The sequence below is a fragment of the Echiichthys vipera genome (genome assembly GCF_963691815.1).
Source record: "Echiichthys vipera genome assembly, chromosome: 8".
Lineage (NCBI taxonomy): Eukaryota > Metazoa > Chordata > Actinopteri > Perciformes > Trachinidae > Echiichthys > Echiichthys vipera.
The window spans coordinates 18,073,079-18,134,185 of record NC_139833.1 but is presented as its reverse complement, the minus strand read 5'-3'; the positions used below and the strand labels follow the sequence as shown (position 1 = coordinate 18,134,185).

The 61,107-nt window shown below is 40.6% G+C and overlaps 1 protein-coding gene across 2 annotated transcripts; it reads right to left on the bottom strand.

The window, feature by feature from the left end:
- Nucleotides 1-14,633: 14,633 nt before the first annotated feature.
- Nucleotides 14,634-50,197, bottom strand: gask1a (golgi associated kinase 1A). Of its 2 annotated transcripts, none has more exons than XM_083918006.1 (6): nucleotides 49,902-50,197; nucleotides 33,064-34,215; nucleotides 31,182-31,607; nucleotides 23,372-23,494; nucleotides 21,443-21,546; nucleotides 14,634-18,611 (listed from the first exon to the last, which is right to left on the bottom strand). In XM_083918006.1, the coding sequence occupies exons 1-6, from the start codon at nucleotides 49,902-49,904 to the stop codon at nucleotides 18,407-18,409; spliced, it is 2,013 nt and encodes a 670-aa protein (XP_083774132.1). In that variant the 5' UTR covers nucleotides 49,905-50,197; the 3' UTR covers nucleotides 14,634-18,406. The 2 variants fall into 2 exon arrangements, with proteins under 2 accessions (XP_083774132.1, XP_083774133.1); XM_083918007.1 differs by having other exon boundaries at nucleotides 31,182-31,604.
- Nucleotides 50,198-61,107: the final 10,910 nt, after the last annotated feature.

Genomic DNA, 61,107 nt, shown 5'->3' with positions numbered 1-61,107 from the left:
TATATATATATATATATATATATATATATATATATATATATATATATATATATATATATATACATATATATAAAATTTCTGTAATTTTATATATGTATATATATATAGTATATTTATTAGCAAAAGTCTCACAGTGCACACTGCGGGGAACAGCTATGTGTCATCAAAGGGATCATATCAAACCTTCCCAGGGGTCACAGGGAAGGTTTCTTTGTTGTTTCCATTCTTTGAATCATTTTCTGAGTACCGTTGCTTGAAGGTTTCTCTCATCAGTCACCTCGGCTGATTTACATTTCAGACGGCAAAGAAGTGAATCACTAAATCAAATCACTTTTTATCTGGGATTTATGGTGCATGAGTGGATTCTAGACAGCTTGTCTCTCATATCACATCAGACATGTGACCCTGCAGCCTTCCCGTGGGCTACTAGCAGATAAAAACAGCAACAAACAAACAAACAGAGGATAAAACATGTGACGGGTGTTTAGCTTAATGTTTAGAATATGTTTCTTTTAATGAGAACTGTTTCTAATTTCACTGTTTCTCGGAGTGCAAAGGGATGAAATACCAAAGATATAAAGCCACATTAAGAGCCCCTATGTGATTGTCACACACAAATGCAAAAGAGAACAAATGCATTATTGTCTTCTTTTATCGTGTTATAATGCATTCGGATTGACTGTGAAGTAGATATTATACATTATGATGTACACCGTAGCTAGCTAGGTAACAAAGTATACACTGACTGTATTTGTGCGGAGCGTACCTGCTGTGTGATAGATAGATAGCTAGATAGATACTTTATTGCCCCCCTGGGGTGAAATATGGCCTGGAAAACAAACAGATGGATGACAATACTTTATGCGACAGCTCCTCGTTCCAAAGGTTTCTGATGTCTGACAAAGGAGCTACATCTAGTCATGCTAGAGTGGAACAGAACCGCCGCTCTTCACCCAGCACGGAATCGAACCGAATGTTGTAACCAAACAGAACTTAACGTAACTCTCGTTCTCCATCCAGACCAGAGCAGACTCACGGAGCTCAGATCAAGTGTTTAACTAGCTAACACAATCCAGGTATCCAGGTGTAAGACTGATTCACCAGATGCAGTGAAGCTCATCATGGAAGACTCTAATTCATGCAGTCTATCTCTAACCCTTACATCTTACAACCTATATTTCCCATGTCCGACCTGAAACGATGCCTGTTTGGACAGTAGCATCCCAGGGGTGTGTTCCTCCGTGGCACTACCACAGCTCGGGAGCACGGACCAAAACTAATAGCAGAATTGCTTTGATTCGACTAACTTGGCTAACCTGAAGGAGGAAGCCTGTTACACATTACATTTGTTGTCCGTGAGGAGCTAGTTATCCCTAAAATAGGATATCATACATCCTCCTAACCAAAAAACCATGGGGGACCCGTAGATTAAAGGCGTTCCTAAACCAGAAGAAATGTGTATTTAGGGCAGGGGTAGCACAGATATGTCAAACAAACTCATGGCTTTCACCCAGGAAAGTGTGTGAGTGTCCTCTGAGAAACCAAAAATAAAGGCAAAGAGAAAAGGAAACATATAACAAAAAAAAATCAAGACCACAGAGACAAAGTGGAAAAGTACTCAGGCATTGGCCAAGAAACGGCCTGGATACCAGACTCACACTTTGAAAACTGTGCCAAAAACATTGGGCAGTACCCATCCCCTTCATTCCAAAACCAGCTGAAGCCGCGACCCGACAGATACTCCTACGAAATAAAATCCAAACAAGTAGATACAAGAACTTTTATTCTTTAATCAATCAACCAGTTTAACATGCAGCTTAATCAATCAATAGGCCCCAGAGCTGGTCACTTGCAATTTTATGTCGAATTGGATTTTACTGCTGTGGTTTGACTTTGTTTATTCTGTCTCAATGTGATCAAATGGGCGTTATTATGCCATTATCTTATTTTATGCTATTTTATTGTCTTTACTATGGACTAAAAAGTGTCTGGAGCACTGGACCAAGGAGACTTCCCTGCGTGGGATTTCAGAAGTTGATCTGAAGATGCTTTGATGCACGCATCCTCTCTGCCATGAGCTCATCTGATGTCAGAGGTCAAATGTTCATGTGTTATTCTGTTTCACTAAGGCCAGTAACTGCAATGGAAGAAACAACAGTGTTTTATTGCAGTTGAACTCTCACTAACAGCAGAAGCGGCTCTTGTACTTACCTTTTGATGGCACTGAGGATAATCTTGCGGATTGTGAGTGGGGTGGAGCCCGAACCCTTTAAACAGGCAGCAATGACCTGCTGAATGTGGATTGAGTTTTCAAGTGGATTATTACGGTAAGCTTTGTATTCAGACAATGCTGCTGTGCCCCCCGTCACGATCCTCCAAAAAAGAGCTTTGGCTCACTAATGGGTTTCTGGCTGTTCTCAGAAACAATGTGCTGCTGTGAGGAAGGGTGTGAGGTTAATCTACAGTGTTTGAAGTTAGAGTTGTGCCTCATTGACTCTCTCCCTTTCGTCTCTCATCACTCTCTTCACCTCTCCTTTGCTCTCTATCTCTCCCTCTCTCTCACACACACAAACACACACACACACACACACACACACACACACACACACACACACACACACACACACACACACACACACACACACACACACACACACACACACACACACACACACACACACACACATATACTATCAGTGCTTTGAACTGCTACTAAAGCTTTCTGGTGTCTCTGTATTTTTTTGATTTGCCCCTCTTTTATCTGTGTTAAAAGGTTAAGGCGACTGTAGGGGATTGGGCAGGGCAGGGAGTGTGTAAAGTTCACGGTAGAGAGTTTCTTTCGGTGCCACTGGCTGCATATTTAAAGGTTTCCCCTCCTTAGCATAGAGCATGAACACTTTCATTAGTACATTACTATTTTTAAATGTATCACAGAGATGTTACCCTTACAGTGAATTAGTTCTGCACCAATATTTCTCACACTATTGATGATCACACGGTGAGTGCCTAATAGCTTCTCTGCAGAGACGAGATCCTAATGTGAAATGTAATGTAATTATTGAGATCTTTGTTGGGAGAGAAGATACATTGGTGGACAGAATAAGAGGAACACCCAATATAATATTTAATAAACAGGGCCAGGGGTTATAATATAAAAAGGGGTGTCACTACTGTGTACAGGGATATGGTCAGTGCAGTAAGTAGGGAAGAGTGGGGTTAGTTGTCTCACGGGTTGTCATGCTAATTCTAATCTGGACACTTTGTGGAAGAGAAAAGATTTCGCCCAAAAGAGGCAAATTTTGTCATTTTTATGGGTCAGAGTAATTTTTCCAGTATTACGAATAGATCTCTTTAAATAAAAGCTAGCTTTTTTTGGACACTGTAAATATCCTCAATGTTCCCGCTCATTACTCATTAGGATAATTCAAACAAATAATAATGGTGCAGTCGTTATTTTTTAACAAACAGACCAATACAAATGGCCTTGACGAGCATCATAGATTTGGTGATTATATTAATAGTAAACTCATTTGTTTTCTCTAGCTTAAAAATCAGTCACACAACAAAGATTGAAACTCCAACCAATATAAAACAAACTAACCCCATGATGGGGTTGCTTACCACTTAACTGGCTCCTTCTTTCAGAGCCTTCACTTCAGCTGAAACGTCAACTACTTTTAGTGTTACACTTTAATTGGCACCTACGGTAAAGCTCCTGCAAACACTACTAGTACAAATCGTGTGATTACTACAATTGCTAATTCAACTGTACCTGAAGTTCAATGCTTACACCTCAGCTGCCACAACCATTTAAACTCTTTTCAGTGCTTATATGTCATTTGCAGTTTATTTCATCTTACTGTACTGTACGCAGTGTGACTGTGACTATTTCAGAGCGTATACTTTGTTCTTACACTTCAACTGACACTAGATCTCATTTCAGTGATAGGGATGTCACTGACACAACCCCTTTGAGTGCTTCTACTTGAATCTGCACTTTTTTACAATTTTACATTCACAATTTATTTTTGCACTTATCCTTTAAATGCTCATCTCCATTCAGCACTTTTGCCAACCCTTGAACAACCTTCAGCTCATTTCAAAAGCACTTGAAGACATGCAAGCTGCTTCACTCCTGCAGAAATAATCACATGCAAATTTTATTCTTAGAAATTAAATCTTACCTGGATTTAAGAGACAAGTATGTCACTAGATTTTTCAAGTGTGATTCCCCCCCATCAATTAAGGCCCAAACAGCATCTCTACGAAGGCTCAACAGGAAGCTGTGGCACCCTGGTGCTTCGAACCAACTTTGACACCGGAGCTGCTGCTGCTGCGCTAATGTCACAAGAAAACATGATAAATGTTTTTCAGCTTGAATCAAATCGGATCATCATGCTGTTTTTGAGATTTCAACCGTGGTTTAGGCAGATGGAAACAGTTTGTAATTCGCATCATTTTCCCACCAACTGTTTTCGCACACATTTCATAGCTCTGCGTGGGAATTAGAGTACACACAGATCCCCTTGCTCACTACTACTGTGTGTGTGTGCGTATGTGTGTGTGTGTGTGTGTGTGTGTGTGTGTGTGTGTGTGTGTGTGTGTGTGTGTGTGTGTGTGTGTGTGTGTGTGTGTGTGTGTGTGTGTGTGTGTGTGTGTGTGTGTGTGTGTGTGTGTGTGTGTGTGTGTGTGTGTGTGTGTGTGTGTGTGTGTGTGTGTGTGTGTGTGTGTGTGTGTGTGTGTGAGTGAGTGAGTGAGTGAGTGAGTGAGTGAGTGAGTGAGTGAGTGAGTGAAAGAGAGAGAGAGAGAGAGAGACTTATTAGGGTGACACGGCTCATCACTGTGATAGCAATGCACCTCAGGGAGCATCTGTGTGTTCAGACCAGTTAATTAGACAGCTCTCAACAAGCTTTGGCATCACCTCTCCATGGCAATGATGGTTGCTCCTCTCCGCCTTTTCCTCTGTTTTTGTTTTGCTTTTATATCTCTTTGTCTGATCGTGCTCATGGTTTCTCCTGACGTCATTTAGCCGCGGCTTTTCTGCCATGTAATCCCCCTCTTTTCCCTGCTCTTTTTCCCCCCATCCATCCGTTCTGAGCAATCTCCATCCATCTCTAAATCTTACCCTCTGAGCCAGTGGAGCCAGTACAGAGACATCAGCATAAATAAGGTATGAGGTGGTGTACCATTACCACATACCCGAACACACGCACACACAAACACACACACACACACACACACACACACACACACACACACACACACACACACACACACACACACACACACACACACACACACACACAATCAGAAGCAGGGGAGCTCAGGGCAATGGTTCCCCGGGGAGGATGTTCATGTTTTCGTTGAAGGAGGGAGACGCCAAGAAGCCCAGAAAAACAATTCAGAAGACTGTGAATGGATTTAGCCAGGTGGGGTGAGCAACGATCACACTTTTGAATGCTAACAAACCCCGTCTAAAGATGCGGAAATAATAAATGGTAATACATAAATTAGTCAAGCGCTGAAAAATGTATAGGAGAATTAGCGGTCTGTATATTAATATTAAAATAAACATAGGATTTAAAACATTTACTCTTAGCCCAGCTGTCAGGCAGCCATGAATATTTTACGTTATCGAAAGCACCTTTGGATGAATAAGCCCTGTTCTGCTTGAATATTTTACTATAAGGATTTTAACCTCGCTCAGTTGTGATTCTTTGAAGATTGAATACCTTCCTCAGACATCATGATGTGCTTGTTTGAAATGACCCTTAGAAGGAAATAAAAAGGGGAGAAATCACTCTGTTGAGTAGACCTCTGGGTGGCCACAATGCTATTACCGCAGCTTATTCAACACATAAATCACTTGGTTGACTACAAAATAAATCTAAGAAATGATGGGATAAAAAGGGAGACTCCTGTGTCTTTAAAAACAGCTTTAGATGTCGTGGTCTATGGTACTCCTGCCTAATATTATTCATCATTCACTATGTCCACCTCACAGTAAAGAATCTTCACAATTTTTATTTAAGTTATTTTTTGTAAATATTGTATATTTTCAGCTCTTTATCTTTGTCTTTATTGCTTAAATTTCCCTTCAGGATTACAGTTTTTTTCACAGTTGTTAAAGTACATTACTTGAAACGTTCCATCCTTTTCTCAAAACTGTAAACACAAAGCCAAATCTTCAAATGTCATTCACAAAACCTCTAACTCTTCTGGCAAAATCAAAGAAACGCCTCAAAATCATTTTGTTTTTGCTCAAAATCAGACAATTCTTTCCCCATCATACACACAACCAGACACAGACAGTCAGTAAACACTGATGAGCAGGTCTTACACACTACATCAGAAAATGGATAACACATGTTCAGTACAATACCATAAATGTGCAGATATCTGTCTCTGGTTTTATGTACTTATTGTGTTATTAGATATTATTTCTTTGTTATTGTACATGAAAAAAGTTTAATTGGAAATGACTGTATATAGACTAGGCTATTTCATAGTGACCTATAAATACACTAACATTACAGCAATTACTCTGAAAGGTTGTTGTTTTTGAATGTATTTTGACATAACTGAACATTTATAAACAAAATGTACTGTACTTTAATTTATTTCGACTGTAATACCTGCTTTCTAGTTTAACAGTTTATTACATATCATTTGGTAAAATGATTATTTACTGTAAGTTGATGCTATCTGTCTGGAATTCTTTTTTTTACATTGTAGCCTATTTTTAAACCTGGATCTCCTTCTGAGGTTAACTTAACTGGATGTACCATGGTGACACATTATTGAATACAATAAATAGTGTTTGGAGTATTTAACTGCACTGAAGGCAGAATTGGCATAATTACCTGCTGCTTTGGCAACTTTTGGCATCTTAAAGGAAACTGTGAGGTCAGCGGCTGACAAACAGCCATGCTAGAGACACAGGATCAGTGCAGAAGTCATGAGCATCAGCTGTGCCAGCTTAGTTGGCAGCTCTTCAAGCAACAAAAGCCAGGACTCTGAGACCAAACCAGACGAGCCAGGGCGATTTCATGTCACTCATCAGACTGCTTTTCACAAGAAGATACTGGGTTTATTTTCATTATTCATACCACTGAGCCCTGCGATCTCTTTCCTTAAAAGTATCTTATAGCAGGAACAAATGACACATTAACAACCTTGAAGTTGAACAGTTTAGGGACTGGATGTGATGGGCTTAGCATTGGTTGAGATGAGGGATAGGGACACATTAATATACATTTAGAGTTATGTCAATCAATGGACTTAAATCAACCAGTGAACCTTAAATTGTCATAGAAGGAAAACTTAAATGCACAGAATATGTGTTTTTCAAAATTTATTGTATAAGTATTGACGGCAATGCAAAATTAAAAAAAACAACAATTTAGTTAGGAGTAAGACACCCTCTTCTTAATATTACATTACATTGCATTTCATTCATCGAACAGCTGATCTTTGGAATGGGGAAAACCCACTCTACCCCCTGAGCCATAGCCGCCCCACAGGATGTTAATAATTTTGAGGAAAGGTATAGTCCCACAGCCACCAGTCTACTTCAGTTGAAGCCTATACAACCAGAAAGAATCTATCCTTGACTAAAAGAGACTAGAAATGGAGATAAAAATGAATTGTACTGTAATAATCTATGAAACTATGCTGACTGTAGCATCATTGTCATATAATCACTTATGACCTTGCTCTTTTGTATTCATAACACACATTAAAACATTTTATGCTGGAGACCCAAAGAGAGATTTGGTGTCTCCCCAGGACTAACGTACATCATGAATTCATGCTGTCGAGAGTGATCAAGGTTCCCGAGAAGAGAGAGAGAGGCTGGGAAAACAGCCTCGCATTTTGACTCTACTGACTGGCGACCCATTTTGGGTCCGGGCCCTTACTTTGGGAATGACTGGGTCAATATGTTGCAGGCGAGGGGCTCGTGTGTCGACTCCTGTAGCTATTGCTCACTTGTAAAGAGCTGACAGATCGCTGCAGAAGAGAGAGAGAGAGGGAGAGAGAGAGCGAGAGAGAGAGAGAGAGAGAGAAAGAAAGAGAGAGAAAGAGAGCACCACCTCCACACAAATCTTCACAGCAGCAGGAGCGTCATATCAAAGACAACACAGTTTGCTCACACAACGTTAGAGAACATAATCCACACTGCAGTGTTTTAGTGAGGCGCTAAAGCTGTTACTGAGAGAACCTAAGCACCCTTAAAGGGTAAATGAGTGCATATTGTATTTTTAAATATACAGAATGATAACCACCAACATGTTTTATAGCCACCCTTTTTAAACCAATCATTTTTTTTATAGCTTGAGCTGCAAATCTGTCAATGTTGCCCACAGTTTATAGAGGCAAAAGCTCTTGGGTGGAGGCTTACCAATTTTGGGAAAGGACACAGCCAACATCTCCAACTGGTTTATATAAACCCAATTTATTTGTCTTGCTCCAAGCCTGTGACTCCACTACAATTAGATAATACTTTCCAGTTAGAGTGTGGTCTGAGAAGAACACCATTTTGTACCCTACTGTGTGTCCTTGTCCTCTCTGTGTTGAATGTGGAATGTTCTTTTTATTCTGCTCAGTATGTCTGGTTACCAAGCACTAAGGCTTTTATTAATATTAAGCTGTTATCAGGAAATTGAGTACTGACGCAGTTTCTAAATGTGGGTTTTTAACAAAGGTCGCAGGCTGTGCGTTGGAGATTCTTCTCATGAAGTGAGCCTCCTTCAGGAGGATTCTGTTTCCACACAGTTAGGTTTTAATATGAAACTTGACCTTGTGCCTCTTTATATGAGCTCCTCCAGGTGCCATTTTTTTCGTAGGATGGTAAAGGCATGACTCGCCCTACTCTGCCTCTGATTGGCTTACCCTGATTTTCGTACCTTATGCCTACACCTAACCAACCCAACTATCAAAGAAAATAAGTACTAGCCAATCAGAGGCAGAGTAGGGTGGGTCCTGACTTTGCCATCATAGATTGGACCACTGGACTGTTGAGTCCAGAGGGTGTGTTTTGGTAGAGATTAGTCAGGGCTTACTAGTCTTGCTTACTGATGCCTAATGTGGCACATGCTGGATTTCAGACTCATTCCGATATCTCCACTATCTATTTTACAGGGGCACCGTCGCTGCATCTGGGGGCTTACCACTGCTCAAGAGGATTCTGTTTAGTTTAAAGGTATACAGACAGCCCAGAGCTACCAGAATGTTAATTTGTGCGATACTGCAGCACTGCAGTATAATATGGCAATGCAAGGCTAAGGCAGCTGACAATGTGTAATCATAATATTCAGTGCTATCATTTGTAAAAATGCAAATGATCATGATCAATTTGTATCATATATAAAACTGTGTAGGATGCATACCAAAAGTTGGTGCACAAAAAAAGAGATATAGTGAATAAACAGCCTCCACGTAATCTTTCCTCACAATCACAATCAACTCAATTAATATGAGCTTTTTATTCGTTTCACTACACTCCCACATTTAACCATATGGTCCATACACATCCTTCATCAATATTGATATACAACCGCTGGTGTAGCTGGTGAAGGCACAGGGACACAGAGGCTCAAAGTTTTGTATTTGTTAAGCATATACAGTATATGTAGATGCAAAAGATGTGAAGATGTGAATCATGCTGAACCACCACAGGACCAGAGTTTACAGCCACACTCAAAGTTTTCTGAAGGTGTACTGCACAGGGGTCCATGCCTATGTTCCCACAGCCTTATGCTCCCACAGCCCTATGTTCCCACAGCCTTATGTTCCCACAGCCTTGTGTTCCCACACCCTTATGTTCCCACAGCCTTATGTTCACACAGCCTTATGTTCCCACAGCCTTGTGTTCCCACTGCCTTATGTTCCCAGAGTCCTATGTTCCCACAGCCTTATGTTCACACAGCCTTATGTTCCTACAGCCTTATGTTCCCACAGCCCTATGTTCCCACAGCCTTATGTTCCCACAGCCCTATGTTCCCACAGCCTTATGTTCCCACAGCCCTATGTTCCCACTGCCTTATGTTCACACAGCCTTATGTTCCTACAGCCTTATGTTCACACAGCCTTATGTTCTCACTGCCTTATGTTCCCACAGCCCTATGTTCCCACAGCCTTATGTTCACACAGCCTTGTGTTCCCACTGCCTTGTGTTCCCAGAGTCCTATGTTCCCACGGCCCTATGTTCCCACAGCCTTATGTTTCCACAACCTTGTGTTCCCACAGCCCTATGTTCCCACAACCTTATGTTCACACAGCCTTATGTTCTCACTGCCTTATGTTCCCACATCCTTATGTTCCCACTGCCTTATGTTCCCAGAGTGCTATGTTCCCACATCCTTATGTTCCCACAGCCTTGTGTTCCCAAAGCCCTATGTTCCCACATCCTTATCTTCCCAGAGTGCTATGTTCCCACAGCCCTATGTTCCCACATCTTTATGTTCCCACAGCCTTTTGTCTCCACATCCTTATGTTCCCACTGCCTTATGTTCCCACAGACAAAAGTGTGAACCTTGTAGCGCGCAAGAGGAAAAGTCAATAGATCACTGAAGGTCCATGTCTATACAAAAACGTCATGTCAATGCATCCAGTAGTTGTTGAGATATCACACTCTGGACTAAACAGTGGATCGAGAGACTGACTGACAGACCATAACCTTCCCTACAGCAACGTCGCTTCTGTGGGATCATGCAAGGGCAAAACTGAGGGCATTACATAGGTTTTAAACATGAAAGAGGAATTGTGTCACTAGATCTGCCAACTTCCCAGTGTGTTCCATCAGCTTTCTCATTTGTCTAAAAGGTGTAACAGCCTGATAAGGAAAATATCCTGTATCCCTTAAAGTCTGTTAATCAAAACTTGTTAGCAAGCACCCTATCACATCACATCACATCGCATCACAGAGGAGCTGTCGTATTCAAAATCGGGATAGAGCACTCCAAATGCTCAGAATGGCTGAAAGGAAAGCAGATAAGAGAGGAGAAAGGGAACAGAAATCAGTGTGTAAAAGAAAAAGAGAACAGCAAAGGCTAGAGGCATTGGCCTATCTCTGATCCACTGCTACACAGTTAGAAGTTGGAGGGCAGCTTTTATTTATGCCTCACTGTAGCTGCTGTGAAAACATCATTATTAGCCGATGGACATGAGCAGAAAGTATGTTAATATTCTTTTAATTGCCGCAGGCCTGCGGCAATCATCACTACAGCTTAAGTGTGGAGCATGAATAGCAAGAAAAATTAAGGGCGAGCGGGACAAGTCATTTCCCTAATTTACATCACAAAAGTGTGGTAATAGCTTCATACTGTGAATCTAGCGTGTACAGCACATTTTCAGATTTCAGATTCTTGCTCATGAAATATAGAAAAAGTCACATTTCTTCCGTGAACTGTAGCCGCTCAGGAGTTCTTAGAATTGATTTCCAGAAGAAAAAACAAACTCACCGGTTATAGATTATTCCATTTGTGTCCAGTGGTTAACAGAGAGCTTTGTTCCATGAAAGTCAATGCAGAAGATACATTGGAAAAAAAACTGTGACTGAAATGTAGTCTGTACTGTACTTCGATGAACTATATATTATGTCAAGCAGTGGCAACAGTGACCGCACAGTATCATTCATCGCTGTCATGGATTTTACATGGGTTCAGTCCAAACATAGATGTACATAATTCATGATTCTATATACATAAATACATACATACAATACTTCTTGACCATGCATACACACTGAATGGGCGACAATCTTTCCCTCCACTATATTTACATTCCAATATTTTTTGTGTGTGTTTTGCTAACTACACGTTCCACAATGCAATCTTCACCTCTGCTGTATGTGTAAATTAATGTCTCGGTGTGTACCTGCAGTAATGGCGTGAAAAGATGATTGAGTTTTGATAGTTTAGGGATCGGTGAATGAGAAACTAAGGGTGGGATTTTTAACACATCCACAGTTTGTATCAACTTTAATGAAAGGTGCCTCTTACTGTCTAATAGTGGTTTTCGTTTTCGTTTTATTGCAGTAACCACCTTAAAAGGGAAACTGTGTAGCGTCTTAAGAAATGTATTACCTCAAATCAACATCTTCCTTCATAAAAAGGACCTGGTTGGTGTACAATTACATCTGCCAGCAGTTTGACTTATCCTTCCGGTCTATAAAAAACTATGAACGGCCGAGAAGTACATAAAGCACTACGTGGTACCGGTAAGGCTAAGCGCGTTTACGCTCAGAGCCAGCTTGACTGTGGACTCTTTGAATGCAATATACAATTTGACCACAAGATGGGAGAAACACCTACGCAGTGCGCCTTTAAAGGCTACGAGGATTTCTTGCAATCCGGTGAGCTCATATTTAAAATTCCTTTCCACAATATATTTTATGAAAGCCCATGGGACTAAAATGCTCATCAGGCAGCTTAAGCATATATAGACGGTCTTCAATAAGAGCTAGTTTTCATCATTAGTTGAATGTCAAAGTGAGACTTCAGGCGGAGGGAGAAATACCTACATTTTATTTCTGCAGTTTTACTCAGTAAAATTGGGATTCTGATTTAAACAGGTGTGCACTCATGAACATGGACGTCTCCTTAGATAATTGTGTGTACTGTACTAGCATTGAAAATAAAGCTAATGTAAAATCTGATATCCTAAAAAGGGAGGGAAAATATAATCATTTCCGGTGTGGCCTCGTTTTTTGCCAGAAAGCCCGACTGGGCAGCAAGTGTTCATGTCACAGCCTCAAGGTAGCGAAAGCAGACCTGTAGCTAGCCTCTGCCTCTTATAATAGTCTCTGCGCTGTTAATGACCTTCACCATACTGCTCGATGATGGTAGCTATTACGGATGAGTCATGGGTGAATTTATGCTTGCCCTATATATCCCTCCGTCTCCTCTGCTCTCTCTCTTGCTCTCTCCACACAAATGCACACATCAAAATGTGCTCACATTTGTTTTAGGCACGCATTGGAGACATATATTCATATAATGGACTGCAGACAGGAACTGCTGAGGCTAATGTGTTCTTGTGGCAGCACACATACATCAGACATAATTTACCTCTGAGATGCTTTAGTTTAAATCATGTTGACAGCGGCACACACTTGTACACCTGGTTTAGAGAGAAGTGTGTGTACAATCTGGCTAATTTACACAAAATTCCATTAATTTACCCATTGCATGATGTGCCCTTTTCTTTATATCAGTTTTGAGTATATACATAGCAATATGTGTAATCCTAGACGAGATGAAAGAGAAAAGCTCCAGGTGCACACCTACATTCACACATGACATGCCCAACTCTCTGTATCACCCATCAAATGCATCCTCTAAAAAAATGTCCATGTTTGAAACATAGACTGTATACAAAAAAAATGGACGTAGCCTCTTCATCGAGGTCCGTTCTCTCAACTTGATCCAATCGTACTCACCAATCTTGTCAGACTTTGACCTCGCCTCATTTCCTCTTACCACAAAAGGGCCTTGATGTGACGTTGGGGGAAGGAGATACGTCCATCTGGCTGACGTATACCTTCAAGGAGAAGTGAGGGCCAGTAGTTGTCACCTAAGAGGCCGCACCCCGAATTATTCATAAACTTTAACCGCAAATAAAATAAAAACTAGCCTCAGTGTTGTCATGGAGGTATGACCTAAACATACGGACTAGAATGTTTTTTGTACCAGGCCTTAAATAGTTTTAATTGTGCTGTAAAAGCGGCCTGTTTAACATGGAGTTCAATAAGAAATTGCTCTATTATGAAACCTGCCCCTAGTGGCCAATTGGTAAACTGCAATATTTGGCACTGCTGTATTGGATCAACCATACTTGAAAAAAAAGATTCAAGTAAAAGATATGTCACAGGCACTGCCATAGCAACTCCGTCCAATTAACTGGTTAGTCAAATGCTCCACCCTGTGGTTAAATCTGGTCAGTCGGTAATCGCAGAGCCCCGGCAATGTTTTCGTGTGTGTCAGCATGCTGCATGATTGAATACACAGATCTATCTTGAGACAAAGTCCGACTAGCGTCTTTAATTCACGCACTGGTAAAATGACTTGTGTCATTATCAGAATTTGATCGATTTGTTCCGATAATATTTGAAAAATCTACAAGGGCTGCATGATTGAATTACTTTAGAGCAGAGATCAGAGCAAGGTTTAAATCAGCAAAATATCTCTTTTATCATAACAGTTACTTTAGAATAGATTTTACCATTTCCAAACACAATGAATTTTGTTTTACTTAGATACCAATCTTTTTGTGTCAAACCCCAAGTTTTTACCTGAACCAAATACATTTGAGTCATCCACAAATATAAAAAAATATTTTGGTTTTTCCTGGAGTCCCAAACTAAATCCTGCTGTTTTGAACCAGTGCCATTCAGCAATGCGTCATGCAAGCTTTATAATATGCATGCATTAAGTCCAATATAATCCAGAGGGGTTAAATAAGGTGGACCAAAAATGTGAATTAATACAATCTAAAACCACTGGCAGCCAGCTCACATTTGGTGGTTTGATACAAAAAAAAAAAGAAGAATATTTAATGTAAAAGAGATCAAGCAGGGATAAAGATCACACATTTGAACCATTTCTCATTAGAGCAATTTATTAAATGATGGAGGGAGCCATAGAAAATGTCAATACAGCTTCAAGTGATCATTTGTGCTTTTCACAAGACCCAAATACCAAAATAATGTTTTGTGACAGAAAAGCCTCAGCTCTATTCCTTCTTTAAAGACATTTGATTTTGATCCAATTTTCTTCCCTTTTCTCAATGTCTTTGCCTCTGTACACAGCTGTGCAATTTAACAATGTGCAAGGACAGGCACTTTGAAAAATAATTATATATATTTGGTCCATTTTCATCAAAAGGCTTCTAGGATCCAGTCCAAAAGCTTTTTGCTGACAGACATTTTTAATCCCTCGATTAAAAGCAGAAATGCTTATCTCATAAAACCAGGCATCCAAATTAATCAGTCGATCTGCTGCTGGCTCTCTGTAAAATATTAAAATAGGAAAATAGACCATGCTTCTTTCCACTAAATTGTTTGAAAAAAAAAAAAATCATCACTTGGCTGCGAGGAGGAGCGGGGGGAATAATTTGTCTCAATTTCCTTTCTGCAAGGGAACAATTGGGGAGATGTTAGCGTGTGAAGATGGAAGACTGAATGAAAAACATGATTATATTTGGAGTAACAAGCATCCTTTATCAACAGACAGAGCTGCAGAGACATTTTGTTTGCTGCAGATAATCAAACAATTAGCATAAATAAGACACTTTGGACACAAGAGCCTGTGAGTTTGCTTCAGTCCAGCAGAGCAACCTTGAGGTTTATGTTTGGTTGTTTAAAGAGCAGAATCCTTTCTCATCTGTTTGCACAGATCAGATACAGATCAGCTTTGTAGATTACAGTGCATGTCTGTATCACTTCATAATCAAGCATCTTTATAGAGTTTATAAGTTGTATGTAACGGCTTTATTATTGGCTAATACATCATCACCTATTACCTTATTGATTGGTAATGAAACCTTAATATGGACAACTTTGTGAGTGCCCTGTCTTGGCTGCTGTTTATCCTCCTGCAGCAGGACAGTTGCTTTGTCTTTTTCACTCTAGCTGTAGTTCATCATAAAGACTTCTCTATTGGACCAAAGAGCTGCATCTGGAGCAAAATCTGTTATTATCTTATTAGCCTTTGTTGATTATTCAAAGAACCTCTTATTAATGACTTGACATCTATAACGACAGATAGCTGTTGTATAAGCATGAGCAAGTTAATGAGGAACCACTGACCATTTTTAGAACTGCAGTGATGGTTTATATACCTTTATGACTGAAAGTGTGAAACTCCTTAACTGCAGCTGTGAGCCTTTGGCTGCTGTTAGCAGTAGGTTAAACTATTAGCAACATTTCTCTCTCTGTCTGAAAATAAACAGCACACATAAGTGTGTGATCCGCCCCAACTGTCCTGCAGAAGAAAACAACTGGTGTACTGAACAGACGACGAACCGGCAGACCAAGGAAAACATCAGCCGTTGATGACAGAAATATTGTGAGAACTGTAAAGAAACCCCCAATTCACTGTTTGCAGAAGACTTCAGGAACAAAAACACAGAATCTGCACCAAAATAAATCACTCATCAGCAATAAGAATAAGAAGGACAGATTGGAATTTGTACAGAGATGATTATCAAGGTCCATCATCAGGTAAAATAACGGTATTTGGTCATGATGCGGACAGCAAAGAGAGAAGGAGAGGGAGATAGGGACATGCTTTGAAAATACAAAGGCTTTTCACACAGATATCCCTCAAGAGTGCTGGAAGGAATGAAATGAAGAAATTCTGGCTTTTGGTCATTCACGCAGACCTAGCAAAGGCGGTGCAATGCTGTCCTAGTTGTGATTTTACACAGAACGCTAACGTTCCAGAAGCAAAAGAGGCGTCAGCGTCCGGCGTTTGTTCCGACTACACATTAATCAACCGCTCGAAGCCGACCGGACCTGCAAACTGCCAATTTAATACATTACAGCAGCAGAGCTGTCAGTAGATTAGAGACAGATTGCAGCGATGTGCCCATGTGTATGTGTTTGAGAGAGGGAAAGAGAGAAAATAGACAGGGAAAAAGACAGTGGGCCTTTGCAGGCAATGTTTCTGTAAGTTATTAACAACATAGGCTACTCTGAACGCTGCTTTGTCACTTTTTGACCTGCATGTGGGTGGACTCGTGCATCTACTGCGTGTCAATTCGCCCTGCCGACTTTCCCATCGGCACATATGTCGGCTTGACGCTGCATATCAGATGTGTCCCCCTATTCTGTCTCTGTACCTTTCACACAAACGGTAGAGGCACAACAGTCCCGCAGTGAACAGGCAGTGTGAATGGGGTAACATATGATCAGGTGAGAAATTGGGGTATTGCGGCCCATGCAACCACAGTCATTGATTTAAAAGATGCAGTTATTTTAACACTACCTGTTATGTATATTTCGGAAGACTAATGGGGATATAGAGACAGAACCAAGCAGGGAGAGCAGTGGTTTGGATCAGCACATGGAGGAGCTTGGTACCTGCTCACACCAGCTAAACCCGCTTCACTGAGATTCAGTCCCTGACAAAAAAAGACTCAGATTTCAGAACAGTTGGTTTAGGCCAGGGGTGTCCAATCCTGCTTCTGGAGGGCCACTGTCCTGCATGTTTTAGGTGTCTCCCTGTTCTAACACACCTGAGTCTTATGATTATCCTCCAGAAGCGGATTGGACACCCCTGGTTTAGGCAGTAGGCCTACAAACGGCTTCATTACAGGGTGTGTTGTGTTTTTATTCTGCCAAATATTTTGGAGATCATAAATCCTCTGTAGCCGGTAAGACTGATGGAGATTTTACTGAAATGGGATTTAGCAACTGGAAGAAAGTACTCCAAAGGTCTTCTCAACATGAAGGCTTTGATTGTTGTTCAGCATTGATGACAACACATTTGCACCACAAACAACCTGCCAGTACTCACCTTTCCTCTCGGTTACAGAGGCAGCACATGACTCTCTTTAGTGACGTTTACACTGCAGTTACAAGTGACCTGATGTTTTCGCTCATTACATACCCATATCTGATTTGCTTTTGAACGTGTGAACAGCACAAGTCACATTGAATCGAAGTCAGATCACACATCTTGGCACAACGTGGACAGTGCGATGTTAGCCATGCTCTCAGTCTTCACCCGATCTGTGCAGAAGAAAGGTCTCCATCCACCATGATAGAAATGTCTGCAAAAGTAAATGGCCTTCATGGCAGCTCTTTTGAGGGGACAATACCACTCTCAGCCTCATTCAGGCAGAAGATTTCACGGCTGTCTTAATACTGACTAGTACCGAAGCTCCAAAGCTCAAAAAAAAGTTTTTGGAACAGCCCTAGTCCTAGATGAACACCTCCTCCACGGCTTTAGCGGTGCAACTGAAAATGTTCCAGGACAACTACACACATACAACTTACTCTGAGGTAGCAGACCTTTTCTGGGAAAATGGTGCCAGAGATGCAACATCTTTTCGAGCAAGTTAAGGTCCTCGCAAGGTTCCTGATGGTGGGTCCTGATGGTGGTTCCTCCCTTCTCAGCAGAGGCGGAGCAAAGTTTCTGCGCCTTGAGATGTCTAAAGATGTGGCTGAGAACAATAATAATTGAACTACGTTGCCATTTATGCATCAAGAGAAATGTGATATGCCAGGAACAAATCTGCCAGAGACGATTTAAAATAAACAACAAATGCCTCCAGGTTTTTGGGTCATTTTGTTAGATGATACCTTACCATCTTTGGCCCCTGCTGCCTTGTCTGTTGCTACAGTACCTTTACACCCAGAGAACAATGCATCCAAAACTACACTACACTCAGCTCAGCTCAGTCACAGGTCCCTCTTCAGCTGTAGTTTCTTGTCTCTGATGTGCTTGAGGAGAATCTTGCCTCTGTGCTCTACAGTGTGGATGAGAGGCCTGAGACCGCTGGCTCCACCTTGGCTGTCCCAGAATTCCTTGTCTGTGTAAAGGGAGTGAAGAAGAAGACTCTCCAGACAGCCAGACTCTAGCACCGCCATTGCTCTCTCTGGAAACCTGATGAAAGAAATAGCATTAGATTCGATGTGTCAAACAAGACTAGACATGTGTAAAGCCCTCCTCGCAGCTCAAAGGCTCTTAAATTCTCTTTACACCACAGTATAAGAGCATTGGACTGAATGTTTTTTCTTACAACCTCATCACTATGTCCAATTTAAAAAGTGCCTCACAATTTAAGATGTAGTTTGACGTGCTAGAAGAAAGGACATGCAATATTAATATTAATGCTAAAGGCAATGCCATGCATCAGGGGCATTGTTAGGCCTGAGTCTGAAAAAAAAAAATTATAAATATTTTTATTTATTTCTCTACAAAAATATATAAAAAATAAAAACATCATAGCCCCCGAAGATAATACGATGCTGTTGATCAAATCTGTATGGATGTTTCGGGTCTTCTGCTTGTCTTTCAAGCAGTTCTACTTCAAACTGCGTTCATTCTGTGTGAGGCAGAGAAAGAGAGAGCAGCCACCGTGAAGTCCAACCAAAAACACAATGTGTGTGAATGTACGATAGTCTTAGTAACATAACCCCCTGCTGACAAAATAACTGTAGGTCTCTAAACTAACTTTGTAGGCTACAGCATCAGGATATTCTAAAAGTACCAAAAGTAAAAGTATTAATTGTGTAGAATTATAAATATTATATTGTGGGCTATGATCATAATGGATTGTGTTCATCACTTTAACGTTGCAGCTGGTAAAGGTGGAGCTCATTTTAATGATTTTTTTCATTTTGATGACCCAATCTAATATTCTCCATCATAATAGCTCCATCACCATCATTTTGATTTTATTTTGTATTAATAACTGACTATGTAAAGTAACTAAATCTGTCAGATGCATGTAGTGGAGTACAATATGATATAAAAATATTAAAGTACATTATATGAGTAAGTGTACATAAAACTCCAGTCAATAAATCTTGAGTGATAGCAGTCGTAAACTAGGCTATACTGTTAAGTCACAAAACAAATATTAATGACTAACAACTACTAATATTTTAAACGTCACAATTCATAATTAATTCATAAAATCACATTTTTGAGGGACACATACTGTGACTGTAAATAAGATGCCAGATTGCATACAAACATCAAAATAGAGCTAGAAAATCACAGGTGTGGACCCAGGGGTGTCCCACAGGGATAACTACAAAATCACAATAGCGATAGATAGGAAAGGGTAGAAAAAGCCCCCAAAAACTGTGTAGAGACACTACAGGCTTCCTTAATGAATAAAGCACTAAGATGATTACCTAAACCACTGCTGCTAAGCAGCTGACTCAAAACCAAAATTGTCCAGGAGACCCAGAAAAAACAAAACGAAAGGCTTCCCAGGAGACCTTTGATAACCCAAAAGGCTGGAGTCACAACAAACTCTCCAGCACCCCAAGTTACAGTATACTCTGGGAAACAGGCAATTGACATCAACTACACACAAAGTTCTGAGTTGGTGATACAGCAACAACTTGAGAAGCCAGAGAGAGAACCTCTCACTACCTCTGAAGGTGAGCAAGTTAACCAGCACAGAGCACTGGAGACTGGTATGAAAACTCCCCACACCTGGGCTTAATCAAAGCCAATCAGTGCCACACACACACACACACACACACACACACACACACACACACACACACACACACACACACACACACACACACACACACACACACACACACACACACACACACACACACACACACACACACACACACACACACACACACACACATACACCAGATTGCAGATTGCACCAGGGAGTCAATTCCCTCACCACTCTCACAGAGCTGAGAGATTGAGAGCCCTCACTCAACAAAACCTTAAGTATTGATACCTCAGCATGGCATTGGAAACAGAATATCATACCACAGTGGCTGAATTAAAGCACAATTTACCCATAATAGAAAGTGGAGGAATTTAAACAGCTGGATGTTGTATTGTTTTTTTTCATATATGTCATATTTAACTTCTTCTTGACATTAGTGAAGCACATAACATAATTTTGAGTCTATGATTGGATGTTTGTTACTGAAATTCATCTCAGGAATAGTTGACTTTATGTGTAAGGGCTTGTGCCTTTGGCTTTTTAACCAAGCCTGTCTATCTGTTGGTTATCTTTTGTACCGATGATTCACCCAAGAGACTTTCATGTCCACTCAAGTCTTGGAAGTGCTCCCATTTCCTGTAACCTGACTTGCACTTGCACAACACTGAACGCCTGAAATAACTCCTGCAACTTGGCAACTATGACTACAGATAACAAGCAGTTTGCTTCAAGTATTCAGAATGCTTTGAGTTATCATGCATCAAATCTATAACACATTCTTGAGCAAAGTTTATAAACATGCACTTGAAATGAGTCAGTCTCCACCTCAGGGAAGTAACCAAATTTCCCTTTTATTTTGCTCCATATTATTCAGGGATGATAAATAATTCAAGACTTTAACATTTCATTTCCATTCAGTTTCACGTCCGGGCTCCAGATATTTAAGAGCATTTTATGGAGCAGCTTAGTAATCCTAAGTGACATACAAAGGGGAATTTGTATCATACCTGATTCATTCAGCATATTGAATAGCAGGATAATTCAATGCACATTAATCTAATCAGACATTGTAGTGGACCTGTCTGTGCTGCTGATTTTGATGCTGTTCACCAGGGTAATATGTTGTTCGGTGTGTTTTATTTACTCCTGAAACATTTCCTTACATCAGTGCTTGTGTTTGCTGTGAGCCCTAAGCAGTGTCTAACTCTGTGTTGTATAATGAATCGAGCATGTATGCTGGAATGAAGCAAATCTCAAATGTAAAATAATGCATTGTACTCACTCATCGATGCCCTCAACCAGCCTGAAGTTGAGGTTGTTGGGGGACTGCTGTGGTCTGCCGGCGTTGTCTATGAACACCAGTCTAGAGGGATCGGCCTTCCTCACCTGAACACACACACACAACGCAGACTGTATAAAATATTGATGTAGTCTCTGTGAAATCACCAATAGGTTTCTGAAGGGCAATAATGAGACTCAACATGGTTAGCTCCATCCATCTCATCTTAATCTAAAAACGGGTTAAGAGGTGGAGTGTGGATAAAGCTCATAGCTCAAATGTGCCATTCCCTTTATTGTGGATAACTTTAAGCCTTAATATAATTGACAATCTTATCCACTGCCACACCCCTACCTGTGCCTCAGGTCCACTGGGGCGACTGAGCCTTTGCTGCAGATGCCCCCTCCCCTGGGAATGCACTTCCCAGCCATATCTGCAATGCCAACACTCTTCTGTCCTTCAAGGCAGCCCTCAAAAATCACCTTTTCACGCTTGCTTTTAACCTTTAAACTTATTTTTCTTTTGTTGTTTTATTTAGTTGCTATTGTTAAAGTGTCTTTGAGCATTATTATTATTTTTTAAATGGATGAGTTAAATTTACCCCCCGTACAGTCATGAATAGGGAAACTAGCTATAGAGAACAATATTGTTGTTCTTTTCCAGGCTGTAAACGGTTTATTTCTGCTGTAACTTTGACATTCTAACACGGGATTGACTCGCTTTTGGAGTGAGCCTCAAGTAGTAATTTGAGAAACTGCAGTCTTCAATCAAAGAACATACAATTTAACATATAGCATATTTGAACAATGCAACTTGAAACAGACTAAAAGTGGAGTATATATTTATTTTAACAACAAAATAATCACAATAAATTCACTCTGAACGGTGTTTAGATTTTTTAAAGTCTATTTTTTGGCAGATTCCAAGTCTTTTATGAGACAGGACAGACAGGAAATGGGGTGAGAGAGAGGGGGAGACATGCAGCAAAGGGCAGCAGGTCGGAGTCGAACCCAGGGCCGCTGCTTCGAGGAACTTCAGCCTCTTTACATGGAACGACTGCTCTAACCACTGTGCCATCGGCCACCCCTGTGTTAAGCTATTTGTGGAAAAGAATAAGTTAATACCATAACAACCTACGAGCTAGTAACTTGACGTTAAATGTTAACAGCTGATTGATAGCATTAATCAATGGACAATCAAATCTGAATGAGCTACTTGGATTAAGTTGAGCTGTTATGATTTTAGACACATTGGACATTAAAGCTATACTAACAATGGATCACCTGATTACGCAAAAGAGGACAAACTCACAGAGTATTACCTCCTAGCTCCCCTCACATTTGTGGAACGTTTTTTTCCATTTTTGAGCTCATTGCTTTGGTTTTAAAGCTTGCATCTTTAAAGTGAATGGTAGGGTCAATAGTTTTTATTCTTTATAACGCTTTTATTCTTAGCACTTGATAACTTGGTCCAGTGTCTTGCCCAAGTAAACTTTGACATGGGGGAGACTGTCCTTTCAGAGCCCTCCATCTTGTCAGGTTCACGGTCACTTTTTTGTTAATTTTATTTACAAGCATTCATCACTCTGAACCCTATATGTTACTCTCTTGAATACACACACACACACGCACTCACACACACACACACACCCATTCACCTGTGTTTCGGTCAGACTGGACAACACCAAAAAAACAAGGAGGGCGTTTTCTCCATTCTACAGATATGATGAATGGTAATTTGACAATAACAGAAAACAGCGAAAAACAGCTTTTAAAATATTTTTATGTTGTATTTTTACCAACACATCAATCAAAGTAAACACCTGTAAACCTGTGCAAATAAAGAAAAGAGACCCCAAAGGCATTGTAATGTTATGTTAAAGTTTACTGCCTGTGCAGCTGAAGTAACATTTGCACTGTTTAAGATACTTACCAGGATGTGAACCAGAAGCAGGTCCTTGGTGTTACCACACTTAGCATGAAGCCTGTTCTCCACACAGAGTTCTGTTGGATCAGGTGTAAAACCACAGCAGTACCTGTCCAGCCGGTCATTTACCTGCACCAACAGATGAAGAACATATAAAAAGTCTTTAGCTGTGATAGTGAGGTAAAGCTGATATTGTTGGTGTTGAAGCCATTGACAAAAGCGCAGGCTGCATACAGACCTGGTTACTAACCACTTCTGGCTCCCAGTCTGACCGATAATCTTATCGGTTAGTATTAAAAACAGATTACACTTAGTGAAATTTATGGTGAAACCACATGAATATTGAGTGAAACTCATTGTGTTACTTTCCGCTACAGTAGGTTTTGTGATGACACACAAACACAGACTCACAAGGTGAAAACAATACCAGTGTCGCTGTCGCACCTGTTAATAATCCCTAATTTAACAGGAAACTGTGTGTAGAGTTGAAGCTGAAAGCTGGTTTCTAAACTGTCATGGACAACTAATTGTTGATTCAGGTCTTACGACTTGGTCTTGAGTCAAACTGTAATTAAAAAAAAAGACAAACACTCAACTTTGACTTTAAAACCATTATTCTGTGATTGTACTTGACTTGACTTCAGCTTTTTTGGAATGACTCAAGCTGAAAGCTGACGAATGTAGAATATAATTTAAAAAAGTGTGCAGCAGATTAACTCTACATTTTTATCCGACCATTGATATATATTATTATTCATTGTCTCATTTAATCAATGAATTGTTTGGTCCATGAAAGTCTGACAATATACATATAGGGAAAGCAAATAATCACATTTGAGAAGCAGGGATCAGTGAATGTTTGATTATTTGAACCTCTGATTACCAAAAAACCTATGTTTCAGAAATCACAGATGACTGTATCGCATGAATAACATGCCAAGACACAACAGGGTGGGCTTGTGTTGGCTTCTGAGGTGAGTCACAAACTGCTGTGATCCTTCCATTCCGAAGCGGATGAAGTAACTAACAGTATGAGAGTATGATTTATTCTCTGATGTTAAAGTGTGAGACTGACACACCGAGAAGCAAACAGGCACAACCTTAATGAGATATGACCTCAGGGTTTGGTTGTTTGTGAGGGTTTGTATGTTTGCTCTCCCTCTGCGTATTAAGTAGTGTGTGTTTTCTGTGTCCATTACTGCACTTGCAGCGGTTGCACACAACCTCATTCAATGGTGTGTGTGTGTGTGTGTGTGTGTGTGTGTGTGTGTGTGTGTGTGTGTGTGTGTGTGTGTGTGTGTCAGATAGCAAAGGGGTTATTGTGTTTTTCTGTGCAGTAAAACTTCACCTTAACTGTTTATTCTCACTTGTGTGGTGCTTTTAGGAGACTTCTCACTCTACCGCCACATTTTACCCCACGTTTGACTACTGAATACTGATTCTAAGGTCGGTCTAGCGGCCTTGTGGAGAATGAGCCAATATTGACTTACACTAGCACTGAACCTCAGGGAAGGACGAGATGTGGTGCTCTGCTGTGGTCAGAGTCAACACAATATCAAAGTGTATGTGTGGGAGACAGATTCACTGAAATACAAGTTTGTATATTCAGCAAAATGTGAGGCTTAACGCTGAAGTCATCATCCTAACATGCTCCAAATCACAATGTTTTTTCGCCATCTTAGATTAGCACATTTGTTAAAATATAAATTCAATAGGTCTGGACCAAAGGGGTGGTCCCGCTTAACAAAACTGGTCAGATGGATTGTTACGCAGAACCATCAGAGAAGCCGTCATTGGGAAGTGATTGGGAAAGGTCATTGGGAAACCTGGCAGGTGATTTTCCATCAAGAAAAGCCTTCAGTGCAAGCCTGACTGGCTGCATCACCGCCTAATATGGCAGTTGCTCCACCCTCAACCGTAAGGCTCTACAGAGGGTGGTGAAAACTCCTCAGCACATCAGCAGAGCGGAGCTGCCATCCACGAAGGAGCTCTAAAATCAGAGCTGTAGGAAGGAGCCAACAGGATAATCCGGGACCCCGATCACCGCAGCCACAAAACGTTCTGCCTGCTGCAGTCTGGCAGACAGTAAAGCAACATCCAGCCCCGCACCACCAGGCTCAGGGGCAGCTTCATTCCACAGGGCTTCAGGCTTTTTGGCCACACTTTTAAGTTATTTAGGACTAAAATCTATATAGTCTATCACAAACATGCTGAGGAGAGTTTTGGTCGACTTTCTCTCAAAGCTGTAGCAGGAACTGCTAGGCAGCAGTCTGGAGCAGTGTACTTCTCATTTTCAAAGCCTGCACTCAAATGGCAACCTTATCCTTAGTTTCCCTTCCCTCCCGAGGGTGTTCTCCACTGCCACTGTGTGTGTGTGTGTGTGTGTTTGTAAGTGAGTAAAGGTGTGTCCTTCACGCTGCTTTCCCTGCTCCTTCAGTGTTTGGTTCCCTGCTATCAGAGCCCAGGGAGGTGTTAAAGGAGCAGGTAGGAACAAGTGTTCAGAGGCGCACTCATCGGCTCTCAGCAGATCAATAGGAGGCTATTAGAGCTTGGCCCTGTTACAGGGATTGACTTCTGGCAGCGAGGGGGAGAGAGCTACCTCATGGGTTATTCATGTTCAACCCCACACACACTGTAGATGGTGTTAGAAACACATTCTCTCTCAGTGTGTGGACAGAACAAAGCAGGACAAAATTACTGCTGTAGGTTGTAAAATCAGTGACAGGATGCAGCCTGTGTGTCAAAGTCAACACTAACGAGTGAAATGTTCAACAGTACTCCTGTTGGAAGACTGAGCCTGACAGAAATACATTTGTAGTATTTGCTCATATAAGACAGCAGCAGTGTTACCGTGCATTCACACCAAACGCAACGGAGGCGATGAAAGCGTCAAGCTGCCATTCAAAATCATTGAGGAGACTTGAGTGGTCAATTTACAACACTGTAACCAGGTAAATGACGCGATGACACATGATGCAGCGATGATGCATCCATCGCGTCTATCACCTCATTGCGTGTGTCACTTGAAAAATTTGAACTTTTCAAGCAACATAGCGTGAAGATGTGCCGCGACAGCCAATCAGCGCTGAGATTGCGGTAAGTGTCATCGAAGTTCTCCGTGGAATATCCAGGGGCTCACCGGATCGCCAAAGCCTCGATTGTTGCAGTCCTTGGGGGAAACCAGACTGTTCCTATGGATATAATATAATGGATATAACTATGCACTGTGGATGGCAGTGACGTGACTTTAGGCATCAAGTCTGCCGGAAATCCAGAAGACTGTTCTGGACACTGTTTTTTTCCCCGCAAAATCATTTTGTTGAAGTGCCTTGGTTATTTAAAAAAAAAACAACAACACATGCTAGTACAGCAATGGTACAGCCACAGCAGATATTCTATCAAATTCTGAACAATAAAGAGAAGGTTATTTCAGAATAAATCAAGTATTAATAATTTGTTCTCTAATTTTGATCTCCAGATTATTGAATCAAATATCTAGGCGGTTTGTCAATGCTTGTATTACTGAATTACTATGATAATGGCATGCTCAGGCTGTTCAGTGCGCAAATAACCTCCTTTATTTCCAGATTTCGATGGTTTTAGTCCATGGTGCTGCACTAATACACAAAATTAGTAAACTCCTTTCATATACAGAATGTGGATTTAAAAAAGATGTTTTATCGAGTACAGATACTATAGATGAATGAGTCTGGCTGTATTGGGTGACATAATGAGTGATTTTTACCAATAAAGTAATTCCAGCTGCTTACAAAAAGAAGATTATTCTCTTCCAATTGATATTGACGTAATATATTAATAATGTGTGTGTGTGTGTGTGTGTGTGTGTGTGTGTGTGTGCATGCGTGCATGTGTACATTTATGAATTTCAATCTCAGACTTGGTACCACCAGGGTCTAAAAACGTCAACGTTTTTTTTCATTATTCTTTTTTTTACTTTAAGCAGAACTCAAACTCCATTTAATCTGGATAATCGCAGCAATATTCCCAGTGGTGTAAACAGGATTATTGTGGAGAGCTTTGAGTCAATGCTCTGATGTATGCTGCCAGACTATAGCTTTTTTTTTTTTTTTTACTGTATTTGTAGTAAACACGCGCAAATATGAATAACTGAATCTTTTTTAATAATGAGTAAATAAACATTAATATAGGCAACATTAAGAACGGAAAGCATACTGCAAGTTATCAATTTACTATATTTTAAGCGACAAGATATCATTGTCATTGTCTGTACAGTGAGAATGCTACAGTGAAAACTCTCATTTGGTTTGTTCTCTGGAAAGAGCTGCCTCACAACAGTTTTTTTCTGCTCCCCACCTATGATTGTGTCATGTGATGCAGGGCAGAGTATAGCTTCCTGCAGTGTTGTCAACGCCCTGTACCTCTGTAGAGAGGTGTAAAATAATAATGAAATCGGGGGATTGTGCCATGCTATACAAATGCAAATGCAACCACTCAAACTAGTTGAAAATCACTTGGATAAAATCCCACAGCGGGATAATTCTTTTCACATGAAAAGTAGTGCCTAAAAGTCTACCACACACCTTTACAGCAGGTCCTCATTTTAGTCTCTACTCAGGCTTGATCATACCATTTATTCCAAACAGCTCCTGATTTTCATTACACTGTTGTGTCATTACAATGCTCTGCTGGGTGTTCAGGAGCTCAGACTCAGGTCGGTTCAGGAGCATCACTGGAGCAGAAACACACTGCAAATATGTGTCTTATTGTAAAAAATGGTTAAAACCTTGATTGAACTGAGCTGTTGTTTCATGTTGTTTCATTTGATGTAAGCATGCCATTTTTTGGCATTTTTGGTGATCCAAGAAAAATAGTTTTACCTTTCAGAAATTAAAGAGGCTGCGTAGCGTCATCCACTGCTCCCCTGCCCTATGCAGTGGTAGTGACAGTGAGTAACTCCTTTCAGGAATAGCTCAGTATGTAGTGTAACAGAATTCAGCTTCAATAATCATCAATCAGTAACTGGATTACTATCATTGATCATGTATATGGGGAATGTGAATAATCTGACTTCTCTATTCTCTTGTAACACCATATGCCATCTCATGTTCATGTAAACACACTTCCCATCACATATTTACTGAAAACAGGTCTCATTGTTTAACTTCAACGTTAACATAAATAATGTTGATCAACTATAGCAGTGACAATGTGCAATGTTTGCAATGACGTCCCCCTTATGAATGACACCTTCATAAGGGGGACGCACCCTCCATAGGTTTTTATTGTTCATTCCCCCCCCCCCCTGTTTTTTTTATTGTTCTTCATATTAATATATTTAAATTAAAAGTTTTTTTTAATGTTATATTTCTTTTTTGAAAATAACTAACTTTGAAAATAACTCAAATGCGCACTTTTGAAATACCTTTTCTAACATAATGGTGATGAGCGCTGGTTCGAGGGCCCCCTGTGAATTTTTGCTTATGGCCCCAACAGACTATAGAATCGCCTCTGCATGGACATTTTATATATTAACTCCAGAGCACAGAAAACTGAATTTTCATTAGAATGACACTATTGTGAGGATAAGACCCAGTTTAAATAATACTCTTTCAGGCATACGGCACACCATCATTTATTGTAATGTAGTCTATTCTTTTCAAGGCAGACAGGAGCTGACATTATTTACACCTCTCACTCTCTCTCACCTTCTCCTTTCAAAGATGTCTGTCTTTATATCACCATGGAAACCACCCACATCTTGCTCTCTCTCCCTCCCTCTATCTATCTATCTATCTATCTATCTATCTATCTATCTATCTTCAGCAGTGTGGTTGTTTAGCTCTGAGAAACCACCACAAACAGGATCACTAGCAGCTGACACTGTATGAACAAGCTACAATCAAAATGTAAATCAAAGATGCACAAATACATACAAATGCACGCACGCATGCACACATGCACGCATGCACGCATGCACACTTATAAGGCAGCTGTATTGGATTTTTAATTGAATGAAAAGCGCCGCATCCATAACCACAGACACTGACACATCAATACCTTGGACACACAAAAACACACATACACACTTTCAATCAGCAGGTAATGCTCATTAAGTTGAACCGAGAAAAATTGTAGAAATAAGCTTGGTAGTTTTAGCTTGCTGTAACCTATACCTTTCCATCAGTCATAAATGAATTATCTGATATCTAATTACCCTATTAAAGGTGGGCTTAAAGTCCAAAACCTGTCTTGAACGAGCCTTACAAATCAGCCAGGGCTAAATCCGTTCCATTAAGGATTGAACAGATTAAATCGATACAGTGTGGAAAACAGCAGTGGTAAAGAGAGAGCGATGATGTTCACAGACACAGAGTAGCACTTATGAGCCTTTAATATTATAAACATATTAGAGAGAATTAATACATCTTATATGTATTTTAAGCAGAGAGCGGCGGCTACGGCATTTGAGAAACTTTCCAACGGTTTGCCGTAGGGGAGGAAACCGGATTTCACTAACAAACAGCATTGTAACTCTTATAACAACGACTTCTCCTTTAATTCTATTTACATCAGTCTACAGTTGTTGCATTTCGTGCTATTCCCTCCAGATGACCGGTGGGTTTTGCCAAATTTATTTTGAAGCCGATTTTCAACAGTGGTTAATGGAGTCAGATAATATGGCAGCATGGCAGAAAGTCAAGTAAAATCATCTCTTTCCAGTCGGTTCAGTGTAATAGAAATACTGGTTAAGCAACAACTCAGTCTTAGCCTGACAGACTGGGCTAGTTTGCCAGCATACTGTAAGTTACCATAGTAACTGTGCTTCTACTATGCTGAACTTGCTTTATGGAACCAAATTACCTGAAAATGACTCGGAATAAGTGAAATAAGTCTGGTTCATTTGGTAAGCTTTGTGGAACAGGCCTCTGTTCATTCACTTTATCTGGCTTGAGAGTTTTCCTTTGGCGTGTGACGATATTGCCACCAGTGCTGAAGAGTCTTTCTGAGGGAGCACATTAGAATTCACAAATACTTTATAGCCAGATGGCCAAAATAATGGGAAAGTTTCCCTTTTGCACTTTCCACCACTCCAGAAGGTTGGTCTCACTGTCGGTGTGAACAGATAAGCCTTTAATTCCACATCTAGTGCCTCTTTTAGAGATTCAGAAGCAGAAGTGGTGGCTGCAGTTACAGCACCTGAAGCTTTCAAAAAGCTGGTCAGTGCTTTATTGCGTTTCTTTGTTGGTGCTTGCTCTGCCTAAGGGCACTGTGATGTGGAGGTAAATGTAGGCTGAGCTGATGATGCTGGATGCTGTGGTTGTATAGTCAGCGGGGACTCTAGCTCAGACAAAGCTCTAGCTTGTATTCCCCCTGTCGCTGTCAGTGTATTGGGGTATGAACCTTGTATCAACAAGCTGAGGTGGATGCATAACTTTGAGAATAAATATAGTGAGTTATAAAAAGTTCCCCCCCGTACAATTGTCATGAACAATGTAAAGTTAGACATTTTAACATGGGAGTCTATGGGGATGACTCACTTTTGGAGCCAGCCTCAAGTGGCCATTAAAGGAACTGCATTTTGGTCACTTTCATGTTCGCTCCATTTCTTCAGCTCCATAGTTTGCCGTTTGGTCTGGAAGTGCAACTAAACCCTAAATCGCTTGACGTAGTCAAGTACAGCTGGGAAAAATATTTACAGCTGGGTATCTCGTGGATCAGTTATTCTGAGCAATCCTTTGAATAACTTATTAAGTTACTTGTGGTGCATGTTTGTGATTATAGCGCCTCCCTACAAGATGAAGCAGCTACAGCATGCAAAAAGCACACATCTTACCTGTAATAGGAAGTCGAAGAGCGCCAGTCTCCCCCACTCTGAATGGTGAACTCCCACACAGGGCTCTGACCTCATGTCTGCTTTATTCCCACAGTGGACCTGCAGCAGCTTCTGGTACTGGGCCCAGCTTAGAGGTACAGAGTTCTGGTCGTTGTCTCTATCAGCGAGGTGCTGGATATCTGGATCCCACCACACTACAGGTCTGGGGATGCCGCTAATGTATCGATATGGTAAAATGTCACTGTGGAAAGTCCTCAGCACCGCAGGAAGACTTCTGTTGAGTCCCAGCACCCTATCCAGGTGGAATGCAAACACTTCAAACCAGTCATCAGTGCGTTTGATCAGAGAGCAGTGCCCCTGCTGGCAGCGCTCACTGTGGGTTTCTGGATGTCCATGCTCAGGTAAAACTTTCTTCTGTGGTGGCTGCTGTGATGGAGAAATAAAGATATAAAATTATTTCCATTTTAGTTTATTAATTAATATTTATAAACATTCAGTATTAGACACCCCTCTCAATATCTAGAGCCTCATGCTCCAGCTATCAATATTTAGTTGAAATGATTGATAATGCAAATGTATATAAAACAATCAAATAATAACAATCTAGCCAACAGTTAATTAATTACACCAGGTCTGACCTCAACCTCCTCATGGGATCTACTGTATTGTGCTCACATGTAATGGGCCACCCTACTGTGTTTCACATGCTAGCCATTTTAAATGCATAATACACAGTTTTTAAAATCATTTTTGTTCAGTATGAAAATGAGTTAACGATGGCGATGGCACATGCTTGAAAACCAACACATTAAATCTGTATTATCTTTTTAAAATCAGTGTTACATCAACATTTAAAGGCAATGCAGTTTAGGGGAAAACCAAAATTATTTGTTTGTTTTGTTTCTTATTGTAAAAAACCCAACAAAAAGACCAAAGCTAACGGTGCATTTGTCATCTTTCAGTACTTTCTGACTTCCTTATCCTGTATGTGGAAGTCAGCTTTTTTTGAAAATTCTGAAACAGCTTGATGGTGTAGTTTTTTTTGCAAACTTTCTGCCAACAGGAGGGTGTATGTGGGGTTAAACTACAGAGCCCATGTTGATCAAAATGTAAAACATTCTCACTGACGGAAGAGCTCTATGGCACAGAGGAATGAGATATATACAAAGAAAAAACAAGCACGTGGGCTTACATCAGGCAAACTCGCACTGAGGCAAGGATGTTGTTAAAAAGCCTTTATTTTTGGGCATAACAAGGTAAACACCACATGGGACACTTTCCTGCCTGATGTAGGCCCATGCACTCCTTTTTTCTTGGTTTATTGATTTTACTTAAATAGTACCTCACAGTTACCTCGAGTCCACTAATTAAAACTGAGAGCAGCCAATGTTGTCTCCCCTTTTTCGGCGAAGATATACTAGTCTTTGGATACACACATAATACAAAATTTGTTGTTATTAATGAGATCAACATATTACTGGTTTTGTTTTTTCATTGAATTTGGTGAAAACAAGTTTGTGATCACTGGTACAAACCTGACATGTTTAATACTACACAGGCCACCCATGCAGGTCTACAATAATTTATATAAAATCAAAGAGGGAAAAAGGGTGCCAAGCTCTTTGAGACAAGCTTTTGGGCTATACAGTATGAATAAAATTGACTTGACCTGACATAACTAATATGAGGACACTACCAGCTCCTAACTGACGTGTTGAGTCACTTTTGATATGTAACCGCTGTTACATGTCACACAGTGGTTCAGCACAGAGCTCACTATTCATTTCTGTGGTTGGGAGGGATATTGTTTCAATGCCCATCAATCTACATTGTGTGTGTAACATTTCATATCAGCTGCTATTAAAACAGTAAAACTGTGTACCTGCTGGTGTGCAGGAAGATCCTGCGCCACTTGGAGCACTTGTCCATGTGCAGGCACCCTGGCCTTACTGACCACCTCCCCACCAGCTAGGAGCTCCATCTTCTGGATGTCATCCTCGCTGAGCCAGGGAAGAGGCCGGGGATCTAGACTAATCCTGATCCTCCTGTGGTCACTGTCTGGGAAGTCCTGGTCTCTTAAGCTCGGACACCAGCCACTGTCATCTTTCCTTATAGCTGCATTTGATTTGGACAAAGCCTTCCTACGGTCCAATGAGCCAGGATTCTTCTTCCCTTCAGAGGGATCCTCTGAGAGATTATGGTGTTTTTTTAGATCCCTGGAGGGCTTTTTCACAGCCTGTTGCTCCTTACTGACTTTGTCAGATTTCCCAGAGTGCTTTGTTGCCTGTCTGTGTTTTTCCAAAGCCTGGTGATGTTTAGCTAGCTTTGAGCTGGCATGGCTGCCATGTATTTGTGTGTCTGCTTTCCTGTTTGTGTGTCTATTCTCCAATCTGGCTGCCTGTCTGTCTGCAGCTTGTCTGCCATTTATTAGCTTATCTACTGGAGCAGGAATATGCGCTGCTGTGGATTTGCTCCTTTCAAGAAGAATGTAGGTCTGTGCAGTGTTCTCTACCACGGAACTGTGGTTGCTTGGCTTAATTTTATGCTTCGGCCCTCTGTTGTTGACTGTAAACTCTGGGAGATGGGGACGGTGATGACTGGTTGGGTGCTGGATGGCGCCTGTCATCTCTTTTATTTTAGAAGCATTGCCTTTCGTTTTGTATTTATTTCTGCGTGAGTCAGTGTGACTTCTTTCTTTGATGCTGTTTTTGTCCTCACCAGGAGCCAGTGGTTGAGGTGGCAATAAATGTTTAGATGTCTCTTTTCGAGTACTGGATTTCCAGGCCCCACTGTGGACATGAGTGAGTGGTTGCTGGAAGGCAGCAACTGGAGGGGGGTTCATGACTCTGGGCCTGGATCTGAACTCCCCAGCAGAGCTCAGAGCTCGGGATGATCGCCAGTCAATGTCATCGCGTGGTAAAGGAAGGGGAAGAGTTATCGTCATCACAGAGATCGTGAGGAACAGGAGGACAAGGGGGGAGAGGAGGAGCAGCCACTTTTGACTGCAGCAAAGTTTCGACCACACTCGCCAGGCCTGAAAGAAAAATAGACAAAAAGAAGGACAGAAACACAAGTTAGAGGGAGACCAACAGAACTATGATTATAATGGAGTGGTACCATAAATTGCAACGCTAGCATCTGCACTAAACAGAACGGAGTGCTCAGATTCCTGAGGGGTTATCCAAAGGCTGCTCTGAGCAGGCATGTGGGAAGCAAATGTGTTCATGATTCACAATCTGCAATGGAAAGGGAGTAGAAAAACAAACTGTGTTGTGGCACATTATTCTCTCTTTGATATCTCAAGTGACTGTGAGTGTTTATTTCCCAAAAATGGAAAATGAGATACACAAGCATGTATTTGGTGACAAAGAGGGAGCAGAGCTAAAACATCCTGTCTATGCTGCACAAATCTGAATATGTAAGTGTCAGAATAGAAAGCTTGTGTCGGCAGGCTGTGTTTCCAGTAGCTTACAGCAGAATTGGACTTATCCAGCTGAGACCGATACGATTGTGGTGTGCCCATAATTCAGTGATGGCTTCTGCACACAAAAAAAAAGAAAAAGGAAAGAGGAAAAAGCCATGTATCACTGCCCCAATATGGCTTACTATATACTCACCGAAGGCTCTATAAAAGTACGTTTGCTATAGGAATTCAAAATGCGTCAGGCTGTGTAGTACCTGACATATTATGCACTCCTTTCATTTGACACCTTTAAGCACAGGCAACATAATTGTAGATTTATGAAACACCCTAGTAACAAAACCTAAATAAAGCCTTCAAAAGATTTTTTGTTGAGTATGCCAGGGTTTGTTTTAGAAGAAGCCCTCTATAGCAACACATATTGTATGTGACAGCAACCACCTGAGCAGAAACTACAGATAAAATCACGAGGAAGGCTGGCAGTCCCCCTACAGACAAAATGGCCTTTGCTTCATGTTTTGTGGAAAGATAAACAGTAATAGAGGAAGCGTAGAGCATCTACCCGGTCATGAAGCTTCCTTTCATTCCAACAAATTGGAATCATGCCTGAATAACATGAGTAACTGAAGCCTGAATCGAACAGTGCAAGCCCTATTTGAATGCCCTCACCTATAGTGTAAGTAAAACCATAGGTGAAAGGCTGCCGTTGCCATTTCTCACCAAGATGACCCAGTTAACTGCTTACCCTGACTGCAATCCCTCTCCCCTCTCTCCTCCCCTCTTTTCTCCATTTAGGCGAACGTAGAGCGAAGGAATGTCCCTTGAGACGTCTTCCCCATCTTAACAACATTCCCAGATCCCTCCACCTGTGAAAGGATTCCATTATTCTTCCCTTGCACTGGAATGCCCTGAACAGGCTCCCTGTGCTGACATTTAAAGTGAAGTTTTACACCCAGACATACTTATACATAAACACTAGGGTCCCTTTGCGAGATTGGGTGTATGTGTCAGATTAAAATATATAGTTAAGCATTGTAAAAAAATACCATTTTTATATGCTATAATGAAGTGGTCACCAAGGTCGATGTCTAGGCAGCTACAGTACTTTGTAGAGGATTCTCAATGAATACTAAGCAGTTCACAATCGATCAGAAGAGGCTACACGGAGCAATTGAATGTCTCTGTATAATTGCTGCATTTAGTGTGAGACTTTTGTGAATTATACAAAATAAATGGGATCATTGCTGAGAGGGTTGGCAGTATCTACTGACCTCTAAATGGCTTTTCACGCCACGGTGCTGGATTTCAATGCAAATTTGCATGATTGCCTGAACGCTTGAACAGTTATCTTATATAACATTGGTTTACCTTTATTGTAAGGACATTAGGTGTGCACTATAAGGTAATTAATCAAGTCGTAGACGGACAGAATTTTAATTGTCAATTTTGATAATCGATTACTTGCTTGAGTCATTTTTCAAGTGGAAATGTCAAACCTTTGCTGGTTTAAGCTTCTCAAATGTAATGATTTGTTGTTTTTCTTTGTCATGACAATAAATAGACCATTACTCAAAACAAAACAAGCACATTCATTAAATTATGGTGGGCAATTGTGATTAACTTTTTTTGCTATTTTTTTGCTATTATTTTTTTTTAACATTTCACAGACTAAATAATGAATTTTGTTTAAGAAAATAATCATGTGCAGGTTACTGGGTCCTTTGGTGCATGCATGTCTGTACGCATGTATAGGACTCTGTGGATACTGGGAGATACACATATCTAAATATTAGATTAGTTTTATTATTTTTGAACCACCCAATCTTGGTAATCTAGGGACATCGGTTGCAGATGCTATTTATTTCTACCTCATTTCTAGTTAGATTCCCACTGGAATATGTGTGGTTGTTTTTTGGTTAGTGGTTTTTGTAGTGCTATTCCTGGTAGAAGTGCTGCTAAACTTTGTTACAGTGGTTCCCCAGTTGCAAAAACAGCAAAAGCACAAACTTGAAAGGGGGCCTTACAGAGAGAGGTGCTAAAACAGAGCGAGTGAATACAGGTATATTCAGACAGACAGTATGAGGAAAATAAAGTGCTCTTTGAACATCGAAACATGTTAACATATTCTGATAAAAACCCAAAATACAAGTATGAACCTGAAAATTAGCATAAAGTGTCATTTAATGCTGCTGCAACAACTCAAGTTACATGAGGACGTTCCACATTAATTCGCTGCTAACTTCACCGATTTTCAAGCTTGACATTGCTAGACTAAATTGCAAATGCAAATTATTCTGGAACCTGTCAGCTCATTTTCATTTTCATAGGGGCATTATCAACGGGTTATCAACATGTGACATGGCATTGAGCCAGTGACCAGGTCCGCCGGTATAGATGGCCGATCACAGCACAGTAGCTAATCACAGCACATTAGGGCGGGGCTTGGCACAAGGCAGGTATAAAAACAGACTACAGTGAGCAGAGATGAGCTGGTATATCAAACTTTATGGCAAACACCCCTCTCTTTTCCAGAAAAGCTTTAAGTGTAGTTGATGTTGGTTTACGGAAAATAAACGGTCTGCCTATTAGGACTGTAGTTTGTACAATACTGGTGATGATATCAGCTTCAACAGAAAGTTCCAGCTATCTTGTTTTTAAAAAAAGCCTCAACAGCACTCCTCTGCTGTCATCGTCTTAAACATGCTCCATCATCAGATGAATGGTTGGGGGGAGGAGGGGTGACCAGATGCATAAAACCAGAGCAAATAAAACATGACCTTGCAGATTCGTCTGGCTCCCAGGCAACTGATTCTCACCAAGTTACAACATGTTAATAAAACCGTAGACGTGTCCATGTTGAGACCTGACACGAGTACACCACTGCTATTATCAGAAAAACAAATACATGAGTCACTGCATATTAATGTCTTACCGCTTCACTTGCTTTCGCAGCGCTGCCCTTTCATCCCACATCTCCCTCATGTGTTTTGGCTGTTCATCGCTAATTAACGTCCTAGCATTTACATCTTAGTGTTGCATAGTGTGAATCTATCAGCATGAGTGTGTTGTTGATACTCTGTCGCAAACGCACGCAGCCCAACCATAGCAGAAGTCATCGGAGAGACATGAATGCAGCTCCCAGAAGAAAACACACTGTGTGTTTTAATGTGATGCAGTGGGCTGTCTGTTTTCTTTACAGACAAGAGGTTACAGAGTCTAAGTTCTTGTAACATTTTCTCTGTTCTTTCAAAAGGAAAAATGCCACTATTACTGGCAGGCGAAAGTGGTTATCTCTCCAAGTTCTCTTTCTTTTTGTCAGTTATTTGTACCTTTGTTCTTCCCTCTCTGTCTGGCTCCACTTGTCTAACTGTGCAGCTCTGACAGCAGTGGAAGGCCTGCACCCCCCCCCCCCCAATACTATATGACACACATACACACATCATCTCCTAATAACCGCCTACCCGTGCAGAAGATAAGCCAGGTGTCTGACTATCTGTCTGACAGCTCTTTTTTCCTTTCTCTTTTAATATGTCTCCTTTTTTTCTCCTCTCCCAGCTGAGGGCTGCAGGGGAGGTATGCATTGGGTTCAGACACGCAACAGGTGCTGCAGCTAGCCAGCTAGCCTCAAGCGAGGGGGAGTGAGGATGTCTGGAGGCAGAAAACGGTCTCATATATGACACCATTTATTGGGCTGTTTAAAGAGGCAGGACAAACAACCACAGGACCATAACAGAGAAGCATGTTGAGTCAAAACTATATTTAACTCTGACAGAATGCCTGTAGTGCTAACACATGTCAGATGGAGGTCTTTACAACAACAACAACAACAACAACAACAACAACAACAACAACAACAACAACTGGAAAAGTGTTGCTGAGTGCATTAGCTTCCCATGTATGCTGTATTTGATATAACATAGCTGAAACAAACATACTGTGATTTACTATCAACATAGGGGACTCAATGCTTTCTTCCAAAGTTAAAAAATGTTGAGCATGTTTGTATTCTGTAGATTGTGACTGAGCAAGAAAGTGAAGGCACTAACTCCTTCGATGATAATTTATTCACACATTGTATAATTTATGCTAGTTTATTATTCTTATGCAGTCCGATTATATTTTGTATATTTTGTATATTATATGTTTTGCTAAATCAAAAAGGTGCCAGCTTGTAAAGCTTATATCTATGTAATATGGGCTTATATCTATGTAATATGACATATTAAATGACAGAGATTTCAACATCAATCTAAGACCCTCCCTTGGATAATCCAGTAAAATTGATAAATGAAAGGCTTGGTTTAGTTAGATTTATGTTATAGGGCACACTTTATCACTTTCCTTTTTCTCTTTCTCAATGTTTAGTCAGCTTTGTTGTGCAACTGAGGAAAAGAGAGCAGCATCTGCTACCAACCGTGGAAATGTTTAGACCCATGGAGATGATTAAATCCAGAGTGTCTCCCTGATTTTGTGCGGGCTCTGTCACACTATGAGTCAGTCCATAGTTATCAAGAATACAATACAGTTCTTTAGTCCCTCTTTCCTGGGGGTGTCAACATGGATGTTAAAAAATACCAACAATAACCACGCAGGCAAATTCAACACATATTATAAGCAGTAGTTCAGTAAAGTACTTTAGTATTGAGGTGGCATGTAGATATTTAGGAACATAGCCTGAGCGGAGGAATTCAGCTGAAGAGCCATTAACATTTCCATAAGATATCTGCTTGCGTTTGCATGAGCCATTAACAATTATGGTAACATTTCTTTCTTATTTTTCTGACCTCTGATATCTGAAATCTGTATTTGGTAAAACAAAGGTTGTGTTGATATCATTTTTTTTCAAAGAGGGGGAAAAACTTGTTGGCTACCAAAGGTCAAACTGTTTTTTTTCTTCATAAAACTGCCTGATATACTTTAAATGTATTGTAGAGCAGAAGTGTTACATTAATTAAAATAGAAATGCTAAATTTCAAGTGTTTTACAATTATTCTGTAACCCTAAACATTTTATAGCAAAGAAAACTGAGGTCCAAAACCATAAAAGCAAAGATGTAATGTTGTTCACTGATGAAATACATACTAGAGAGACAGTTTAGCACCATATGAATGGTAAGAAGTGGATACGGTGGCATCAGGGAGTTGTGAGCTGCCGTTACACACTGCAGTTAGAATGAGCCGTTAGTCAAGATTGGCTTAATAGAGCCATCAAAGCTGGAATTATGTTTGAAATGTATGAGGTCAGAAGGTCTGTCTATGCTCGCTTCAATTACTAGCTAGCACGCACACACACACACACACACACACACACACACACACACACACACACACACACACACACACACACACACGCACACACACACACGCACACACACACACACACACGCACGCACGCACGCACGCACGCACGCACGCACGCACACACACACACACACAAATACGCACATTATATTCACTCACAAACACATACACACACACATAATCCTTGCTTGAGCAAAGAACATCTCTCCAACTAGATCAAAGAGGATTCACAGACTCGGAGAATAATCAGTTAACACAGTTTGGCTTAATTCAATCTGAGAGACACTCAATCCCCTGAGAGAGAGACATCAAGCATGTGTTAATTGTGCATCCTCCATTCACTAACAGGCATGCTCCAACATGGATGATACAATGTGTGTGACTTTACCCATGTGTCCACAGTTAGAGCCCAGTCAGACCAGCATTTATAACGGCTACATTTTGGACTGAAATAGCTTGCGGAGATGAAGTCAATTTACACGGTGCTTTCACATATAGTTCAACGTTGGCGAAGCCTGACATGTCGTTGATCAACTGTCAACTGTCTTGGCAGCGCTGAAAGGGTGAGAACTGGAGAATCTAAAAGAAAGGAAGATCACAACCGTATCCGACCCTGCTTTGCTGTATGAGAAGCAAGGCCAACAGATGTTTTTCTTTTTGTACTTATTTTGACTCAAACAAAACAACTATGGGTTTCACTGCACAACTCACAAGTAGTCACTTCGTCACTGAGGTTCCAGCACCATCTAATTAAAATAAGAACTAATTTCACTACCACATCCTAGTGTGACCAAGAACTGCGCCCAACGCGGTGTTGCCCGGGGAAACTGGTATTTTCATGTGGCACACTGAAAGTTTGTTACCTCGACTTGGTACCTTGGTGACTCGCCATGAGCCCCAGTGTGTGTGTGTGTGTGTGTGTGTGTGTGTGTGTGTGTGTGTGTGTGTGTGTGTGTGTGTGTGTGTGTATGTGTGTGTGTGTGCGGGGCATTTTCACACTGCCCATCAGTTGAGGGTGGACCTTAATGAAATCAGTCAGATCCTCTCTCCCACACTGTGCAAATGCAAAAGAAAAGCAGCTAAAGCAAACTGATATACCATGACGTAGAATGCACTTAGTAACTGCTCAAGAGGATGATGACAACACGCAAAAGATGAAAAACATAAATTATTTGTGCTATCCAGAGAGCTTGATACATTTCAATGTTTATACGTAGAAAATAATGAGAGCTCTGCAGCCAAAAGAAGAGGAGGTGAGGATGAAAGATACGTTTTCATCTCAAAACGTCTGTATTTTCAAGATCGGTTTTGCAGTATAGACAGGGGCAAAAAAAGCATCATTCATGCTGTGGCTGTAATGTTTAAATCAACTGAAGGGTGAGACTTGTAGGGAACAGTGTGGGTCACAGATACTGCTCAAAATCATTTAACATCAAACCCATTTCTCTAACACTGCAACAAAGGATTTTAATTAATCTACTGACTATTTTTTCAAATTGGAATAAACTGATTTATCATTGAGTTCATCAAATATGAAGGTATATATTTTTTCATTCGGTTGCACCTTTGCACCACGCATGCAGCACTAGGAGTGAAAGGCACAATACATTCTAGGGTCAGACCTCAATTATACAGCTCAGAACCATACTTTAGATGCCGTGAAGCTAATGTACTTGGCCAAGGGCAAACATGCCTAAGAAAGACACATACTTTGATGAGTTGTTGAAATAGCTGAAGTAATATAAGCCGATATGGTATGAGCACAAATGCGCAGGAATGGATATTCACATAGCTGTAACTAGAATAGAAATACTTAATTGATCCCAAGCTAGGAAATTGCAGATATATTCAGTTACACATATGTACGAGCAAATGCGCTGGTAAGCATACATGAAAGCATACAGCACAGATTCCACCCTGTGTGTGCTTCTAGATATTTCCATGCAATGATTTCAATACCGTCCTGTGAATAAGCATATATCTAATGATTTCCACAGTGACTCTTTCTGAAGGAGAAACTGTGCACTGCTCTTCCTGTTCCTGTTGAGTGAAATGAGAGCAGTCCTCTGTGCTGCCTCTCCTGTCAGCAGCTTTCTCCTCTGGAGAGCAGCCATCGGGTGGAATTTATGAAGGTGAAATTTGACATGGATTAAGTAAACTGAGGATGATCTTCGCGAGGAAGGTTAAATGTTTCTAATGTAGTGCAATCTTTGGAGACAGAGGGCTATATATACAAGGAGTTAGTTTTCAGAAGGTATAACTGTTCTGCTATACTGTACTGCTCTCTGTTGAAAATCAGATTTTGATCCTGCATTCTTTAAATCTACCGTAATTCCCTAACAAAAACTGCAAACTTTATGCCCAGCAGAGATATCCAAAAATCCAATCAACGCGCTCCTCATTTCAAACTGTTACTCATCAAATACACACCATCTTCCCATCAAACCTCACAGCATTCTGTAAATTGTGGCGGATAATTAAACATGTAAAAAAAAAAAAAAGATCCTTCAGAATCATTTTCCACTTTTCCAAAATGTGGGCGACATGCAGCCATCTCAATCTGTTCAGAGTGCTAATTTCACCTTTAAATGAATAAAGCAATGTTATCAGATTTGTTGTGAGTGAACCGACTTGGGATTCTCCTTTGGAAAAGGAATAAAGGGTGTAGTCCTTTATGTTCCTCATCTCTGTGTGCTGAACAAGGCAATCAGATCACAGCTCTGAAAGTAATTACTCCGTGGCACAACAATCTTCGCTCCATATGGCTGCAATGGAAGTGCACATGTGGCTGAATCTGTTCCCCATCGCACATTCCATTCTCCTAAGAGGAAGGTGCAGCATGAGCATGAGAGAAAACTGAAAAAGTGTTACATTTAGAGGGTCAGTGGCTATGTAGTACACTGCTGCTATTAATGGTTGTCCATGTCTGACTTATTTGCAGTCAGCCTTTATTGTGGCTGTCATTGTCATTCTTCTTGTTAACATCCTTCAGTGACAACCTTTCATGGCAGAAACACCTCATTTGCAGCTGACACTAAGTGGTAATGATGGGTTACTTGAAAATAATTTGCTGTTGCTGTCCATGTAGAGCCATATACTCTCAGCCACAACCATTTTCAGTCTACCATTGACTGCCTCCAAACAAAACAAATCAGCTATGCTATCTGAGCCATCTGTGAGACTTATCAGGTACAATGATTCCCATGTACACCATCGTAATTTATCAAGTTAGCATGCCAACATTTGTTACTTAGCACTTAACACAAAGTACAGCCAGGGCTGATGAGATTGTTATTAGTTTTGCAGGTATTTGGTCATAAAACATAGTCATAAACAGGTACATTTTTTTATCTAAGTTGAGTTCAAGTATTTTTGAATTCATCCCGAGGAGAAGATGAATGTGAATGTCTGTGGCAATCCATAGAGTAACTGTTGACATCTAAGGGACACAAGGGGCTGTGAAACCGCCTGTAGAACGGTGAAATTGACACATGGGCGAGAACTAATTTCTTTCCACAGCAGCCACACTGAAAAGGCTGCCTGTAAATGTGTCTGCGGTCATTTTTTGTTTTTGACAGTTATTTTGCATGGAAAAGAAGAATTATTTAAAGGCTATTTCATAAATGTGTATGATTGAATTTGTCCTCATTCAAAGATGGTGTAATGAAGGAATTATGACTTTATAACAGTTCAGTTCTTTTTTTAATGACGAAGATTTATTTGTTTCAATGTCACAAAAAGGGGAATAAATAGCACCAAAAATTGGTATTAGCTATTGGCCAACTTATTATTTTAACCATCTGAATCAGCCTAGAATTTCACAATCAGTCTGTCCCTAATAGTGAACTCTTGTACTTACTGCAGTTTATTTTGACAACTTGTTCTGTTGACTTGAACTATCAGACTTGAATATTTTGGCTCAAGGGAGATCCAAGGGTGTACTCTGGTTAGCAGCCTTTCATATTTATTGCATACAAGCATAAAATTTGACCTGACTGTGACACCGCAAGGTCAGGGAGTTACCACCTACCACCTGTGCTGAGCAATTTCCTGAGGGAAAAAGTGATCTGGCCAGCAGTGTCAGGATAAATTGCTTCGTCCCATACTGCCCTACAAAGCCAAAGTGCAGTAACTATGAAATCATTTCAACAATACAAAATGGCTTTAAAGTTTGTTTACTGCCCAAACAAATGAAAAGATGGTACATATATGATGTGTTATGGTTAACTGCTTTGCCATGGTATAATTGTTATCCAAATCAATCATAACCTCCATGTTTTCAGGTGCAAAACCGTGCAGAACTCATGTTATTATTGATTTTTTAAATTACTGCACTTTTAAGGGCAGCATAGTTTTTAACAGACAATCGAAATCACATGCAACATCACTTGACTGAGTGATGGACAATACAACACACAATGGCATTAGCATTTCAATCCATATTCATTTAAAAATGTCCATAGTTTGTAAATAGCTCACTGGCCTCTGACTGCCGGCTCCTGATTTTTTCAATTTCTGCATTCCTTGGCTCTGCTTCCTATCACTCTGCTCTGTCCTCCTCTGACTTTGTAGATATTTCACTGCTACCCAGCCACCTGCAGATACAATGGCATGGCGACCAACCTGGTTGTTTCATTTTACAAACAAGCTGTTGGGATCCGACTACACACACACACACACACACACACACACACACACACACACACATACATAACAAGTGCTATCTCTGTGTGTCTGAGAGTGGGAGGAAGAGACACTGTGGAAAGAAAGTGTTTTTCACAAGCCTCTCCTTAATACTCTGAGGAAACAGGGGAGCACAGACAGTGCAAACCCATCATGCGTCATAAAACAAATGGCTTTTAGCACTGAGCTGTTAACGTGTCCACTATAAAGACCACCACTGACTGTAAACACTACTGTGCTACCACTTATTACTTACACTTGCTGATTCCAGCCTTTAAGTATCATTCTGCTTGCATTCCCTGTTAACATCCCTCTCTATATACCTTCTGGTTTTCAACGACACACATGCCACTTCCACACGGGGACGAGCGGCAGGTGGCTGTATGGACAGTGTCCTTCTCAGAGAGTGGAAGGCAAAGCGCCACACAGCAGCACCTTATTCAGTCTATACACAGACATATGTACCAGACTCATTGGCGACTGCTTTTGTAAATGTATACACTCTTTATCTTTTATTCACTCTGTTACTGGTTTATTTGCTTCCTTATATTATAAACATATCAAATAAGCATTAAGGCCTGCAGGATATGGGCTTACACAGGGCCTATATTCACTTAATGAAATGCCTTGGTGAGTGAACCAACTTAACTGCTGGGAGTGGGCACTTTATTTTCCTTAATTTGGTAACATTATACTTTTAAATTGGAAAAATAAACAATATACACTGCCTTTGTGTGTTGGTGTGCACTGTATTGCCTTGTTTGTTACTTCTGTGTTCTGCTGTAGTACTAGGAGCTCTCTCTCCAGAGAAGAGATTATGAAAATCAGGGGAATATCCAACAGTGCTGTTCTCCTGATCTGGAATCCTTCATACTGTAGTACTGTCATAGTGTTTATATTCCGCCGTTGGAGCGAATGTGCCTTGACTAGATACTGCGTGTGGCACAGACAAACCCGGGCTCCTTAGTTATTGTCTTTGGTGACTTTAACAAGTCCATTAACCCCCTAAACACAGACCAGGTTATTTTAAGGAGCTGTACACGACATTTAGAACCTTAATACAGCAGCAAACAAATATTTGCTATTAGAATATATGGTGAAGTAATGGCATCCTGAGCAGTGAATGAAGTCACACTCCCTCTCTCTGTTGTAATCCGAGCTACTCTGTTCTTTAATTAGTAGCCGGTCCGGCTTGTGCCTTGTCCCTCTATCAGACGCAGGGGGCTGTAACAAAACTTTGGTATTTGACGAACTTTGGAACAGTCTGTGTGACCCATGTGACCCATTTTTATTTTCAGTACAACATTTTTAATCGCTTGATCAGAGAGAGGAACCCTTTGGACCATTGTTACACTACAATCAGTGTTGCGTATCATGCCGTTCCTGACGCCGCACTGGGACACTCACCACTCGCCCCCATTCCTTCTGCCTCCTGGGCTCCATCAGCACCCCAGACCTCAGGTGAGAGCTGAACATCAGCTCACTCACCGAGAAGGCTCAGTAGAGGATGTACTTCTCGGAGCAGCTGAATAATTTAAACCTACCAAAGACAATAATGGTGCACACCTTCATCATTGAACACGTCCTCACCTCCTCCATCACCATCTGGTACACTTCTGCAACTGCACTTTTAAACATTTACCTGCGGCTGCAGTATATCAAGACCAAAAGCTCAAGCCACAAGAACAACTTATTCCCATCTGCAGCTGGCTTACTCAACAATGTTCAGGAGTCCAACCGACACTGACTCTAATCCCACCCAATGGACACGTCTCTATGTCTAGCTTGAGGGAAATTTTTGGACTATAATTTTGCACATAGATGATACTTTTTTCAGTCAATTTGAAGTGATGTGCAGTCTTCTCTGGTGTATCTGTATAGTGATTCAAGTCATGCTGTGTCTTTTGCTTGTAGCTGATAATGCCAAAGCAAGTCTTATGATCAACAATGAATCAACACCTATCTCATCAGCTTGCCGACTCACTAATGACTAAACACAAGAGTCATGGCTGTGAGGTAAATCTGCTTTGGTTTGCCCTCCAGTCATTTGGCAGGATGCTGCATATTTACAAGTGATGGAACCTGAGATCCTGTGGGTAATTCATAATGCAACAGGGCAATAAATGCTCTACCTAGCTGGAGGTGTGTCAGCATGAATGAGAGAGTGAATCATACATACATGTGTGTGTTCTTGTACATGCAGGAGGTTGCGTGAGGGTAAACATGGACGCATTAGGGTCGTCCTGTTCCAGTCTGCTGCCTCAGGGAGAATTGATAATTATACCCAAAACCTGGTTTATAATGAAGCTGACATTTCCTCTTGTTCAAAATTGCTTTGTTTATTTAACTGAAAGTTAATTTTTGATTAAATTCTATTTTTTTAAATAAAAATCGAAGTTGGAATCTGATCCAAACCTTACCTGGTGATTACTTTGCAGATAAATCTAACACCCGCCTGCTTAATAAAAAGAAAAAAGAACAAACCCTTGAAAAGGAAGGGAGCCATAAGATCTGTCTCCCTTCAAAGAGAGGCCATTCCCATCACTATTTCAGAGTGACTGCAGAGCTCTGGGCCCTGGTGCCGTCTTACTCAGACATAGTTGTGGTGTGTGTGTGTGTGTCTGTGTGTGCGTGTGAGTGTATGTGTGTGTGTGTGAGAGAGAGAGAGACGCAGAAAAAGAGAAAACAGGAAGGTTAGCTCAAACCACACTCCTCTCATTTTCGAAATTTAGGGAGTGTGTGTGGGCATGCTCACCTAATATAAGCTCAATCACTCCAACCAGTTAAAGCATGTTTGTCGGTGATTCTCCCCACACAGACATAGATGTGGAGCAAAGAAACAGGAAAGCACAGCTGAGAACACAATGAGCTCCAGCAGGGCAGCGGTCCCTGGTGTTAAAAATACAAAGACTGACTATACTGTGAGTCTTGAGGGTATTGTGCTGCCCAGCACTGAATTCAAACGATGCCCATATTTTGGTCCATCTCTCGCTTCATTGGATCGAATGTGCAACAACCTAAATGAGCTTGGTCGTATGATTTGACATGATGCTAGAGGTTTGGTATGATGTTATCTCATTAGAGATGGCGAGTGCAGGAGTGCTCACAGAGAAAGTGCTTTGTGTTTGGAAAAACTTCACATTTGGTGAAAGGTAAAGGACACAAGCAAACCTATTCCTGTGGAATGGAAAATGTTATTGAATATCAATAATTTATCAAGGTATTGTATTAGAGTTAGAAATTCCAGTATTGTGACAACACTTGTTTTGACAGAAACGGGACAGAGGGAAACCGTATTTGTTGTGCTGGTGGTGTTTTCAAACACACACCAGACAGCAAACGAATGTGGCGTGATTTTAAGCGGAGGATACTCTTTATAAATACGCTTCATTACCACTCACTCTCTGAAGACACGGCTAATTTTACTGTGACTGCAAGTGGCTATTAGCGCTGATCTTGTGAATGTGACTATTTTTCCTACGAGGCTCATTTACATAAAAATGGGCCACATTTGCAACAAAAGTATGCATGTTACCTCATTTAAATATGTGCAAATAGCACAGGAGCACTGAGACACTTTGCTTGGCATTTCACCCTTTGTGTGTGGAGAATTATACGTTTCTTTTTGTCTTATTCATGCAGGTTTTGCCTGTTGTCAATGTAGTCAGAAATGTCAGTAAGGAAGAGAAGGGAGGAGAAGAGAAGTGGAAAAAAAAGAATGGGCAGAGACTTTTCCTTTTAGTTTCAATGTGGCAGTTCAAACCAGGAGCCTGTCTGCTCTGCATATGGAACCAATTTGAAATGTGAGACTACAGGGACGGCTTGAAAGACACATGATTGTCAGGAGATAGGAAAACACTGTTTTGGCTTGCCAACTAAGCTATTTTCAAAGTTGACCTCTTTACAAAGAACTTGGCAGAATGCAAATATCATAGTACACAGTGATTTGTCTACTTCTATATTATATAACTGTATTACCAAAGCATAGAGTCAAAGAGAGAGAGTTTCCTTTTCCTTTCCTTTCTGTTGTTATCATTCCCTCTATTTACATTTTACGTTTGAGATGACTACGGACAGGCCGAGTCCGAAACTTTCAATTACTTTACTGTCATTATTGTCCTTTCTTTTCCCAATTAATCAATTCACCCTGATCTTTAAAACATCAGAGCATTTTGAAAAATGTCCCAGTCTACATCAAATTGCTTATTTTGTCCAACCAAACATTCCTAAACATTCCTAAATCCAAAGAGCCAAATATTTACAGTTATTTTAGATTAAAAGCTTTAACCAGATATTGTCATTTTTACTGGAAAATTAAATGATTGATTGTGTAAGAACCTGTGTTCTTACATCTACCTCATATATATTTGACTAAGAGTTTATTGCTTACTGTGAATTGTTTTTGTTTTTTTATAAGAGTTTATTGGTGATCCTATACTGTATTTTTTATACCTCCCTTGTGTTTTTTTAAGCTGCTGGAAATTCAATTTCCTTGCAGGACCCATCCCAAAGGGATCATTAAAGAGAAGTCTAATTCCTTTTTTTTCTAATGCAACACCTCAAACGCTGCATGAACAGCTGCATTTAGTCCAGTTTCGGTAGCCAGGGTGTTTGAATGTTGTGTTTATGTGTTTTTTGAGAAAGTGCAAGGGGCTTTGAGCAAAATTCGTACGAAACGTTTCTTCTTTCCTACCCCAAAAATCATCCCCAGAGCCCCCAGATTGATCTTGTGACCCTATAGATGGCCCGACCCCTAGGTTGGATACCATCTGACAAAACTTAGGTTCTACAGGAATAGCCTTATCAAAAGCAGTTCTATCTTGACCAGCTACAACAGTGCTGCAACCAAATAATGAAACCTATCACACCGCTCATAAGGACTATCTCTCTTACTGATCATATTTGTGTACTTTTGCTTCAGTTTGATTTTGAATGAATACGTTTTGCAGTGCATTTACTTGGTTTTAGGGATAATTTTATTGAAGTGCAGATACTGCCAATACTTCTCCCACAAATGCAATATTCTCAGGAGGTATGCTTTAGTCTATAGTCTTGTAAAAGGAGCTAAACTATAACACATATGCTATCTGGTGTCCTTGATATTACGAAGGCTAAGCCAACAATTACAGAGAAAACATAGCTAGAATACACATTTCTAACTACTTGTGACAACAGATATCCATCAAGTCTGAGCCATAATGACCTAGAGCAGGATCTGCCTACTCAGCACTTAACTGAGCCCCAACTTTCGAAACCGTTTCGTCTCGTTTCAGGATGTGATTGAAGGGGAAACGTTTACATGAAAAACTGTCTTACCATGGTTCATATACCTGGCCCGGTGCATTCCACTGCAGCCTCTTTAAATAAGTCATTTAACGCAAAGACATCCCGAAGATTGGAGGTTGATGGGTCTCCACAGAAAACGCTTGACAGCAGCCGGTGGTCCTGAAGTTGTGGGCGCGCGCGAGTCACTCAACAAGTTTAGTTTTTTAAAAAACCTTTCCAGTTACCTAAACAAAATGTTCTTCCCTAAAAAGCTAGCTGTGTTCTCAGGTAACATCGCCGTACGCTCATTTTCTTCGGTGCACATTCAAAATTGTCGCGAGCTCAGCCTCTCCTCCCAGGGGAAAGCGCTCCACGCGAGCGTCTGGGAAAAGCTGATTTCAAAGTAAAAGCCCTGTGTTTACGGAGCGCTGCAGTCTACTTGGAGTGAAATATGAGAAGTCTCCCCCCTCCACATCACAGCGTTTCTCCCAGCTGCCACAAAACAAAAGACAGACCTTGACACCGGGGATAACCCAGACTAGACTTGCTATAGACTATATTTAAAACAAGTTTAAATATTTCATAGACATTTTGGGTGGGGAAATATAGCCTAGTAACACAATTTGTTTTCCCAGCCACATGGGTACTTCATGTCAGATGTCAGGTTCTTACTTTTATAAGGGAAAGCAAACATACTATTATCCAGGGGAAGTTGTTTTGCAAACACATTCTGAAAAAAGTCCTCAGTACCCTAAAGCTGTTTTTATTTATTTATTTATTTTTTTAAACTCTGAATAATAAATGTCATTGCCAATAACTGCCAGATCATGCTCTGACCTCTGCTGGTGACTGTATGGCTCACATTGATGTTGTTACCCATGGTAGGAGATAGATATACACATAAAGGACCATGTATAATAGTTGTAGGCTACATACTCATATGTACTAGCATATCTCCATACACAACACACATTCCCATCCATGTATGTGTTCAAATTATAGGTTGCAAATTCTGCTTTATCCCTGCTTTTTTTTAAAGTACACCCTAAAATGATGTAAGGCAAATACAATCTGTAAGGGAAAGGTGAAAGAGCAGCACACGCCCCTCCCTCATTTCCACCTCTGTGGTGTCACTGATGCCTGAACGGATCAGACTATGGTTGTAGGCCTACTGGGGAGCTTCCAGGTATCTTTTAGGAATGAACTCTGCCACACTTGTGGCCATGGGCCAACATAGCCTACTGTACTAATTCTTGTAAGGTTTAGGGTGCCCTCTTGTGTTCAACTGTTCTTTTGGCTTTCCTGTGTCTGTACATGATTACTTGCCTTTCCACTACCGCCAAAGGATTTGGGTGTTGGTCATAAGACTAGAATGTGGTCAGGAGTTAGGTTGGCAAAAGTAGAAGCTTTATTTTAACTTGTAAAAAGGCTACTCAGCACACCACACATCCATCTCTACCGAAGAGATGAGTGACATGATACCATGAACACGCTGATGAAGTATTCTTCTCACTGCCCCATTTTTGTATTTCTATCTTTTGATATACACTATTGTGCCACAAAAGTGCTATTCACAAGGAAAATAAAGCCCATTTCAAAGACTCCGCTCCAGTGGTTGTACCGGGCAGCTCCAGGTTTAAATGTGTAATTGTGTGAATGTGATCAGGCTGTTCCTGAAAAAGAGAGCATTGCTCTAACTGTTCTCCCCTTGAATAAATAAAGGTTGAAAAAAATAATAATAAGAAGAATAACATTTGTCTGTCATCACGCATATCTTGCACCACCAAAGTAGCACACTAAGTTTGTTCCTGTACAGTTTTGTCATGGGGGACACCCTTACAGATGTGCTGTGACATGTGTTAAAGAGCAATTCCCTGTAGGTGGCGATGTTGGTGTTTTTCAAATCAATACATTAAAACTTTTGAAAGCAAAAAGCACCAAACCATCTGAAAGGAATCCGCTATATGTTTTTATGTTTCGTGAAATTTTAGGACTCTTCACATTCAGGTACAAGAATACAATGCAACTCTACTTACACCTCCGATATTTGTACTTCAAAAACATTTCAACCCAAATGTTTTGCATCTCATGGGAACTTTCACTGTGTGGGGGGAAAACAGTGATTGTTCAAAACTAAACTAGAAAACTAAGAATGATTTGTCATGATAAAATAAAATAAAAAATAATACAGTGTGTGGAGATATAGAGAAGAAAGGAGAGGAACGATGGAAAGAGAGAGAGAGCGAGCGAGAGAGCGAGAGCGAGCGAGAGAGAGAGAAAGAGAGTGTGATAGCACAAAGCTCGGCTGATCATGTTCTTCTGGTCTCTGACCTTTCTGCCTCTCTGCTGCCCTGCCGCCAACTCAATCATTTCTAATGTTCAGGACCACTGTCCCACTGTACAATCAGCTGCTTCATCTGACTCTGCTGACCTTTGACCCGTCACCCCCAAGCCACGCGACCCCTACGGCTCTAACTGTATGACATTTCAGCTGAATAAAAGATCCACTTAACAGAAATTTCTCTCTCTCTCTCTCTCTCTCTCTCTCTCTCTCTCTCTCTCTCTCTCTCTCTCTCTCTCTCTCTCTCTGTGTGTGTGTGTGTGGGGCAGGGATTTTTGTGCAGTAAAGTATTCAAGTGCGTGCATGTATACATATGTGTGCTCACTTGTACTGCATCATTCCATTCTATTAGACTGCACAGGCTTTATGGAAGACAGAGGGGGATAATTCCAAACCGCAGAGTGGCAGATAGAGAAGATATTTCCCTGCCACACAGTGAGAGCTTTGTTCCCAGCAGCATTCCTCTGGCTTTACACTACTGTACATTATCAGCAGCTTGGAACCAGCAAACTGCACTGTCCGTTATTCAAATCAAATTAATTTATATTGCACTGACTCAGAGCTTTATTTGTTCAAGTAAAGGGAAGAGTGAACATCTAAACTGCTGTTTATTCCCAAGACTGTGCTGAGTGTGCGAGGACACCCAGAAATCATTAACCTGCAAACACTTCCTTGTCAACACCGTTGCGGTTATATAACCGTCTTGTTGCAGGATCCACAGCCGGTCAGGGCCAGCTTCATTTAAATCTGTTGAAAAACTCACCTTAAACCTACAAGAACATGAGTCACAGTCAGAGATAACAAACAGGCCCTTGTTTCACAAACGCACATTTACACCAAGACCAGATACGCTCCCTTGTACTTTTAGTCTGTGGGGGTAGAGGTAATTTAATGCTTTGATGGTTTTGGGTAAACCCCCGCCAAGACGATTTCAACCATGACAGTTTGTTCACACTCGTTTTGTTCAGCTGTCACTACTCTCCTTTTTCATTTTGACTCGGTTTCTGCTGTAACAGTCTCAGCCTGTCTGTCATCTCATCTTACGCAGTGCTTAATCCATCTGAACCAAGGATGAGACATAACTAAATACATTTACCCAAGTTGTGTACAATTCTGTAGGCTATGTCCAGCTTTTATGTGATGAGCTAATAAAATATGATGCACTGTTAAAGATTAAAATACCCAAAACATTGGTTAAAACTAGTGCCACATTAAATAAATAAGAAAAATATGACTTTAACTTTTATACTTTACATATGGTCAACAGCTCAAATGACTATGAGTAATGTGGAAAGGTGTTGTTGACAAACTTAGAGATTTATCTTGATCTTTACATGATGGGAACAGTATTATGTTCTTAATTGTGATGAAAGAATGTCCAGGATGGGATGGAATTAAAAGAGAAAGCTAAATCCATGCTTCTGGATGGAGAAGATGAGGATGGAGAGTAAGAACAGGGTGGAGAAGCACGTATGGAAAGAGATGGATGAAATGAAGAGTAACCAGTCAATTTAGTGTCATGACTTTAGAGATATGGGTCCTGATATGAGGTCTGTGGTATGAAAATGTTTGAAATCCTTACTGATTTACTACACATTCAACACACTACTGAGTCCTAAACCACAAAGCACAAATATATTCCATGTAAACAACCACCACTGCTGTTGTGTTGTGGACAAGAAACAGGATGAGCCGTGTGTGTGTGTGTGTGTGTGTGTGTGTGTGTGTGTGTGTGTGTGTGTTTTAACTTATGTGAGGCACTCAAAAGGTTTATTCAAGGCATAATTCCACCATTGTAATGAAAGCTAGGAAACCGCAACAGGATTGAATTTAGTGCAGTGGTTTTTAACATTAAAGGAATAATTGGAAGTGTGGTTGTATGAGCTACTTATCAACTGTCAGTGTGTTACCTACAGTATATGCTGGTCGGCAGGCCCTGCTTTGGAGAAGCAGACATGAGTCCAGACACAGAAGCTTACCCGTATTCTGCTGAAGAGAGGGACAGCAGCAAGATTTATTTTAGCCACTTTAAAAAAATCTATATCAGTTTAAGTGTACTTTGTATTTAGAATAATTTCACCACTTTACCTTGGTGTCAGACATTCCTATCCTTTGGCACGGCGTCTTCTCCACTGTAGAACTTCTGTATTCCTAAGTAGAAGTGCAACTACTGCTCACTTCATTACACTGCAGATTGAATGTCTGGGTCAGACTTTAAGCAGTTTATGTGAAAAAAAACAAAAAACAAATACAAGAAAATAAAAATGACCACTTACAATAGCGGTGACGAAATGACATCCACTGTTATGACGAGGAGACCTTAAGGGCCAGAGTATACAGAAAATAAAACTTTGCAGAGGGAGACTGAACAGGCATAGGAATATGAATAATCTATGGTTGAGAAAATGTAAAAACACTTTAAAAAATCCAAACTATCCCCTTAAGTGGACCGACATGACAGGGTGACCATGTCACTTTTAAAACATGCTTTCATTCATTGAATCACTTGAAAAAATGTGATAAAATCGCGAATGTGATTTTACTGTTCCTGAATGTTTCTACTGCAGTCACAATGTGCATGTGGTGGATACAGGTTGTTACAGAGTCGTGGTGTTCTGGTGATCTTACAATAAGGTATGAACCGTTTGCTGAAAAACAAGAGATTTATTATTACTGTGCCTTTCAAACCAACCCAACATTACATCATAAGCTGCCATCATGTGACTTGGAATTTACCTACCAATAGCATCTGTCTCCTGTCCAGCTTTGTTACTCCATGTTGTATTATATCATAGAGCAAAAATAATGTTTTACTTTAAAGTCCTAGCGAGGACCTACCACAGTGAAGCCCCGCTGCAAGAGCCCAGTGGAACAACAGTGATCTCAGTGTTGGTCTGGACCAGGGTGGAGGCCTCGGTTGCTCTCTGGCAAACAGATGCTGCTCTGCACAGCAGGTTCATTTAAGGCCTCTCGGGTTTAACTGGTAGAGGACGATAATGGGGTCCCCCCTTTTTTTTCTGTGGTTGTCTCTTCCACATGCTTTGTAAACCTCTTGTGTTTCTATTTATTCTTGTTGGTCCTCTGCGAAGAGTAAAAAGTCGAAGGAATCTGCAGCATGATTCTCCCTGGCCTCTCTTCTCGTCCCTACATTTTGGAATCTTTCACTTGCCCCATGTGCGTCTTAAAAGATAATTAAAGCTGGACTCGCTTTCCCAGACAGATGTGTTTTTCTCTGCCATGTCTGGAGAATGTTTTGGATCTGATCTCTTTTCTCTCTTTTTTTCTCTCTGGCTTCCTCTCTTTCTCTCTCTCTCCCTCACTTCTCCCTAGATATGTTTGCGTGCCCAGACATTGGTCTGAGGGCCCAGATTGGTTGCCATGGGGACGGATCTAACAACATGTGTAAACAGAGATGTGAGGAGGAGAACGATGGAGATGAGGATGAGATGGGAAAAAAGCAGAGGTTAAAGGGCAAGTGGAAAGGACCAAGGGGCAACACAGAGAGGGAGTTTAGCATCTGAAGTGGTCCGGGAGTGAAGGGGCCTTATGGATTAAATTCAACCCTGGTGGGCTGAACAAAGAGATCATTAAAGATGGAACCACAGAAGAGAAGAGCACTGTATGTACATTTGCTGCTCCATTGCACCAAGAGGAATGTTTAATAAGCTTTGCAGTGCTAATGAAGAATGGAAGACGGGAGGGAAATAATTTGACACAGGACACCATGCATTTCAAACAAGCAACGTTGAAAAATAGATTAAATGTTATAAATGTGTAAAAAAAACAAAAAACATAGGATTGCATGTCCAGTACCAGCATTATGAGGATAGAAAAAAGTCCTTTTTTTATTCAGCGATGATATGGCATTTAAGCTTTTGGCCACCAGTGGCTGATCAGCACTTATGTGCTGGTCCTGTTTGAGTATTGAGTAATAACGTATGTTGAATTCTTTGTATGTTAACTGCTAAAAATGTATGCTAGAAAATTGACGTAGCATATTTTCCCTTTGATGACAGCGTTTCAATAGTGGTTCAACATGCCTTGTTCACTGTTCACAGCCCTCAGCGATTGCCTTAGGGGGAACCCCATCGCCATCATAACTGTTGTTCCGATTGTCTGAAAAACTGAGGCAAACCTGGTGAGATCGACCCTTGGAGGGCTGAGTGATCGAGTGAACACCACTCAGATGAAGAAGAACAATATGTATAAATATAGCAGCACCTTATCATCATAAAATCATCTGAAATGCTTTTCAGTTTTCTGTTTTTCTATCAAATATCTTATGAGTCTGTACTCATAAATGTTTGGGCTATTCGCCCATTCATCAGATAGTTTCTTAAAAACCCATTGATATCTTAATAATTTACTGAAAAATGACTAGCAGCAGTTAGTGTTTATTCTACTTTTTTTTACTAGTTTATATATACACACACTTGACTTCTGTGATTTCTTCTCAACATTCTCTGTAAACTCATGGAAAAATGTTTATTTGCACTATATCATAGCAATAATAATATTGATAATCATGATACAGATCACAAACAGAAGTTTCTGAATCAAAGATGATGCAACTATTTAAAAAGTGCCGACGGTGCCAATGTATTACTATCATCCATAGAAAACGGCTTTGTCTCATTGATCCCCTCTGCTCTCCAAGTGGCATCCATGTGACATGTTCTGTTACGTAATACCAAGGGCTGAGGGGCAGTGAGGCAGGACTTAGATGCTTATCGGACAAGTTCTCATTTTCAACAAACACAAGACAGAGATAAGAAAAAAATGTAAGAAAAGAAAGTCAAAATCTGACTTGGGTAACATGCAGGAAATAACAACTTGCATTGTAATGATTAGGTGGAGAATGAGTGATAATTAACAGAAATCACATTGGCTTGATTCTGAAGTAGAGAAATTACAAAGTTGTTGAATGTTGAAAGTCAAAGTATTTTTATAGTCACCATTAATATCAGTTATTTCAACATTGTAGCACCAAATAATTGCAGGATCAGGGGACATAATCAGGCAGGTTATAACAAAGCCAACAGTTTTGATTGTCTAACTTCGCTAATCTTTGCTATGAACATAATGACAATGATTACGGATAAGAAGACTCCCATTGTAATACATGTACAGTGAGCCTCAACCATCCTTTAAGGAGGAGGGGGCGGGGGGACGCCTGTGCGGACCCAAGGGTGTCTCCAAGTCATCCCAGAGGGATATACACAAAATCGCAATAGCGATAGATAGTGAAGAAAAAACACTAAGAAGATAAACTCAACCACCACTGCCAAACAGCTGACACAAACCAAAATAGTCCAGGAGACGCAGAAAACACAAATTGAAACACAAAGGCTTCCCAGGACACTTTTGATAACCCAAAAGGCTGGAGTCACAACAAACTCTCCAGCAGCCCAAGTTACATAATTGGGAAACAGGCAAATACCAACAAATACACAGGAAGTTCTGAGTTAGCGTTTATAGATACACCAACAACTTGAGAAGCCACAGGAAGAAGCTCTCACTACCCTGAAGGTGAGATAATGAGTCAGCACAGAGCACTGGAGACTGGGTATATGAAGCCTCCCCACACTCACATGCTCCACACTAATAGGAGGTCCAAAGAGAGAAGGGTAACGACGAAAAAGCTCCACTAACTGTGGGGGAAAGTCGCCACAGACACACACAGACATTTAATTCTCAGCAAAGCAGAAAATACAAGTGCTTTCATTGGTGGGTCATATGATCAATCACCATTGTTTTCACAATTAAATAGGTAAAAATATTACGTACTACAACTTTAAACCAAAATGAAATTAATTGATGGAGTACTAGAGTCCTTCTAAATCGTCGACCTGAGTAATCACATCAGACCTGAGCTTATTGAGCCAGACACAACAGACGGATCCAAATAAAGTTCTTAAATGTCATTTCAGATGAAGAATTTTCACAGAGATACAGCTGAACTTCAGTCAACCATGTCATCAAGGTTGTGCCTATAATAACAGGCTGTGAGGCTGAAGGGGTTCTGGTGCTTTGTGTGTTAACTATCTGCTTAAGACACCCAGACAGTTGTGGAGGGAAGAAGGCACATGTGGAGAGCTGTGATGATGACAGGACGATGAGTAAACCCGCACCATACTCTGTACTGTCTATACAACAGCTGTCTGTTGATCTTAAGAACGAGACAGGAAAACCTAATGAGTTTAAACTATGTGGGTGTATGTGTGTTCTCTCCCTGATTGTCACTAATTCATCAGTCTGACCTAATCCACACACAGACACAACACACACACAGTACGCAGTAAAGCAGCAGGTGTAGACCTCACTTTGTTGATGATGATGTATGAGTAAGTGAGTAGTATTTCCGTCTTTAGTGCTTCGCTGCAAAGTCCATCAAGTGACTGAATTCTGCAGTAGATGCAAATGCTTAGTGTAAGTGCTTTTGATCTCTTCCAACCACTCAGGGACTCTTTGTTCTGAGGAAAAATCTTTGGAAGAGATCATTGCTCCTTTAGGGATTCCTTTCCTGGAATGAAAACGTTTGTGTGTGTGTGTGTGTGTGTGTGTGTGTGTGTGTGTGACAAGACATCTGCTAATACTTCCAATACCTCCACATTAGTACTATCACATGCTCTATTTTTGTGATGAAGTGCAATTTATTTTGTGTGTGTGTGTGTGTATGTGTGTGTTGGAAAAATATTTCAAATCCCTTACTAGTTAAATCAGCAGTCCTCAATCATAAAGAATAAAACATTTGTGTAGTTCATATCCTATAAAAAGACAGATTTTTGATGACGTTGGGAAACAGCATGGGATCATGGGAGTTGTTGTCTTTATTGTCAACCACCGCTGCAAATGAAAATGTATTTGACCTGACTCATGCAGCGATAATGTTCAGTCATATGAGTTGATGTATCACAGTTTTGTTCACATTACATTTAGTAATTTTTAGTAAAGTTTAGTAATGGTTAGAATGGATCACAAAATGTAGTAACATTTTTGTGACGTGTAGTAATGTATAGTAACGTTTTTTCAGCGGGGAACATACAAAGCGGGGAACATAGGACCCGGGGGAACATAGATACGCTCCCGTAACGTTTAGTAATGTGTAGTAACTTGTAGTAATGTTTGGCAATGTTTAGCAATGTAGTACCGTGTAGTAATGTGTAGTAACGTTTAGAACGTTTTTTCAATGTTTAGTAATGTGTAGTGATATTTAGGTGTGTAGTAACATTTAGCAATGTTTAATACCATGTAGTAACTTGTAGTAACGCATAATAACGTGTAGTTATTTTTAGCAATGTTTAGTACCGTGAAGTAACGTGTAGTAATGTTGGGGTCATCCCTATGTTCCCCGGGTCCTATGTTACCTCAGAACATCAGACTCCTTTGTACCCAGGTTGCATAAGCCTATGCCTTCGCAGATTTAATTTAGAGTTTTGTTAGGGTTAGGGGTTATGATCAGGGTCAGGGTTAGGTGGTAGTGTTAGGGTCTACATAGGCATACTTGCCAGGGAATTCGGCACTGTTTGTGGGAAAAAAAAAGACCAGTAAACATAGGACCCTTTCTGTGACAAGCGGGGAACATACAAAGCGGGGAACATAGGACCCGGGGGAACATAGTTACGCTCCCGTAACGTTTAGTAATGTGTAGTTACTTGTAGTAATGTTTATTAACGTTAAGTAACGTGGAGTTATGTGTAGTATCCTGTACTAAAGGTTAGCAACGTGTAGTAACCTGTGGTAACGTTTAGTAACATGTAGTAATGTGAAGTAATGTTCAGTAACATTTATGTTTATGTTATGTCAAGACATTCTAATGAAATAAGTGCAATGCCTCCCACAGACCTAGCTTATTCGTGGTGGCAGCTTACCAGTTAGCCAGCAAGCCACATCCACGCTGCATGGATCCGGAGTTGACTGATTCCTAATGTTAGCTAATGAAGAAATTTGCAAACATTTTTATAATAAAAAACTTGTTGGACTTTGAAAAGGGAACATTCTGGGGCTCGGGGGGGAGAGGGCAGGAGTCACTATGGCGATGACCAAATTACAATACATTATGAGGATAACTTTAAAAATAAAACAGAGTATTAGCTAACAATGACTTCAGTCTAAAATTAGCAGCATGTGCAGTTTTTCATCCTGACCAAGAGCCACGCCTATTTTTCTTTACTCAGAGTGGGTAGATGTCCCTTTTCCAACTCTTAACAATGAGAACGAGTACTAACTACTCCACCCAAATGGATCAATGGGAAAATGTCCAATTCATCCCCACATCATGATGTCCCGGCCCATTCCCAACATGATGATGACCAATCCCTTTCTCATTAGTTCAGTTATTAGGTGCCACACATCACTGCTCCATTCCTTCCTAAATCCTGAGCCAATGACCACTCAATCCATCCAACATCATGAATCGCTTCAGCATGACATGAAGAGTCCATCTCTGCCAATGTTACAATAATTCACAATGTTTTGCAGTGGCCTGACTTTGACAGAAAACACATTTTCCTCTTGCTTGGTTAATGCTCTCTCTATTGTGTTTTTGGGTGTGGGTCAACTAGTAACAGAACACAGTATTGCTAAAACAATGACCAAAAAGTGTTGTCGTGCAGAGAAAACTGGAATAAACAAGCCTCACCAATTTAAATAGGAAACAATGTTATGGACAACCTTGATGTATAAATTATAGAGAATGCATAACTGCAGGAGGCCAAGAGCACACTTTATCTAATCTAGTCTGATTGCTGTTTAAGCCCCACTCTTAACTACACATGTACAAGAGGGAGGAAAGCTTGTCTACACAGAAAGCATCCAGTGTCTGTGCCAACAGACAGAGTCAGAGTACCACAACAGCAGTCCTCAGTGGACCTGCTGCCAAATTGGTTATTGGGGAGAGAGAGAGAGAGAGAGAGA

Bases quoted from the DNA above. Each gene is read 5' to 3' on its own strand.
- gask1a (XM_083918006.1), bottom strand. The intron at 31,608-33,063 runs GTACACAGTTTT...TCTCCATCACAG, and splicing joins ATCTTCCTGCACACCAGCAG to CAGCCACCACAGAAGAAAGT. The intron at 18,612-21,442 runs GTGAGTACAATG...TTCTTTCATCAG, and splicing joins CTGGTTGAGGGCATCGATGA to GTTTCCAGAGAGAGCAATGG.